The following is a 70,226-nucleotide window of genomic DNA, read 5'->3' on the forward strand; positions in this document are numbered from 1 at the left end:
ACAAGACTCTGGCCTTACATAATGCATAAGGATGTGACTTCAGCCCATTAGTGGTAATAAATAAGTAAACAGCAGATATGCATGGGATGATGCTGGTTGAAAGGAAAAGTGGTTCTTTGTATATTTCCCCCTGGGACAATATCACCATTTAGCGTAGCCTCTCTAAGTCAATGGGAAGTACAAGGGTCTGCGGTAGACTGACCTTAGCACATTTGTTCCAGAGAAAAATTGTAATGTTACATTTCTGTCCTACAGGATGTAACTGCTACTTGATGCATCTTCTTAATATTTAGATATTGTATTACTTACAGTGTTTTTGGTGCAGATTTCCTGAAATGTAATATAATAAATGTTGTCCTTTTGTATATGAGATGGCCAATTGTCAGATTTACCTGAACTAGATGAGAGCATGTACAGTATAATTCAGTGATCCATTATATGTGCTGTAAACACCTGCTCCAGTCAGCATATATGCTTTCCACTAGGCAGTTAGGGGGTTAAGTCTGACTCTGCATGCACTGAGCAGGCCTCCCTCCCTGCCTCCCTCCTCTCTCCTCTGTCCCTCACCATCCATTTTTACTGTGTGTGTGTGTTTTTGGAGGGGGGCTGAGCCATCTGCAGGCTCTCAGTGGCCGCATTTGCGCACACAACTTAGTTTAAAAACAAAACAGCAGATCTTAGTTTCGGATTCACTCTGTGTGCATACGCTCCCCATTGTATGAATTCTTTCTGCACCGGTCTTCTCTGTGCGAAAGCTACGGGATATGGGAAGGGACGGAGGCGTTTCTTATTCCGCCCAAAGCTTCCCCAAGTTGGGACCACACTGACGCGCTATGGCATGAAGGTAAGAGAGAAAGTAAGGGGGGGAAATGAAGCGGGTCGTTGCGATTGAATGTTTTCTTGTCGCTTTGTTTGCTTGTGGGTTTCAACTTTTAAACTCGGAAACATGGCTGAGTCACGGTCACATATTTCACCTACCCGATCGTCCCGTTTGACGCAATAATGGCCCCGGCCGTCCTAGTTTGGGACGGAGAGGACGTAGCAGAGAAAGAAGTTGAATCGACATACTTTGCTTTCATCCAGTGGTTTATTTATTTTACTTATTACGTAAGCCATATAACATACCTGGCCAATCATATCGGTTAGCTTGCTTTCTAAGAAAGTGTGAAGGGGGTGATCTGATACTCATTATGTTTGAACAAGACAGTTTTACAGATTAACTGGATTAACTTCTAAATGAGATACTTAAAAAATTCAGAGAGATCATGTCAAGGTCATAAATCTATGAGTGTGTGAACCTCTATGACTGACTGTGATAGAAAGGGTAGCTATTAATGTGATCAGCATCAATACCAAGGTGCCAGATCAAACACAAAATTGATTTATCTTCATTATGAGTATGACAGTAATGGAAACATCCAGACTGGAGAAGTAATCTGTTCAGAGGGAGACTTCAACTGCAACACTTTCCCTGCTATTAGTTCCTGTGAAGTTACAGTGATAGGCCCATTTAGCATGCTTTCAGTGTATTCCTCATATGGCCTCCAGGTGAGTAATTTCAGGAATCAGGAAGCTGGCCATAATGTGGCTAAACAGCAAACTGAGCCTGCACTGGTCACCACTTGAGATTCAACGAACATCTTGACTCCCACTTACTCTATGTACAGTCTTCCTACAGCATACAAAGCTCTGTCATAGTATGTCAGGCTTAGTGCAGTCTTCTAATACACTCGTGCATGTCAGGAATTCACAGTTACAGTATACCCAGTGTATCACCACAGGGATGACACAGCATAGAGATTCTAAAAGCAAGGCTGATCCTCTGTGTTTATGCATCTTTGGTCTTAGTCAAGCTGAGGAGACAGTTGTCAGTTCGACTAACTTCTTCCACAACTGCCTGTAAAAACATTCCAATGTCCAGGGAAAAGCATCAGATGCTTCACAGTAAAACATCTTTTTTTTATATTGGGAAAGGAATTTTCTAAAACAGGAAACTATTTTTGATTCTGTTGGATTAGTATACGTGTATTTGTGTAAAAGTTTAGGTGTTATTTTACAGTTTAGTTTTGTGGGTCTTGAAATGCTTTGAAGCCCTCCCTCTGCTGTGCTGCTGTAATCAGGTCAGAAAAACAAGGGAAGTGGAGCCCCTCCCTTTTGTGATAAGACCCAAAGGTAAAATAGACGTATACTTCAGCTGAACAGGTACCTGCAGTCGTGTTTGGTTTTAAACAAATATTTGCTTTCTATGGAAGCATGAAAATACTTAAAGTAAGTACTGAAATTAAAGGAAATTGCTTCCATGCTGGTCACTGCTTACTGAGAAACAACGTCCTGTATGTAGTTCTTTCAGGGAAAACTGAGCTTAGGTGTTTTGTTTCACATCGCTTGGAGGTGCTGAGCTTTTCCTCTTGTCTTCCAAACACAATTAATGAGAGAAAATATATGTAGCAATTGGTAAAGGCATACAAAACGTGTAACAGTTGTGTGGCTGTGGTGTATTTGTTAAATGCTTATTCCATAAATTGTTTACATAAGAATACCATTCACATAGTAATATAATCTTCATATGTTTCCAGCAGGAACACATTTTGGAGCGTCACTGAAGCTGCCAAGAGGCCGCTGCTTTATTGCATTTTTCCGCTGAACTGAAAGAGCCACCTTGCCTAAGGCAACACAGTGGGCTGGCCTGCTGTTAGACTCTGTCTTTTGCCACCTGTGAAACACTACACTGCCATCATGCAGACCTCGTCGCTCCGCCGGCAGATGAAAAACATGGTCAACAACTATACGGAGGCTGAGATCAAGGTCCGAGAGGCCACCTCCAATGACCACTGGGGACCGCCCAGCTCCCTCATGTCTGAAATTGCAGACCTGACCTTCAATGTTGTGGCTTTCGCCGAAGTTATGGGTATGATCTGGAAGAGGCTCAACGATCATGGTAAAAACTGGCGGCATGTTTACAAGGCACTCACCCTACTGGACTACCTGATCAAAACTGGCTCTGAACGTGTGGCCAAGGAGTGCAGAGAGAATATATACACCATTCAGACTCTGAGGGACTTCCAGTACATAGACAGAGATGGACGTGACCAGGGTGTTAATGTCCGAGAGAAGGCGAAACAATTGGTGGCTCTGTTGAAGGATGAGGAAAAGCTGAAGAAAGAGAGGAGCCAGGCACTGAAGACCAAGACACGCATGGCAGGGGTCACTAGTAGCTTAGGCTCCGGATCAATGCCTCCTCCATATCCAGGGCGCCACACTACCAGTTCAGCAGGAGTCTATGGGGATGACTTCAGCAGGTGCACAGGCTCACCATCCTCCTTCCACTGTAAGTAGCAGGGACAACTGACATATACATATAAAATGTCAAGCAACATGCTTCATAAAACACAATCTAACATTGCTGTTAGATTGTGTTACTTTAGCTGCTACAAGTACATGCAACATGTGACTTCCCATTTGTCGAAACAGCACAGGCGATGGACAGTTTATACATTTATTTGGTTACAAGTTTATCATTTGAAATGAAAATTTATGCATGATGAATAACAGATTTTCTCGTAGTTGCCTCATTAGTTTTTTTCATTTGACAACAGAAAACCAGAGATTGCCACTAAAGTATTTCCACTCTCTGTCCCCTTTTGGAAATTTCCCAATACATCAATCAATTCTGACTTGTTACTTCTTACAACCATATGATTTATATTAATACATGCAGGCCATGCAAACTTTCAAGCCTTAATCAGTTTTGGTAAATTGCTTGTTCCTTGTGTTATGACTGAAAGTCTTTCAGTTTTCTATTTTCAGATGGTTGGACATCTGCATTCCTTTCATTCTCCTTTACAGCCAAGTCAGCTAAACTGGATTTACAAAGGAGAGGAGGCCCTGTTTATGCAGGACTAACTCTAGTATGAAACCACTACTGGTTTCCAAGTTTACTGTATGTTGTTCTACTGCACTAATCTTGACATCACTGATTTATCAGCTACAGCAAATGGCTCCAACTGTAAAACACATTGTGGAAAAATGCAGCTGTTAATCATTTGTAAATGTGGTACGGCTGGTGTCTACCATACATTTTGGCATTTGTGTGGTCTGTGGTGTCTGTTAAGGGTGTTAGTCAGTAGCAGAGCTGTGGTTTCATGAAGGAACCGGTTACTCTTTTATACTTTGATGTCTGTCGCTTGTTTAATGAAGGAAACACAGACTGCCCCGCAGATGGCATCCGACTGTTTTATTACCACTACTCAGTCAAAAGATCCTTGTGTCGAGTATATTTTTCATGCGATAGATATTACGTGTATGCTTTTTTGGGCTAGAATGAGCGCCAGTGGAAACATATGGCATATTACTAGCTCTGAGCTTTGGGCCTGTGGTTTAGTGATGCCAAGTAGTATGGTTTATGAGACAAATACCCACTAAATGCTGGATAATCATAAAAATACAACATTCCAGAAATCATATGGAATCTGTCTAGACAGAATAATAGGAATGTCTTTAAAATTCTCTTGACATACAGTTCTTTAAAAGTGAGCTCTGGTCTATGTACAGGTAAAAAGGGAGGAGGTCACTTGGCGATACCACAACACTGGAGCATGTGGATAGTTGGACAAAATGCTAATGAATGGTGTGGGTGGAGATCAAGTTTGGCAGCTACTAACTGCCAGCTAGTACTCCAGCACAGACACAGGATATTCAGTGGCAGCACAGTGGAAGTGATTGGTTTTTGACACCTGACCTGTTACCTTCCTTTAGTTCTCTGACCCACAGCCTAGCGCCCAGACTGCTATACTGCCAGCCCACAACCCCAACCCCTCCCCCAAATCTGGACCTGCAACCCACCCAGAGCATTTGGGGTAATAAGGTGGGCCCCACTCCAATCCGTCCATTTCTCTCCCCCACCACCAGCCTTACTCTCCACACAGCTGCACCATTGTTCTCAGTGCAGGCAGAGTTAGGAAGACTGTGGCAAGCCCTGCCAGCAAAGGCCCTAAACAACAGGCAATGGAAAATTAACATGCAAAAACAGTGCCAGCTCTTTCCTGACCTCAAAAACCAGCCTTGAGTGTTTCTTTCTTTCTTTTCCATCTTCTTCTCCCCCTCCATCTGTCAATGTTTCTCCCTCCATCCCGTTGCTCCTCATTCATCTCTTAAACCCGCTCCCCTCTGCTCTTTATGTGTCCCTGCAGCCTCCTCTTCCTCTCCTCAACTTGCTCCAGACCTAGAACAAGCACGACCAACAACCAGTGGAGAAGAGGAGCTGCAGCTGCAGCTGGCCCTGGCTATGAGCCGAGAAGAAAGTGAAAAGGTACCTCTAACTCAGACAGCACACACACACTTCCACTGAGCACGAACCTCTCATCCTTACAAACACATGCGCCTGACAGAAAGAGGCTTCTTAGTTGCATTGCTGCTGACATACTGTGTTATTCTGTAGTAAATGGAACACATGCTTTAAACGCTGTCTGTTATGCTAGTGAAGTGCTGCTACTGTCTCTGTGTCTTCTGGGTCACCATTTCCCAGAACTGTTAACAGAAAGCGATACCGTCAACGCTGTCTTTGATATAATCAATAATGGCACTTTGACCAATCAGTGTGAGTCTTACTGACGCGTGAGGAATCTGTGAGCCAAAGAGTGAGAAGCCACACAGGATGTGTGCATTGATCTGGCTCTCAAGCATCCACAGCATGCTCCAGTCTCCACGGCAAGGGCAGATGCAGACTTTTCCTCGGCTAGTATTCTAATACCCCCTAGCAGCTGATGATGAAAAAAATAAGATTTTGATCTCGATGTTACTCTTCTCTTAAGAGCAACCTGTATTTTTTTGTAGTATTTTAATGATTTCTTCATGAATCACTTCGGCTAAATCAAGCATGCTCATACCTTACACTTTGATTATTCTTCCTAATCCTTCCTGCTTGACCCTAGCCACATTCCTCAGTGGATATTGATGAGCAGACCCAGCTCCAGATCGCTATGAATCTCAGCAAGGAGGAGGCCCAGAAGGTACAAGTATGCTGGGACCAGGAATGAGTCTTCCTTTGCATCCTTTAACCCGTGGCACATCTCCTGGTTCTCTCTACACTAAAACCAGTCTCACCGCCCAGTCTTTTTCCTTCTGAGAAAACAACTGCATGTACTACTCACTACGCTCCTCCCTAGATTTGATCTCTGGCCTCCATCACTTACTTTTGAACGACAAAAGGACATGGAACTTTCTCCAGGAATTAACAAATAATTGGTTCATGCTTTTGTTTTACTAACCTTTAGATATTTCCTTGTGGTCGAGTTCTACGGGATACATATCTCAAACACTTGACCTGGCACTGACATTCTGGTGCGGTGTCAGGGACGGGACAAGGACTGGCCCCTTTAATCTGATTGGGGGCCCTTTAGAATTGCATGCAATGTACTGTGAGGTTGATCATGCATTATTTTCACTTTTATTGACCACAAACTGATTTCCAATCCCACTCTGGTTAACACTCTCGCAGCCAGTCGAACGAGCACCTGCTGCCACTGTGGATATGGATGAGGATACTCAGCTACAATTAGCCCTGAGCCTAAGCAAGGAGGAACACCAGCAGGTACACTGCAAAACACCATAAACATCTTTATATGGTCACTGTTAAATTGAAAGTAAATAACCATAAACAGACAAAGTTGATTTTTCATAGTATTTTACCATAAACAGACATTATTTTCACCTTATGTGAAATGTACAAAAAGGCACACTGTAATGTGTGTAACATTTACACCATATATTGTAAAGTTCTGGCAACTACAGCTGCCAGTATTTTACTGTAAAATAACTCTATAGAGTTACCTGGGAGAGACAAGAGACGTGGCTTTTAGTTTTTAATTCTAATAACACAAGTTTTGAAAGCCTAATTGACAGTGAGAATTCTTTGCCTTATTCATTTATTTATTTAGCTTTAACTAATTTCCACTCCTTAAGGTTACTTTGCTTTGCCAATATTTAAAGTTGTGTAATTACATGTTACTTTAATGCATTATTTTTGCAGCCTTTGTATCCCTCCCCTCCTTTGTCTCCTCCATCCTTTGTTTTTGTTCCCTCTGTCTGTGCTACTCTTTTATGCTTCTGTGGCACAAAAGAACTGCTCTGTCAAAGTGATGCTCTGCTCTCCCCTCTCTTTGACCGGAGAAAATTCTGGTACAACCAACTGGCACAATCCAGAAGTTTCTCACATGCTGTTGAGGAAAAATACAATCTACCTATTGTTCCTGTGTGCTGTCGCTGAGTCATTAATGTAGTATGATGTGCCAGTATGTGAATTTTGCCCAAAGCCGTCCATCTGCCTGTATCTGTTGACAGGAGCAACTCAGTCGCCAAGGAGATGAGTCGCTGCTCCAAAAAGCGCTAGAGGAGAGCAAACGTGAAATGGAGCCTAAAGGCGGGGTATGAAATATTGGGGTATGAAATATCTCACTGGGGGTGATGAAATATAATAATAGACGTGGGATGATATGTTTATTGACCAAGGGTCAAAATCAAAATCAGTTACAACTGTATCAGCTGCGAAAAGTTGGACCTCTTTGTTTTTTTCAGCTCAGAAGTTAATTAAATCAAGTTTTGAAACAGTATACTATGCTAATTCAGCTTTCTCTTTGTCTTGTTTATGTGATCAGACGGCCTTCATGGACCTGGTAGATGTTTTTGCCGTGCCCTCAGATCCGCTTCCCAGTGATCAGCGCTGGAATAATGCACCACACCAGGCAGGTGCTGGTGCTGGTGCTGGTGCTGGTGCTGGTGCTGGTGCTGTGGGTACAGACCCCTGGGACTCCCTGGGTGAGCTTTGAGTTGTCTTACCATGACTAAAGCAGCACTGTTTAAGTACTGAGTAGTAAAAGATTTGTAGTATATTATGTTAGATTATTAGGTTTGAAATTAAGCTCAAAATGGCTGCTCGTAAAATCACTTTCCTAAATAAATAAATAAATCATATAGTGAACTATTTCAATAAAAACTCTACAGTTATTTTTGTATACTTTTCACATACTAACACATACATCTGTCTTAAATTTACATCTGATTAAAGAAAGCAGTACCAATATCTCAAGAGCAGATTCTCCCTGGATGGTACCTCCACCTTCCAGCAGTCCTCCCCCACCATGGGAGCCCCCAGTCAACCCATGGGATGCACCGACAAATGCCTCCAACGTCAACCCTGCAGGCCGAGTATGGGCTTTCCCTTCAAACACAGGTCAGCATGCACACAAAGCCACGTAACCTTTTGAAATAACTTTTACAGTTTTACAGTAAAATTATTATACTGCATTTTGGAATGTTTACAGCTTCCGCAGGAGCAGGTCCATTCTCAGCCTCATCAGAAAGACCTATACTCAAGGACACTTCTTCACGGACTGGAAGTCCCTCGGGTACGCAACACATTATTTTACCATATTTAATCTGCCTTTGTGCATCCTCCGTGTTTACATTGTTGTCTTCCTCTTTTTTCTGCTGGTAGATGGGGATCTCTTTGACGAGGCCATGGATGGCGGTCAGGTAAATCTCAATGGCCGGGGGGAGGGCAGTCCTGAGCTCTTTGACTTGTCCCGTCTTGGAGAAAGTCTTGCTGCCCCTAGCCCTCGTACATGCCGGACACCTGAGGCCTTTCTGGGGCCCACTGCAGCTTCCTTGGTTAACTTTGACAGTTTGATCCCAGCTAACCCTCCACCCAAGACCAGGAACCCATTTTTATCAGGTATTTGTTGTAGTATAACTGTCATTCTCCTTTCCTACTGAAGGTGCAGAAAAGTATGCGCTTTGGTAGCAGCAACTCGATGTTAAAATCATCAAATGCAAATGATATACATTATGGTCAGTCACTGTATTCTAATTGGGCAGTACTGTATGGCATGTCTCATAGGTTTCAGGAATAGTTTCTGCTAGCAACTCTATTGCCCAGTATTCAAATGGTAAATCTAACTTAAAAATGTGTTAAAGTAAACCTAATACTCTTCTCTACTTTTTTTTTTTCTGTCTAGGGCTGAGTGCTCCTTCGCCCAACAATCCATTCCAAACTGAGCAGTCGAAACTCAGTCTGAATCAAATGGGCTCCGGCTCCACTTCTGCAGCTCCTCATGCTTCGTCTCTTCCATACAGCGCCTCCTTGCCCCTCCCCATGAGCCATCAGGGTGCCAGCCTCCCTTCGTCATTTACTCACCCCACCCAGCCTGGGCTGGACCTCCCAGGGAAACTCCCTGAACCCTTGCTGCCCTTCTCTTCAGGCAGTACTGAGGGATCACAGGATACACAGATCAGTCAGAACCCTTTCTTATGAGGATCAACTAAATTGGAGAGAATATCTTACAAAAAGGAGAATGCCATTAGGTTATGCTCTTGAAAAAAATCACTAACTACAGGCCAAAGTGCTGCCCCAAGGACTTAAGTGAAAAGCCTCTTCTTAGTTTTTATATTGTTGAATAGTACAGTAACACCTAGATTGGTTCAAGCTGGTCCTGCTCCCCTTCCAACACCAAAACCTGCTCTTCTTCGAGTAAATGCAATAACAGAGTATAAAAGAGATAACATTTTATCTATAAGTATAAGCATCATGTAAAAGTACTTAAAAGGCCATAACCTATCCCCAAACTGGCTACATATACACACATACAGACAGCACAGTTTGATAATGTTGTCAATGAACTTATCTGTACGTATCAGGAGAATGTGTGATTTGGCAGAAATACTGTTTCTTTTGGTTCTTGAAAAGACAGTTTTGCCAGAAATGTTACTGCATCAGCAGTGTTGACCAAGTGGAGCTTGTTTTCGATATTTTTCAGCTTCCCTGAGAAATATCAGTGTATACATTTATTATAGTGAAGGTAATTGCTGAATGAAATTATAGTATGGGAGGACTGCTTCAGAATTCATGATAAGTAAGTTGACTTTAGAAAATGTATAAATTTGAGTTTTATTCATTGTTTGAGAACCACTGACTCTCATCAAATATAGGGGATCGATTATAACAGTTTCATTCTTCAGCTGGGTTTATCATTTTGCATTTTGTCATTTCCCATGGTATAAATACAATCCTCACAATGTAGGCACACACCCAGTACCAGTTGAAGTATTTATTATGCATTGTACGCCCCCTGCTGGTAATAAATCAGTGTAATCACAGTGACTGACAAGCCTAGCTCTTCTTTATTTCTCACATTTTCAAAGCTGTTAAAATGTGTGTAGACAAGAGTATCAAGAGGTTTCCTTCAGCAGTATGAAACCATGTCCTCTGATCACACACAGTCATTCACTCTGCATCTGTTAATAATTTAATTATTAAAAGTGACCTATATAACTCACAAAAGTTAAAATGGTCCTCCTTAAAATCCATCCTTCCATATCACTTATATACATATTTTTCACCATTCACCCTTATGAGCATTAACATAACTTGTACACTTTTATACATAACAACACATCAATGTTGTAGAACTCTAAAAATAGAGTAAAATCTATCCTTTTAAACTGAGAATACTGATGTCGCCAGCCAAAAGGCTGGAAAATATGATTCTGAGTATTGTGTATATTAGAAAACAAATGTATGTCATTTTACTGTGGCAGACTCCAGCCAGCTCAAAACCTCTCGAAGACCCTGTCCAGAGAGGGCACTGAGCTCCAGTGTTGTAACTGGCTGAGTGGCAGATGCAACAATGTCCTCCATCCTGAATAGAGATTTTATCTCAACAAGGCTCATAATGCAAGGTATGTCCCTGGAAAAGGTTGGAATGAAGAACAGAAATCAGAAAACACACCATGGTAAAAATTAGGATACATCTCGTGCTGAATGTCTATAATAAAAGTGTCACCTCTTGTTGAAGAGAATAAGCACCGAAGCATTGCGCAGAGGCTCAGCAGAGAGGACTGACAGCAGCTGGACACACGAGCAGGATATCTGTGCAATGTTGGCAGAATCCACCATGAACTATGAAAAAAAAACAACGAAGAAAAAGAGATTTAGCCAAATAACTCTAATATTCAATATATTTATCTGCCAAATAATGAAAATGAATGCAATATATATACTAATGCCATACAATGACAGAGGAGCAGTCTTGGAAGTAACTGGGCCATATAGGGCCCATGCAGCCTCCCAGCTCTCTCACCGTCACCATTTTCTTTTTCAGTGTCAGGTCAATCAGATTTGTTCCCACCTGGCAAAGAGATTTGAAGTGTTATAAGTGCAACATCAAAACTGAGCCTGTAAATTTTACATGAAAAGCCCCTTCCATGACTACTTACTGTGGGCAGAGTTGAAAGTGGTGTCCCCAGTTCACCTAAACCATACACACTGAGCTGTAAATAAAATCTGTTAGGGAAGATATCCACAGGGCCCAGTGCTGGGGCATTTAACTTGATAGGCAAGAACATACATTTAGTGTTTTTCTACAGGAGTGTAATTAAAAGCACAAATATATATTTATATACTTAATATACACTCACTGACCACCTTATTAGGTACACCTTAGTAGTACCCAGTTGGACCCAACTATCCACATTGACATGATAACATCAAGCTGTCACATATAATTTTAACTTTGTTATATAGCACATTATCATGCTGGAAGTAGTCATCAGAAAATGGGAATGTAAGGATCATAAAGGGATGTGCATGATCAGCAACAATATTCTGGTAGGGTGTGACATGTAAATAGATAGCTGGGATTTAACCATTTTCACGTTGTTTATGCCAAAGTCTGACCCTACATCCAAATGTCAAAGCATAAATCAAACCTCATCAGAGCAGACCCTTTCCTAATCTTAACTGACAGGAGTGGCACACAGTGTGGTCTTCTCCAAGGTTTACGACGTGTTATGCGTTCAGAGATGCTCTTCTGCATACTTTAGTTATAACAAGTGGTTATCTGAGTTACTGTTGCCTTTCTATCAGCTCGAACCAGCCAGACCATTTCCTTTGACACCAGGAAGGCATTTCCGTCCAGAGAATTGCCTGGATTTTCCCTTTTTCAGGTCATTCTCTGTAAACCCTAGAGATGGTTGTGCGTGAAAATCACAGCAGATAAGCAGCGTCTGAACATTCTGATGCTCGGTTTTCACTCCCACCTATCGCCTTGGCCATGTCTATATGTCTAAATGTACTGATTTGCTACCATGCCATTGGCTGTTCAGATATTTGTGTTACTAGTGAGTGTATTTACAAATCTCTAATTGCGTTTGTACCTAATTCTAAGAACTCAGGTTCTTAGCGACTTAACAGCTTCTACCACTAACTTAGCTTGTTGGGCTAAATGAACTAGCTAGCCAAGCCATTCCGTACTGTTTAGTTGTTTTCTATGTAGTTCAAAACATTCAGCAAAGGATATTTTGTAGGCGTTTGAGCAACAATGTCTTTCCGACCCCAGTCGCTCCAAGAAGTAAACACACTTCTTTGCAGCTCATTTCTTTTTTCCAGCAGAAGCATAGCGAAGCCAGTGATAGCATGTAGCCGATGTAGCCGATGTAGTCTCACTTGGCACCATGACGACGGTCACGTGGTCGTGGTGGTCGTATTGATAGGGCAAAGTAGACATCAATCATGCTCGATTCTTTGTTTGATTGGTTACTGTTCAACCTTTACCCTTGGCGGAAGGAAAACACTCTCACCATCCCTGACATACCAGAAACGCCCCTCGAATTTCTGGAAGTCCATTTGCAAAGCGTTGCTGGTATTAAGTCCTCGTAGTCCTACTATAATAGGCAAACGAGAATCGCCTTTGAGAAATAAGTATGGAAGCCAAGTTAAAGAAAGAGCTGGGGACAACCATGCTGAAGTCAACTGGTCACTCAGGAGGGGGATGTATCAGCGAGGGCCAGAGTTATGATACTGACTCAGGGAGAGTATTTGTGAAGATAAATCATAAGAGCGAGGTATTTATTATTATTGTTATTATTATTATTATTATTATAAATTGTTTTACATTATTTGTTGTTTTTTATTCTTTGTCTTTGCAGTGACATTCAGTTAGTTCCTTTCCATTTGTGCTCATTTCAGACATCAGTGGATAGGATTTGTTACAGTAGCTAGCTATAGCCTCTGAGTTATATTTACATGAATTTTGTGCTGATATTGTGAAATAGGGAATAGTGCATTTATTTCTTTTTTAATATTTACTATAAACACAGACACTTGTGTAGACAGGCGCAATTTTGTGTTCTTTTTCCTACAGGCCAAATTGATGTTTGATGGGGAGATGGCCAGTTTGGAAGCCATTACAAAGACAGAAACTGTTAAAGTCCCAAAGCCTGTGAAGGTGATTGAGCTCGACAAAGGAGGATGTGTATTTGTGATGGAACATCTGGACATGAAAGGACTTAGCAAGTAAGAGCTCTCTAACGCAGTTAATCTGTATCAATAGTAGTATATACTATAGCAGAGTCATGGCTTATATTTATTCTGTTTTTGATTAAATCTATCTTCAAATCCATTGAGCAGGTATTCAAAGCTGCTTGGAGAACAACTAGCAGATCTGCATCTTTACAACAAGAGACAGTTGGAAAAGTTAAATAAAGAGCAGCAGACAGTGGGTAATTCAGTTTAACTTTGCTTTAGTGCATGGATATGCAGGGAAATGCACCTAAAATGTTAATGTTGCCATTACCTCACTAAATAGCAGTTGTCTCCTGAATCTTCAGTGAGTGACTTGCTGATTAATTATTCATATTTGACTATATGCAGGAAAAGGAGCTGGACAGTCAGATGTGCTTGTCATCGAACACTTTGGCTTTGGGGTGACAACATGCTGTGGATATCTACCACTGGTAAAAGATGTACAGATATGTAAAACTGTATGGCAGTCTCTAAGCTGTAGTTCAGTATGTGGTCTCCAAATCCTCTGGTCTCTTTTTTTCCTTACCTCCACAGGAAAATGAGTGGCAGAAAGACTGGGTCACATTTTTTTCCCAGCAGAGGCTACAGCACCAGCTTAACATGGTGGAGAAATCATATGGCGACAGGGAGGCCAGAGAACTATGGGCTAAGCTACAGGTGCACTTATCCTTATCAGAAACAAATACTTCACATAATCTTTATGGTTGTATTAGTAATCTAACAGGGCATTGTGCATCTTGTGCATGGTATTTACAGCTGAAGATCCCTCAGTTTTTCACAGATGTGGAGATTGTCCCTGCTCTCCTCCATGGAGACTTATGGGGAGGCAATGTGGCAGAGTGTGCAGAGGGCCCTGTCATATTTGACCCTGCTTCTTTCTACGGCCATTCTGAGTTTGAGCTGGGTATCGCCGGAATGTTTGGTGGCTTCAACAGCTCTTTTTATTCTGGGTACCATGAAAAGATCCCCAAAGCACCAGGATTTGAAAAGAGGAACCAGCTTTACCAACTCTTTCACTATTTGAATCACTGGAATCACTTTGGTGGGGGCTACAGAGGCTCTTCAATAAGGGTTATGAAGGACCTACTGAAGTAACTGAACTCACAACCACTTGTAGAAAGCTTTATAGTCTTAAACCTAAGCCAGGTATTATGTATATATTAATAATCTGACCAAAAGTGCGTCACAGCTGATTGTGTAGAAAATACAGAATCAACATAGTGAAAACAATTATTCTCTGCTTCCAGTCTTGTAGGTTTGAACATGTATGTTTGTGTGTGCGCACAAGCTTGCCAGTTACATTAACAAATACATCTGAGTTTTTAGAATGCTGCAAGGTAATATCTGATTGTTTTTCATGGCGTGACCAGTCTGAATGATGCTGCTGTGCAAAGGACGCCAGATTTTCACAAGGAATGCAATACTTACCTACATTATAATAACCTGGCTACTTGATGTTATGCGGCTTGGCAAACTGCGTATGCTTACAACATGCTGAGATATAGAAATAAATCCTTGTTGTCCCCTTCTTAACCAGCAATAAATTCTGACATGATCTAAAGTGTTTGTCTCGACGAGCTGTATTTCCTATTTATGTAGTATCTCAGACAGTCTCAACGAGCGTGTCAACATTGACAAGTCCATCAGAATTTGGTTATCACATTTTACAGCTTGAACATCGTATTTATATACTGTATAATTTGCTTATATTTCTCTTTCTTACTATTTGGTAATGAAACAAATATAATGCTTCACATTACATTATTATTATTGCTACTTACAGTATACAGTTATGGATTATATAGTGTAATACTATATATTTTTTTATATTATATTTTACATTTTTTATATTTTTCAGTTTGTGTTCTCACCCGTCACATTAGTCCTATACAGTGCTTGGTAAATTCCAGTATACACGTGCAGAGTATAAAACAGTAACTATCAATAAAAAATGCTTTTATAGAAAAAAATAGAAATTATCCTGGCATGTCACGTGACCGGCGACGCATATGATCCATCTCGGTTACCGTACTGAGGCGGGGCTCGAGTGCTGCAGCTATCTGCGCTGTATTTATGAACCTCGGAGCATCCTTATAACTATAAGGAATATCACCACGGGTTTGTTTAACGGAATTAATATCATATTGGCTGTGATTTTTCACGTCAACACTCGTTAGACCAAATACGTTTTGTAGCTAGTCTATATGCTGTATAAATTCCGTCTTTTCCACGGCTAAGTTACATCGTCATCAGTTATTTTGCCAAGCTTAAATGCTAATAGTAGCTAGCTTTTGATCCCAAGCTTGAAGAAAACGAAACGCAAACGTGAGCATCTACAACAGGGACACTCCCTGTGGTTAAAAGTCTAGCAGAATGGCTTTACCGGGCACAGAGAATGGGAGTTCAGGAGGTGAAGGCGAAGAGGCGGACGTCATCGTGAACACTTGTGTGTTGAGCGGTTTCAGTGAGAGCGGCGAGACGAGAGCTCTCATCTCCAGCCTGCCCCAGGTCCACGGGGACATGGTGTCAAGCGAGGCTGCGACACAGAAGTTCTTAGGTGAGGCAGTCATCTGCGGAGTACACGAAACTGTAAATAAAGGGTTTTAAATCACTATCTGTCCTCTTCCCCCACAGTGATAATGAACAGATATCAAGAGCAACCTCATCTGCTGGACCCACATCTAGGTACTCTATGTATATAACTCTCAATGAAGATGCCGTTGGTTAGCTACTGTACAGTATGTTACCACTTGTAAGCTGCACACATGGTAAATCAGTCATATTCACTTAATTCTTTTCTGTTAGAATGGATGTTGACCACGATTTTAGAATTCATACGGAGTGAACAGTCTTCACCTTCACTGGTACATTTGTGCTTCAAGTTTCTCTACATCCTGTGCAAGGTCAGTCAGGAACATTCTCATTTGCTTGTGCCTCATACACATTTGTCATCCAGCTAATTCAGTAACACTGTTACTGACCATGTATTTGTTTTTTGCTCTGGCTAGGTCAGAGGCTATAAAATCTTCATGCAGCTTTTCCCTCATGAGGTGGCTGATGTCCAGCCAGTTTTGGACCTCATATCCAGACAGGATGCCAAAGACTCTGAGGTGAGGTTAAGACACAGTAATTTTCAAGGATGAAAATAATGATACAGGCTTTTGCAGCAGTTGTTGGTGAAACATTTAACTGTAGGTCTACCATCTTCCCATTTCAGACTTGGGAAACCCGCTACATGTTGTTGTTGTGGCTGTCCATGACGTGCCTCATACCCTTTGACCTTTCTCGTCTGGATGGTCACCTTGAGTCAGATGGCGGAAAAGCTACAGAACCCATCATGGACCGTATTCTATCTATTGCAAAGGTAAGTTTGCTTACCTGGGAGGGGAGATGCCATGATCAAGAAGGCGGTTCACCCAGGGCGAGGTTGACCCTTTCGAATTCCCCAAATGTGGGAATCTTGACTGCATAGTGGGATGCAGCTTGGGACTGGTGAGTCCCAGCTTCACCTCCCCCTATGTCCATGGCCTCGAGCAAGCACCTAACCCCCAACTTGGTCCCTGAGCGCTACTCTGCTCTGAGTATTCACACTACTCTGTGAACGAATGGATGGGTCAAACGTAACATAAAATAATTTCCCAATTTTTTATTTATTAAGTAGATAAAGCATGATATAATTCCGTAATGCTGTTTGACTCAGAGAATATGCTCTGTGTGTCTAGATCTCTAAAAATGTTTGTGGAGATTCAAAACAGCAATTGAATCAATTGTCTGAAACTTTGAAGGTTGTAATTCTGTGATGGTCATGACATAGAAGAATCTATAGTAAACTATAACAAAGCACTCTGCTTTATAAAATTAAAGACAAATCATCAGTATGTCTCCTTCTCCAAACTGAGGTGACCAAAGATATACCTTCCAAAGAGAAACCATTAGTTCAATATCAAAGTATCTGAATTTTTCTGACTATCTAATTACTCCAAATTATATGTGATGATATTTCTTTACAGTTTTATCTCGGTGTGAGTGACAGTCCCAGGGATGCTGCATCTGTACTGGTATCAAAGTAAGTGCATAAACACCACATACAAAGTCAGTTAAATATCAAATTACACACAATGTATGTGCACGATGGAACAAAAGGAATGTCAGAATGTTTCTAAAATGACACAAAACATCAACAGACACGCACAACTCCTGAAAGTAGACAAAGAACCCAATCAAACAAATGAAATATGAATATTATATTTTATTCAAGAAAATTAATTATGTGTATACACTCCCCTCCAAAAGTATTGGAACAGTGAGGCAAATTCCTTTATTTTTGCTGTAGACCGAAAACATTTGGGTTTGACATCAAAAGAAAAATATGAGACGTGCGACCAACATTTCAGCTTTTATTTTCAGGTATTTACATCTGGAGATAGCACCTTTTGTTTGAACCCACCCATTTTTCATGTGAGCAAAAGCATTGAAACAGTTTTTTGTTGCCCAGGATTGTCCTATGACATTGTTTACTCAAACACTAAATAAATCTACGCTCACTTTCCGATTCGGGTTTTGCCTGTGCAGACTGCATTTATAGTTGGAGGTGTAACCAACATGAAAACCAGAGAGCTGTCTATGGGTGAAAAAAAACAAGCAATTGTGAAACTGAGAGAAGAGGGAACATCATTCAGAGCCATTGCCCAAACATTGGCCATAGCCAGTACAACCATTTGGAATGTCCTGAAGAAGAAATAAACCACCGGTGTACAAAGTGACAGCTGTCGAACAGGGAGACCAAGGAAAACAACAGCACTTGACGACAGAAAAATTGTGAGAGCTGTAAAGAAATACCCTAAAACCAGCTGTTAGTGACATCAGCAGCAAACTCCAGAGGTCAGGAGTGAATGTATCACAATCTACTATTCGTAGAAGACTTCACAAACAAAAGTACAGAGGCTACACCAGAATATGCAAACCATTCATTAGCAAGAAGAATAGAAAGGCCAGGCTGGAATTTGCCAAAAAGTACAGAGACAAGCCTCAAACATTCTGGGACAAAGTTTTATGGACCGATGAGAGCAAGATTAACTTTTACCAAAGTGATGGAAAGGCTTAAGTTTGGAGAACGAAAGGATCTGCTCATGATCCCAAACATACAAGCTCATCTGTGAAACACGGTGGTGGTAATGCCTTGGGCTTGCATGGCTTCTTCTGGGACAGGCTCATTAATCTTTATTGATAATGTGATGCATTTGGGGAAGTCTACAGAAACATTTTATCTGCCAATGTATCTCCAGACTTAAACCCTATAGAGCATGCGTTTTACCTGCTAAAGAGGAGACTAAAGGCACTAACCCCCCAAAACAAACAACAACTGAAAGAGGCTACATTGCAAGCATGGAAAAGCATCACAACAGAAGAATGCAAAAGTTTGGTGATGTCCGTGGGTCACAGGCTTGATGTAGTTATTGCTTGCAAAGGATCTGCAACTAAGTACTCAGTCTTATTCAGTTTATTTTATGTCTATCTGTTCCAATACTTTTTGCTTTTCGCTTAAAAATTTGGTGTTCCGTTACAAATAATGATATCTCCCAAGTTGTGTATCAGATCCAGATGGAAATACCTGGAAATAAAAGCTGAAATGTTGATCTCATGTCTTCTTTTGATGTCAAACCCAAATGTTTTCAGTCTACAGCAAAAATAAAGGAATTTGCCTCACTGTTCCAATACTTTTGGAAAGGACTGTACATCTGTGAGCCGCAAAAGTTTGTGAACCCTTGCTTTTAGTATCTGGTGGGACCCCCTTGTGCAGCAATAACGACAAGTAAACATTTTCAACTGCTCATCAGTTGTGTACAGCTGCTTGGAGAAATTTTAGCCCATTTCTCAGAACAGAACTACTTCAGTTCTGAGATGTTGGTCAGTTTACTCACATGAACTACATTACTATTGGATTAAGGTGATTCCGATGGACACCAACACAAACTGGAATCATGGTGTTCATGCGTTTCTTTTAATGACAGCAGTCAATATAACAATTTTTTGAACTTTTGAACATTTCTTCTCGGTATGTTCTGCAATTCTTTTTGTCTGTTTTCTAAGGGGCTGATGTGAAATATTATCGGCAGGGCAGGGCAGGGCAGGGTAGGGTAGGGCAGGGCAGGGCAGGGCAGGGCAGGGTAGGGTATGTGCACGTACGCATGTTGTCTTTGCCCATTTGGGCGGAACTCCGCCGTGCAGAAAAGAGGTCAGAGGGGAATTGTAATTGTATTTTTTTTTTCTTTTCTTTTCAAAACGGGGCACTGAACTACACCTGAGTCTCACTAATTTGGGCTTGAAATTAACTTGTAATCCTAGAGGTGGACTTGCCTTTGCACATCACAAAATGTGTAATACTGACAAATTTTTCTGAATAAACAAATACATAAGTATAATGTACCTTTATGTGTTTAATTTTTTTGATTAGATTCTTTTTGTCTACTTTCAGGATTTGTGGGAAAGTCCAATGATAATACATTACACAAATACTCATACAAAAAACACAAGACAATATAATGTTTTATTGTCAGAGTTTAGCCAATAGAGGGCAAGATTGCTCTGGGGATGTCTTTGCTGGTGTCAGCATTTGTTTATCCACACGACACATTTCTTGTCCTACTCTTCGTGACTATACAGGTTTATGACACGCCCTGATGTGAAGCAGAAGCGCCTCGGAGAGTTTTTGGACTGGAATCTCGCCACTATATCCCAGACCAATGCCCATTCAATGAGAGACATTATGGTGTTGGATGGTGCTCTGCAGTCCCTGGTAAACACAAACAACTCTGGTGTCGCGTTCACACCTGTCTGTGTGTGTGTGTGGGTGCGCGCATGTGTGGGTGTGTGTGTGTGTGTGTGTTTTTGAAGACACACAAAGTGTAATCTTTGTGCAGTGTTGTATTAGTACCTGCAGAGGGTAGTTTACAAGATCTGACATGATTGGTATGTTTCATACAATACCTGGTGTGGTTTCAGCAGGTGTGTAATGCACCTGCTGCATGTTTGGGATCTGTCGCTTCAAGTGACTTATGCCACTTTAATCCACTGCTTTAAGCTAAACCGTTTTTCGCAAATGAGAACAGCGCCCAGGGTACTACTTTGAATGAAATCCACTTTTCCAACCTAATGCTTCTCACATTATACCTAATTGCAAATGTTTCTTAATGGGGAGGGTATTTTCAAACCCCTTTGTGTAATCTAATGCAGCCCTAGAGCGAGTACATTACGTTTGTATCATTGGCACATAAAGTTGAATAACGTGTTTATAAAGCGTCCCTTTTAGAAGTGAACCTGAAGTTTAGTTGTTGCTTTTGGCAATAAAACTAACTGTGTGTACATTCACCAAGGCTTCAGGTCCCTTAATTACATGGTTTTATGTTTAAATTGAGAGTAAAGTGTTCCATAGAAATTAGATTGAAAAGTAATGTATTTATCCTTTCAAAATGTCCAATTCCATTCAAAATGCTACTGCTTTCACTTGCTTTCTGCATTATCTTAGTTTGATTTGGTATTTTTATGCATGTCTTTCAGGCGAAGCTTTTCAAACATGGAAAACGAGATGACCTCCTACCGTATGGTAGGCTCACTTTTTTATGTTATGGTCATCTGCAGTACTGAATCAACTGAATCAATACGGAATCAAAATATCTCTTAAAAAGAGCAAATCCACAGAGATAGCGAATCCTTAGCAAGGAGCATGTAATTGTCACAGAACAATCTGTGTTCGCAAATTTATGTTTAAATGTACTTTGTCAGAGGGGAGAAACTTGGATTTAGACATTGGGTGAAATGTCTGTTTTCATATAGTAACAAAATATATTGATTCTGTTGATGTGATATTTATGTGTTTTTGCTGGGAATGGTTGTTTCTCAGCTCCTACAGTTCTGCAGTGTCTGGAGAAGAAAAATCTGTCAGAAAGCAGTGAGGCCATGCTGAGGAAGCTGGGTATAAAACTAATCCAGAGGCTTGGCCTCATCTTCCTAAAGCCACGTTTGGCTGCTTGGAGGTCAGACATTGTACCAGACAAAATACAAAATACTTAGGTCTCCATAAATATGTTGTGAAACAATTATCAATGTGTTTTAAGAGCTTTATGTTCATGTTTTTTTAGGTACCAGAGAGGGTGCCGCTCCCTAGCTGCAAATCTTTCAAATGCTCCATCTATTACAGCCAATGTTGTTGGGACTCCTGAACTAGAGATACAAGAGCAAGAAGATGACTATGACATCCCTGAGGAAGTGGAGACGGTTATTGGTCAGTTTCTCCTACACTCAAAACATTTGTTATTACAATATGTGAGTTAGAAAAAAAAAAGTCTAATCCTCATGTTATTTTACAGAGCATCTGCTGGTGGGACTGAAAGATAAGGAAACAATTGTGCGCTGGTCTGCCGCAAAGGGGTAATAGTCTGTTAATGTGACACTTGGCAAACTACTCAAAGCTAGTCTTCTGAAAGAGATTCTGTGTTACAATAATCTATGTTGTCTAACCCTTCAGTATTGGGAGGGTAACTGGGAGGCTTCCAAAGGGGCTGGCAGATGAAGTGGTTGGATCAGTGCTGGACTGCTTCAGGTAGGTTAATGCTTGGGGCACACTGGCTGTCTCACTCACATAAGTCACACTATGCCATATATCATTTTTTTATGTTGTTTTTTTTTTTTCCAGGCAGCCCCTTAGTCCACTAACATGTCCTTTGTGTTACATATGTTTTTTTATTTTATTTTAGTTTCCAGGAGACAGACAATGCTTGGCATGGAGGCTGTTTGGCACTGGCAGAACTAGGAAGGAGAGGACTGTTGCTACCTTCCAGATTGACAGATGGTATGTGAATTGACATTTGCATTAAAATAGTCATTAAAAGATACATGGGCCATTGTTTGAATGGACATTTTGTTATTTCTTTATTCAACATTGTTATATTTACAGTACCCTACTATAGTCTCCATTACCCACTTTATACATTACAAAACATGTCCAGTTTTTTTTTTTTTCTTAAAAACAAGACATAAAATCACCTACCTGTGACAGTCGGTATTTGCATTTTACATGTTACAGATAACCTTGTGGCAGTGCTGTTTGACATGTCACTTTTTCTCCTGCTAGAGTAATACATCTTTAAGAGCTTAATCATTGCAGTCAAAAGTATTTCATGTTGATACTTGAAGTGGCGAATACTAAAGGAAATCAGTCTATATCATCAAATATTACAGCAGTCAAAGTCTAGTTATCAGCAGCAACGAGGCCTCCTCCTGAGAGCCCTCCCAGGTGCTTTTACTCTTTTGTTTGGTCTGTGGCATTTACTTCCATCCTGGCCACTCTTTGCTCTCTTTATACCTGTTACCTTAACCCTGGAAGTTTGCTTGGTATTCTTAGGAGAGCTAGAGTCTGTGGAATCTTTTGAGGGCTCGTCTACAGCACTGAAGTCACATGAAGACGCTGCAGAGCTTGCAATAGATAGCTGACAAAGTGCCAGAGCTGCAGTCTGCCGCTGGTCACAAGGTTCTTCATCCAGTTCTTTGTCAGGATCTTCTGTAGTGCTCCTGATAGAGCTGTGTATGGGATTGATGTGAGAAGCTCGAAGGCTGAGGTTCAGAGGCAACTCATTCTCCTTTAATTTCTCAGTGTCTGAGCACCTCAGTCTGTGCTCAGATTGACTTTTTTCGTTGTCCTTGTCCTTTGTGGAGAGGTTGAGGGGTGCCAGATTATCTGTGTCATCCACGTTATCTTGTTCCGATTTAGTCTTGGGATATAGCTCAAAATCAGACATGGACAAATGTTTACTGCTCTCAGTTGATCTGAAAGAGACGGGGCAAAACAGAAAGTTAAAAACATACCATACCACTGCTGTCTTGCTAAATTCTTGGGGATTAATCTTACCCTCCATCAACGGGCTGAGTTCCTAACTGTAGCAAGATTTCTGCAGACTCCTCGTATCTTGAGTCATTTTTGACCGCTTCCTCGGTTGTAGTTGTGTGTCCTGTTTGGGGAGTGGTCTGTGGCACAGCCACATTGCTGTATTGGGAGGCCTCTGTGGCTCTCTGCATAAAGTGTGCTTGACTGGGTCTGTCAGGAGACCCCAAAGCTGAGCAGCCCTCTTTAGGGCTCAATCTTGTTGCCTTGTCTTCATTTTGCCCACTGTGGCTGTCCTCTTGCATGGAAGCATTTGGGTGGTTGTGACTGAGACGTGGATGCATGTATAAATCATAATCCTTAGGGCCAGGGTTTGGGCTATACAAATCCAAAGGATTATATCTGGGTCCTGCAATTGGCATGGCAAACTCATGGGGTCTATAGAGCGTGTAATGCAAACCAGGCCCTGGGTGAAGAGAATGGCAATATCTGTATGAGTAAGGAGGGAATGGTGAAGTGTGAGATGGACCAATTGGTTGTTGTACAATAGACCTCTGGGGATCCAGAAACTCTGGCTGGAAAGACGGAGAGTTTGGCTCATTTACATGGTGATTGCCAGGGACGTAGTATGGCTGATACAAGGTTCGGTCAGTCAACAGATAAGGAGAGTATTCAGGGACCATGAGAGGGGGAAATGGTTTTAAGGGCATGGATGATGAAATCGTACCCCTAGACCATGGGAAACCTGGGTGGTTGAAAGTGGGAACAGGAGCTTGTGAATCCTCTGTCTGCTGCACGGATGACTTGAAGGCTTCTGCTCCATCACGGTTGGGTGTGACAGGGGAGAAAGCAGACGGGCGGGGCAGGTCCTTGGTCTCATTGCTGTCTCTGTTCTCTCTCTCTGTAACTGTGTTTGATTTTGTCACGCTGTGACTGTCTTTATCAAGTGGACCGTCACACCCAACATCTACTTCATCTGTGTCATCTCTGCTCTCAGCTGTGTTCTCCTCTTCTTTCTGTTTCTCAGGACTATCATTCTGAACTGGTGGAAGGAAGTCTGTACAATCCTTAGATTTGACAGGGACCCCTTTTGCTAATGCTTTCATCTGTCGGGGCGTTTGCCCACTTTTCTGTGACATCAGGGAGATGGAATTTTTACACAAGTTGTATTTCATGTGGTTGAAGAGATGGGATTTTTCATTGCAGGTGAAAGGACACTGGAAACACTGGTACTTGAAGGGCTTGCCTGGTGGTCGGGGAATGTAATGGGGCCTTTTTGGCTTGCGTTCCTGAGCAGTTTCCATCTTGATTGTAAGCACTCTTTCTGAAAAAAAAGAATTTAGCACATTGCATTTCAGGAAATGGTTTTGTTTCTTAAAGTGCCTCTACTGAAGTTGGTAATGTAATGCTAAAGGATATGAGACCAGTTGGTGATGTGTTGCAGGTTTGTCACGGATTCTCACTGAGCTGACGTCAAGTAATGAGTCTAATAGAGTTGTTGGACTGGTTCAGGTGGAGAGTGGTTGTCACTGGAAAGTTTTCTCCGAGTGTTTCTTTAGCTGCTCGGCCAGAAAAATCTCTAGCTGCACAAAACACTGCACCCTGAGGCTAATGTATTTCTGTGACTGCTACTTCACACTGGGTTGGATACCAAACTGAGAAATAGTTTACTATCAAACCTTGTCTACAGAATACAAAAATGTATCCACATTATTGCATAGGTACAGTCATGTTAGTTTGGATTTGGTTGCATGCCACCAACCTACAAACATGCCTGCTTGATCTACCTGTTTACCTGTCAGGCCGTTTTGATATTGCTTCACTCTTCTGTCCTATAAAGGTAGAGAGTCATTAAGGCACTCGGCAGGCAGATAACCCACTTACTAGCACAGGCCTGGAGGGCAGGCAGAGACTTGCCTTTCTCTCTCAACCTTACTAAACTCTGTGCTGTCGGCGTGGGAACCACCAGCCACCTGCTTCCCATGACTACACCTGCAGGATGTATTCATCATTCGGTGATCTAACCTACTCTGGTACTCTGGTAATCATTATTCATATAATACAATGCTGGTAGAGCCAAGTAGTTATCGCTGAAACAATCCATTTTAGTGAAACTGTGAAGCGGGTGGCATCTGAAATATTTGGTTCACTTTTTGAAATGAAACATCACCTAAAGCTGTGAGTTCAGTGTTGCTGGGCGTGCATGGAGGAACCTGCTTGTCATGCGCTGTCGCAAGAAGTTGTCACTCAAGTTTCTGTAGAACAGCAGTAGCATGTGAAGCCACTCCTTTCTTAAGACCTGAAATTCATTCGATAATCCTCTTTTTAATATGTTTTCAGTGTGCATATAATCCTGTTAAAACCTTCTTTTTTTTTTTGTTCATTCGTGTACATTTTATCCTACTTGTTTGGGTGATGAGTTTTTCTTTCTTGTAATTTAGAAACCCCTCTGTATAACATAGAGGCCTTAGAGGTTATAGGTTGTCTATGTGAGTATTTTAAATTTGTTCAGAAAAATCTCTGTAGAGACCAGATAAAGACCTGTGGATCCACGGCAGTCTGAGTACAGGCTCATTAAGATGTATAGGTAACAGGTGCACATTTCTGCTGAGATCTAAATACAACCTACAAACTAGTTAACAGCAACATTTCAAATCACTGACTCACTGACAGTTTATACAAGAACACAGAAAAACTATGAAGTCAATTAATAAATATATAACTTAATGCTGCTTTCTTGTTAAAGAAGACGGAAAAAGAAAAACAATTACCTGCACTAGATGAAGAAAGGACACCTTCTCTTGAGTTTCTGGCCTGCAGAGAACTGCTTCAAGATTCCGCCAGCGACAGTATCTGGTCCGAACGCCGGCCTCAATACAATATGTGCTGAGAGTTCAGAGTGCGTTTGTGAATGTGTGTGATGCTGAATGTGTTTGATATTTGTTGCGTGGTGAGTTTCTCTCTATGAGGTGTTGTCTCACTAGTGGGTGGGGCTTCAGCCCAAACAGCAGGGCCCTCAGGCAACACTGATGTACCTGATATTAGTCAAGCCTCAAGCAATGATTTACATGAGGGGTTGGGGCTTTTATTCTATCTTCCTGTTTATGGCATCATTTTTCATTTTTGAGTAAATAGCCATAAGGGCCTCATTCTAAATCTATTGTACATAAAGTGAATGTCTGTAACAAGCTAGCATAGGCATCATGATATTTGCATACTGGGAAGTAAAATTGGTGCTGCAACTCTCAGATTTATAAATTTAGAATTTATTGTCAACAAAAGTCTATTCTTAATAAATGAACTAATTTTTTGCCCATTTTACAAATTACAGTCATTATTTACCTGATGTTACATGAAAAGAACCATTTCATGAATGGCAGTTTATCAGAACACTGATATCACTGGTGTTCCCACAGTGGAAATGGTTGTGGACAGGCACAAGCTTGCATTCAGGTTGTCTTGAAATTGTTTTGAAATTGATAATCAGCCATTGGCTGCACACTCAAAGGCACTCAAGTTTTTCTAGTTGATAATAATTTCGAAATATTTTCCACAAAACATTCAACAGTATGTTTTTGCTGATTCATTGATGTGCTGCAAAAAGGTTGGTAAGAATGGATTTAAACATAATTTTAATCCAATATGAATGTGGGTATGTAGGCGCACTATATGTAGCATACACTGTTCATAAGAAACAATGCTAAATTATTTATTTTTTATGCCAGTCCCTTATGTTAACAAGCAGTACAGTTAGCACACACACATTATCATTAATTCAATTACAATTTGGGTTATTAGGTGTGAAGCTAAAGTAGTGAACTCTCCTTATGACAAAGATGGGAGGGTGTATATTTAACATGCATTCTTCACATAGCTGTCATTTCTTGATCTTAGTAGGGTTATGTTCTTGGAGTAAGCTTCCTCATCTCTCCCTGCAGTTGTGCCACTCATTATCAAGTCCCTGACCTACGAGGAAAAGAGAGGAGCGTGCAGTGTCGGTTCCAATGTGCGTGACGCTGCCTGCTATGTGTGCTGGTCTTTTGCCAGGGCTTATGAGCCCAAGGAGCTGGAGCCCTTTGTCACACCAATTGCTAGGTAACCCCCCCTTTTCATTCTTACCTATACAAACCCTCTCATGCATAGAGTTCTGCTACACTACGTAAGGACCACATCTCTATTTTATGATACTAATACATTGCTGTTCTCCAAAGGAAAATTGTCTTTCCCTTTTTCCTGGTTGGAAAATGTAGTCTAGGTCAGCTTCAAAATACCAGCTGTATTTTACTTAAATGTAAGTAATTTACCATTTACAATATATAATAAGAATAAAGCTACAGCCTGTCATTTTACATATCCAACATTTTACAGTATGTCAACTTTGGTATGCCTGCTATCCAGTAAAATAACCCATTATAAATCTACAACTAATGCCTTTTAATAAAAAATGTAACATCTCTGTATAATGGTGTCTAATGAATTCACTTAAATGAAAACTCACTGTTAACTCTGGACCTACATCAAAAATGAGGAGGTACAATCGAGACACTTTATACACAATTGCAAGATTCTTTTGGTTGCAGCTCACTTTTAGTGACGTTTTTATAGCGATTTGCGTGGAAGCTGAACAGTTTGCCTTTAAGCTGTTATTTACTGCCCCAAACCAGTTTTTCTGTGCCACTTGCATGTCCCCACATAACCAGCACACATCTTTGTTTGCTGCGGGGTTGGGCAATTTGTTTGTATTTTCATATTGTCGTAATTTCATTACCAGAGATCACAGATAGATTATCTTATCATCTCTGGGTTGAACAGGAAAATTAGTTTTCTTGTATGTATGTGGAAAGTTTGCAAAGCATTATTTCATTTTCAGTCAGCTGTCACTAATTATTTATAGAATTTACTTTCTGTCAGAAGTGGGTTTTGCACACGAATGTAGAGCAGGAATGAAGAAAATTATTTAGAGGCACGGACTTAATAAAATTCATTAATTAATAAACAAGTACACAAGATGGGCTGTGAGATAAGAAGTAAAATATTGTAGGTAAAATATATAGTCCTTTTGACAGGACATGACATGACATGTGAAACACTGCTGGCTGTATCCATCGGCCGTTTTAAACTAATATTATTTTAGTTAGGCTTTAGTAGGACATGCAAGCGTATCTACAAGAACAGCCGCAAGAGGCGAGATTTGGCGAGTGAAAGAGTTGTTTATGGAACTAGTATTGTTTTGGTTATGTGTAAGGTATTCAGATTGTGATAATACCTTTATTACAGTGACGTTAGATGATCTTAAAAACATGCATTTCTCTTTCTCTCTGTCTGTCTGTACATGCTTACAGTTGTATTGCTCCAGCCTTTATGTTAAACTGGCAACGTTTAGTTTAGACTTGCTATGGAAGTGTTATGGGCCAACTTAGAAAGATTGCTGTTAAGACTTTTACATAAAAGTGACCAAGTTACTTATTCAGGCATGAGACTGACATTTTGTATTGTAATTAGATTATCATAGAAAGGTGCATGTCAAGGGACTTTGACTTACGTGACACACATTATATGTTTTTTGTCATTGTAAGTCAATAAACGGTTTTAATTGGACCTGTTTTCAGATTGTTTCAAAGCTGAAATAGACAAAGCCTATATGTGAGAATGCAAAAGGTTCAGGATCAGAGGCTGAGCCTAGCCTAAAAGTTAACAACTGATTAATCAGCAGTCTCTGCAGAGAAATGCAACATCATCCAGCGATACATGTTGAGTCTTTGTCAACAGTAACGGTTTGCCTCATCCTTGATCTCTTTTCTTTTGACTTGCATGTATGGGCCTGTGGCCTCTGACTGTGCAGACCAGCTCTGCAGTGTCAGTTTGAACCCCTGCAAATTATCATCAGTAGTCGCGACAACACCCTCCCTTTCCCTAGCCTACAGGATTGCCAGGTTTCGCCTGCTGCTGTAGGTTTCGGTCGCCGTTTGCCAGCAATACTAAGACAAGCTGGTTCCTGCTCAATTCATCACAGCATGATGACATTTTACTGAAAACTCACATTTATTAAAATGTGACTAAGTGACTTGCGGGCAGACACACGCAGGTGTATTTCTTCTAAATTACATAAATAAGTTGTGTAATGATTTGTAGCATTAGTAGACATAATTTAGAATATTACTCCATTGTCCAGAGTTAAATCAGAAATTGTTTTTGTTTTCCAGCCTTCCAGTCAAGGGTAGTAAATAAAGCAAAGATAGGGCAATTGGTAATTCTCCATGCCTGCAGCTTGCTGTTTTAAGGCAAGGTATGAGAGCAAACAAAGCATTGTGCATGCCCCCCCCCTTAAACAACTTACATTCTTACAAACAGCCTTTGTGAGACTTTCAAAAGGGAATGTAGAATAGAGGGATGTTGAGGTCAAAACGCCAGTACACACAGCTTGCACTATTTCAGGGTAATCATGGTTAGTGATATTGTGGTTGCATTTAGTGTCTGTGCCAGGAATCTGTGCATCACAACCAACGTGATTTTTCTGGTAACATTGTTGTCATCCTAATCCGACTCAGTTATTCTGGACATATTAAGATGTTCAGAAACCCACGGTGCACTTTCCAATAGTAAAGAAAAGTAACACAATAAACTAAATGCTGTGAAGACATTGTCTGTAGGTAGAACTGTTTTTGAAACTGCTAATTATCTCTATAAAGGGCACATGCCTGAAACCTGGAAGTTATTTACACAATGCAGTCTAGCAAATAAGCACTGAAATGCTTAACTGTCAAACAACAAAGGGACAAAGCACGGGGAGACACAATATCACAGAGCTATAGTTAACTTTGGACAATTCTATATACTAATCGGTGATCAGATAATTTATCTTCTCCAACCCACACTGTTTCTCTCCACAGTGCTTTGCTGATCACAGCTGTGTTTGATCGAAATGTGAACTGCCGCAGAGCTGCCTCTGTGAGTTCTCTGGTTAACATCATATTCTTGCTTAACTAAAGATATACACTTACATGACAGAAGTTAATTTTATGTCTCTTTTTGTCCCAGGCTGCCTTCCAGGAAAATGTCGGCAGACAGGTTTGTGACTGCATTGACTACTTGAACAGAATTGCTGTGATTTGAAGCTTATTTGCTGCCAAAGATTCAGGTCATGCTCAGACTTGTCTTCTTAGTGAAAGCTTTTGAGGCAAAGAAATAGCCTCCTAGTGCAGCTACAGGGCACTAGCAAACAACTGAATTGCCAGTAGACATTGAAACATATGTCTCTGAGGTGTTTACTTTAATTTTGTGTCAAGGCACATTTTTCCAGACTTTTCTAGAAAATTTTCAGACTCATTTGCAAATGTGTTCATAATATAGAGCATTTTCAAATAATGTGTTGCTTACTTGTGTCTCAACAGGGGACATTTCCTCATGGTATTGACATTTTAACAGCAGCAGACTACTATGCTGTTGGAAATCTCAACAACTGCTACCTGAACATTAGGTGAGAAACAATTTGTTTAAAATGACAATTGTTGTCTGTGAAGGTTCTCAGTCATCCAGGTCATGGTATATCCAAAAAAGGTTCAAAAAAGGCAACTGGACTTGTAGATTTTTAGAGAAGACGTTTCACCACTCATCCGAGTAGCTTCTTCGGATGAGTGGTGAAACGTCTTCTCTAAAAATCTACAAGTCCAGTTGCCTTTTTTGGATAATGACAATTGTTATGAACTCGTTCTTTAATCACAAACTACTCATGGTCTGCTGCAATTTGGCAAATGCTAGTAAGCACCACACCTATCTTAGCAACTTAAATAATTAAGTAGGGTGGCAACAGATAGTATAGTATGTTTTCTCACTGACCTTGCATAAATTTCAATCTTCGTCCCAGTTTTTGTGAATGCAGTGCCTACCTTATCATTGACAGCTGTGTATGTTGCTACTGGTAGAAAATGTCTTGGTGGATATTAAAGTGACAAACTGAAACACATTCAACTTAATGGCTGAACCCCTTTCTGGTTGATTAGTTAGAAAAATACTTTCAGGTCAGAGGAGTGCTGTGTTTTGACAGTGTTTCAGGGTGCCTCGTTATTAAAACACCCAGACATGTGTGCCATTTTAACAAACACAGCTACATATTACAAATGTGGTGTTGGTATTAAAACACAGTTATGGCCATTCAAACTCCTAAATACCTACGTCACACAATGAAGCCATGGTTAAAAATATGAAAGGAAGCAGAACTGTTCTCTGAAAAGCAAACTGGAATAGCTCCTCACAAGAATTGTCACTCTTGGCAGAAATGTGTCACTGCCAACAGAGCAAACATTTCAACAGTGAAAATCCATCAAGATGCTTGCCTAAGGGTATGGCTAAATTCTAAACTGCACAAAGAAAGTAAAAATGTAGGAAGGATTTAAGCCAGGCTGGGATAGACTTTTTCCACTGTAGTTACAGATCGTGTATTCATTGTCACTGTAGATGAAGACTTGTTTCTGTTTTTGTGTCTATATTTTGTGTCTATAGTGTCTATGTAGCTGCTTTCCCAGAGTACACAAAATCCCTGATAGACCATTTAATAGCCATGAAGATCAACCACTGGGACGGGTATGTACTTGTAGTTTCCAGCTGTCAAAATATATACTCAAGTGTTAGTTTTTTAGTCTTAAATGATGTTTTTCTGTATGTTTTGCAGTGTTATCCGAGAGCTTGCCACTAAAGCTCTCCACAACCTGACGCCTCAAGCGCCTGATTATATGGCTACAACAGGTAAACAATGTCACCTTACCTGTTTCACAGCCAATGTTGAGCTTTCAGTCAAAGTGCATCATGAGAAATGCTGTTGTGAAACTGACTGAAACCTGTAATTAACGGTTATTATGAGTACATAATACAGTAGTCTTGCTTCTTTGTCGCTTTCAGCTTTACCCCTCCTGTTGCCAATGACCGTGGGTATTGACCTCCATGGTCGCCATGGAGCCATCCTGGCATGTGGAGAGATCACACATGCTCTGTACAAAGTGGCCCTTCAAACCAACAGGTAAAGTATACATTCCAAGTAAGAAGAGCTAGGCCTAGTTTAGACTTGTGATGCATTTATTGTATTCTACTTGAACAGAGGTAATATACTGTGAAGATGATTTGTAATCCTTTTGTGTAAAAGTTTTACATGCCACCTTGAAGCAGACACCGTTTATGTGCCTCAAAAACTAAGGCAAATCTTTAAATTTACAAATACCATTCATAAGTGAAATGCACAGCCATAGGTCATTATGTTAATTTGTTTTTCGTCTTGATGATTTGTCTCATAGGACTGTAGTGGACATGATTTCTCCAGAATGTGTGGATGCATTAAAGAACATTCACCACAGGGTACGTGTACTGTAAAGTAATAATAAAAACTAAATTTACATTGGTCAGAATGTCTTGCTGATTTGCATTTTCTCACACGTTTTCAGCTGCACGAAAGGAAACAATACAGGTAGGCAGAAAAATCTGTTTAACTTTGTGTTTGCAGCGTTTTATATTATTCATGTAAAACGCTTATTTATTTATTTTTTTTCAGGGGTTTCGGTGGGCAGCTAATGAGACCAGCAGGTGTGTCTAAAAGCAGAAATAAAATAGAATGAATGGTTTTAATAAATTGTGATCATAAACACAATGTTTTTCCACAGTACAGAATAACTAATAGATATGTTTTTTTTCCCCTACAGTTTGCAGTCTTATAGAAAAGCTGTCCCTGTCCAAAATGCCCTTCAAAAATGACCCTGTGATTGGTAAGCTAATTTCAAGCTTTTCAGCAGTTGCTAGTTTTACATTTAGCATCAGGGATAAAAGTATCCAATGTGTTTCAGCTGGCTGGCAGTGGGTTATCGACGACACCATACAGACGTTTCATCTCATTTCTAGTGGAGCAAAGGATGGCGTTATTGTAAGCCTAATACTTTTTTTTTTAAACAAAACAAAACATGGGAAGTTAAGTATTATGCATCCAAAAAAATAGTAGTTAAGCAGAATGTTTGCTTTTTGTACTTTTCAAAGCTGTTAAGCAAAATGTTTGCTTTTTGTACTTTTCAAAGCTGTTAAGCAAAATGTTTGCTTTTTGTACTTTTCAAAGCTGTGGAACTGAAACCACTAATTACCTTTATTTATAAAGACTATTTGTGATTTACCACTCACTGAGTTTTGTCCTCCTGTGTTTGCAGGTCGCAGTGGTGTCAGCCTTGGCTGCCTTGTGTAGGGAGTACTACCAGGATAATACAGGCCAGGCTGACTCACAAATGCAAGGTATGTTAAATATGGTTTCCCAGTTTCAAAAGTTCTATATGTCCTATATACATATTTGAAAAATATCTGAACATCTGCACAGTGTGGTTTACATCTATTGTCTGTGACCATTTCTGTGCACATGTTAAGAGGTCCTGGTTTCCCAGTACATTGAGGGACTGAAGAGTCAACAGATATTCACTCGTTGCGGATCTGCTCTTGCCCTCGGCTGTCTGCCAAGATTTATGATCCACAGCAAACTGAAGCAGGTGTGGTTAAAGTGTGTGTACATCGCAGGCTATTTTATATCTTCACTGCCTCAATATTTGGGTATGAAATTCTGTATGCGTTTGTTTTCATAGATCTTTGAAGGTCTCCGGCAAATGTGCACTCTCAGTCAGAAAGAAGGGACTTTTACTGAGGCGAGGAGAGATGCAGTCAGATCAATTGCTCAGTGAGTACTTAAATACTTTGCTATGGACTTCTCGGCCTCCACAGGATCTCCATTTTTATATATACTCTTTTTCTCTGTCTAAGGTTGCAGGCTTATCGTGTGAAGGCCTCCCTGTCTCTATGTTAATTTCAACACATAGCTGTGTAGGCAATAATGCTAAAATAAACTGCTGACTGACTACACCCGCAGGACCTGAATGGCATGTCCATCCATTTCTCTGATAGCATTTTGCATATTTCCTCAGAAATCAACTTTTATCTTATTGCCCCAGTTCATGTGTCTTCCTCATTGTTTCTTCAAGAAATATGTTCTCTGTTATTTGTTGACCTTGTATTTTCATCCTCCGTCAGAGTGTGTGTGAACGCGGGGGTTGGTGCTCACGGCTCCCCAGACGCTGTTCTGTGCTCGGAGAATGTAGCTGAGGTGTATGGCACTCTGCTCAGTTGTATGAATGACTATACAACAGACAGCAGAGGGGACGTAGGGGCCTGGTGAGTGCAACACCATCAACTCACGTACACAAACACAAAGACAACAAGCACACGTGATTTGAATTTTCTTAAGGGGTAAGGAATGCTCTCTTGCCTTTGGCCTCTGGTGTTTCCATCCCTCTGCATAGGGACATGACACACACACACACACACACACACACACCTGTCTCAATAGTAGCCCAAGGCCATGCTTACCTTGCTTACGGCTCTCCAGGAATGTCACCTGGCTTGTCACTTGTCCCCGCAACATGGGATGGGCAGCCTCTGCTTTCTGTCATGTTTTCCTCTTCCTCTTGCTTTTGTGCAACACTTTTCTGAAGCCCACACCTACACAGGAACAATATTCTTTTTCAATTCTATATCATGGCGATGCTTAACATACATTTTGCATAAAATTATTGTCAAGAAGCCAATAATCAAGACTTCCAACAATTACCAGTGCACCTGTTTTAGGGTGTGACATTTGAATGAATGCTATGATCAGCATTTCACATAAACAAAATGGGCCCTGCAGCTATGAAGCTAATTTGATTAGAAAACTGACAAATTCGGTGGCATTGAAAGTCGTCAAATGTGTCCTTGTGTCACCTTATGTATGAATGTGTGCACCATTTGTCAATTGTAACTAAAATTCACTAATAATTCAGAGTTAGAAAAGTTTATGTCAATTATATTGTTACGGAGATTGTGACATTGATCAATGGGTATGAGTTTGACTTGAACCTTGTCATTGCAAGCTTACAGTCTTTTTGACTTGACTTTTGACTTTGGCTCAGGGTGAGAGAGGCAGCAATGACTAGTCTGATGGACCTGACTATGCTGGTGGCCAGCAGTGCTCCGGAGATCCTTTCACCAGACCTGTGAGTAGGAATCAGAAAACTAATTTGCCATGTCATGCAGCTGACATTACTTTGACTAGACTGAGTGAACACTAGTTACATGACAGCAGAGTTGTCTGCCTTTGAGCTTTAAAGAGTCTCCGATGGATTAATTATTTCATTTTTGTCTCCCAAACCCTAACTGATAACAACATCGCTTCTTTAATGATCAGGGAATCAGTACTTGCATCATAACTTAGTGACCCCCCGAATTCAGGTTATGTTAAATAGGATGATGCATCCTCTTGACATCCCACTTCTCTGTGTGCAGGGTGAAGTGTATGATGTGCTGCCTAGCCCAGCAGTCAGCTGAGAAAATTGATCGCTACAGAGCCCACGCTGGCAACATCTTCCTGCGTCTCCTTCACAGCACAGAACCTGCAGTTCCTCATATACCTCACAGAGAGGAGCTGTTGAGCATTTTACCTGTGTGAGTCGCTCCTGCCTTTAAGCAGTAGCATTATGAGCTGCAGTAACCTGTAATGTACTGTATATTCAGCTCTGAATCCATTTTCCCTGTCTTTCAGTGAGACCACAACCACTCTGAACTGGAATGCTCCATCCCAAGCTTTCCCGTATATCGCTCAGCTGCTGCGATTGCCTGAGTATCAGTACCACGTCCTGCTGGGGATCACCGTTTCTGTGGGAGGGATCACCGAGTCCACAGTAGGTGGAGAAATAGAGTATTGTAAAACAGAGAGAGAGACACTTTAAGATACAAGATGTCTAGGGATATTATAGAGAACTTCAATATTGATTTAGTGACTATAATTGTATTTACATCAACAGTCTACACATGTCAAGTAGGAACGTCCCAATGGCACTTTTTGACATAACAACCACACGTGGACAACTACTCACATTTGCACATAGACATATATACACTGATCAAACATAACATTATGACAGGAGAAGTAAATAACATTGACCATCTTGTGACAATACAGTATTCTGCTGGGAAACTTTTGGACCTGACATTCATGTGGATGTTACTTAGACATGTAGCACCCAACTAGACCAGACCAGGCACCCCCACCCGACAGCAGTGACACACCTTGATGGCAGCCTGACTGCACAAACGCACAAAAACAGTTTAGGAACAACTCAAAAAACATGAATAACAGCACAAGGTGTTCACCTGGCCTCCAAATTCACGAGATCCCAAACCGATCAAGTATCTGTGGGATGATCCACAGAGGCCCCTCCCCTCCCCTTAACTCATAGCACCCAAAGGCCCCCGCTTACAACATTCTGTTGCCTGACACAACAGGACACCTTCAGAAGGTCCATGTCAATTCTCCTGATTAGTTGGAACTGATTTGGAGGCACAAGGAAGATCTACACAATATTAGGCAGGTGGTCATAATGTTATGTCTAATCGGTGTACATGCACACATACCTGTGGTCAAGTACAGTTGCAGTGTAGTAGAAAGACTGTGTCTTTTCCTGAAGTGTCACCAGTGGGGAGCTCATATTCTGTCTATTTGGTGAATACGAATTAATGAGCACAAGAATGACCCCATTACTGATATTGGCTACATAAACTAAAGTTCACATAGTTCTCCAGTGTTGTTTCAGGTTTAATTGGCATTACGAAAATCAGAACTACTAAAAAGTACATGCAATAGACATTAAATGGTGTGTTTTTGTTAAACTCAACAAGCTGGGATGTGTATTTAGTCCTTTTAATTTTAAATGTTCCTCATTCAGAATCAAGCACTGAATGTTATTTTTTTTTTTTTTAAACATATTTGGGTGTGGTAAATCTTGCTACCAGTAATGAGTTGGCAAAGTCAGCTGTTATTGTTAAGAGGTGTTATTATTTGACCAGCAGGGGGAGCCATGTGTCTATGGCTATGTGATCCTCTCATCTCTTATTAGAACACCTGCCTTTCAGTGAATTCTTAAAATCACAGATCAGAGACTGTGTAACTCGTCTGCAACCTATTGCAGCATGCGTTTCTGTGGCACCTGAGCTCAAAGAACTGATTCAGACTTATCTTAGCACCGGCAAACAAGAACTTCCCATATCTATCATTTCTTTCCACTCTTGACTCGAGTCAAATTCTCCTGCCTCCCATTCAGAAGAGGTTGTGTTCACAAACATTTGAGCTGCTTAGGTTATTTTTAGGGTTTAGTGTTTGTTGATGTAATAAAGAAAATCTGTTTTAAAGCCTTTAATAACAGCATAGAGGCCTGTAAAGTTGAACTCTCCTGCCAGTGGAGCCTTTAAACATGTTCCTTTAGAGACTGTCTTGGGCTCATATTGCTTTCATCTCCTGCTCTGCTCTTCCAGTTTTTCTGTGCTGTAGGTGTATGCTCAGAGATGAGATGGCCTGATATGTTTGTACAGGGTTGTATGCTGGAAACTCAGCCAAGACTGCATCGATCCATGGGCCAAGATTACCATTCTCACACCACAGGCACATGCACACATGCCAGAGAGAGACTGAGCATCCAATAACTTTCCAGGAATTGTTTTAACACAGATGGACCCTATGGCCCCTCAAGAGCCAAAAAATATTGGAGTCGTAATAAGGAGAAAATGAACTGTTGAAACAAAACAAATAAATTAAATTTTAGTAAATGTAGAAGAGAAAATCAGACACAAAGTGTCCATGTCTGTCTGTCTCATGTTATCAGGGAAGATGACTTTCTTTGCTGCAGTTTGATGATATGCTCAGTTTTACTGTATTCCTTCTAAGGCTGTTCAGATTCACACAATATTGTTATCAGTCATGTTGTCTCTTTCGATCAGTTATTTGCATTCAGTTTTCCTTATCTTTTTTCTTTGTTGTCATAGATAGCAGCGGTGAGGGTGCATTTGTGTTTCCCACTGTTTTAACTTTCAGGCTTGAGTTCCACATTAACTGCTGCTCTCCTTTCTGCTTCCATTCAGGTGCATTTCTCTTCCCAATCACTTCTTGACCACTTGAAAAGGATTCAGAGCAACGGCGATGCTCTGGCACAGTTTGGAGACGTTATGCTGAGCGTCTTCAGAGAGAATCTTCGCAATGACAGGTAGATGCACATGTTGTGTCTCCTGTGTGTTGACCATGCTAGATGTAAAGCCCTTTCTGAAGTATATTAATAAAAGACGTGGCAGCTTTCTTTTTAAAATCAAGATTCTCTTTTAAGGATTACTTGTCTGTTATCGGTTTCATGTGTTCTGCTATCTTGTTGCCATAATTACTGATGTTTGCTTTTAGTGTTGGAAATGTTAGTTTTAGTTACTTTTTACTTAGTTACTTAGTTTACAAAGATTTCATTTTAGTTTATTTTAATTGGTATTATCAGCATGTACAGTATGCACATATCCTCACTTTTCTTTTCCTTTTTTAGGGTGTCTATTCCTTTTCTTAAGATGCTCAATCAGATGCTTGCTAATGGCTGTTTTGAAATCTTCACCACACAAGAGAAGTGAGTTTTGTAAAAGCTTTGTTTAAATAAGTGGTTATCTGTCAGAGCTTCTCTTACTCTGTATATGTTTTCAAAGTCATCAGTTCTGTGCGGACCTTTTGGATCTTTGCAAAGAGTTCAAGAAGTCTAAAGACATTTCCAAGTTGCGTGCCTGCATAGCTGTGTAAGTCTCCACCTCACTGATAAATGCATACATCATACACAGCACTGACGCAAAATGCACTATCTATGTTGACTGTGCTGACTGGTGTTTCCCAGTTTCTGTGGGCTGATCCAGTTCCAAGGTGAGGTCAGGAAGAAAGTTTTGTCCCAGCTGCTCATGCTACTCTGCCATTCATACCCTGTGGTAAGTTCTCAAGACTGGAGTACACACCTATCTTTAGCGTACTTCTAAAAGCCACTGACAGTTAATGGTCCATGTAGCTATCCATATCCACATATAGGAAAAAAAAAATCTGGTTGGTTAGAACCCTTACATCCATATGGAAATATGGATGAAATATAAAAAAACCAATGCTGTTCTCATCTGTTTTCTTTTTCTAAATTACCAAAATGGGTGGACCCGTTAAACATCAACATGTTATCATGCTGATATTAGCAGTTTGTTCAAGTGAAGTTTCACAGAGTCATATGCCTGTAGACCCTTGGCCTCATTTGTCCTTTGAACAGTTCTTTGTGTAACAACAGCACCAACAGAAAGACATTAACCGTTGCTTTCTTGCAATTGTAGATAAGAAAAACCACGGCCAGTCAGATGTATGAGATGCTCCTGATCTACGATGATGTCATCAATCCCGAGGTGTTGGATGATGTCATGACTTCGCTAAGTGACACTAATTGGTCAGTGGTCACATTGGATGTGTTTATTAAATCATCTCTAAATGTTAATGTATTTTTTTACACTACGTAAATGTTGCCATGCTTGATGTCTGCTCCAGGGAGAGTGACCTTGCCATAGTACGGACACACAGGAATCAACTTTGTGATTGGTTGGGAATCGCCAGGCCACAGTTGGTTGCCAAGGTAACAATTTAACTGATATCAATTTGAGTTAAGTGCTTTATAGGATTCATAGGAGTGTCTTTTATTACCTACCTTACCTTACCTACCTTACTCTCTTTAATCGGCAGGGCCCTGTCCAGGTTTCCTGATCAATGGCAGGAGATTACAAAGGTGGATAACATTCAGTAAGAATTAAAAATGGGTCAGAGTGCTACTGTTCTGCATCACGTGGTTTGTCCATCTGTCAAAAAGTACATGGAAACAGTCAATAAATGTAAAAAAAAATAAAAAAAAAAATACTGTCATTCACTTGTTTTGTCATTGTTACTACAGAGATCATATACAGCATGCAACTCAAACCACAATTTCCAACATTAATCAAACTTTAACACACCTGTATGAAATGTTTATTATAATTTCCTGTGCGTAACAGTGTTGCAGTGTAATGTCAATTTCAAAGTGGTTTTAGTAAAGCTGTTTACTTGTAACCTGTACCTGGCACAACACAAATAAATGAAACTTAAACTAGAGTTTGTGTGGAAATGGTTGCTATTTAGCCGTTTTGGCAAACACAGTGGAATGTCACTGAGACTCCCTGTTTCCCCTTGGGTCCCATTCAGGCCTACTTTTTCTGCATCAGTGGAGGTGCCAGGGACTGGATGAGTCTCAAGCCTGATAGTGGAGCCTACTTGGTTGCTCATGGAACAGAGCCTGTTGTGTCACCATTGGTCCAGACTTTCTCATTAGAGGCTGATAGTGGCTGCATTGTCTCAGACGGCTTCATTGACAAAGATACAATTGTTGCATTTTAGAATGAGGTGGTTCTGATTTCTAGTCCTACAGTCAGAAACTAGCTAATCTAGTAATCACTATATTGCATTACATTTTTTGTCAGTGTGTAATGTGATTAATTTAACTAGATTCTTCCTTTCCCATGGAGACTGAAATGTATTTTGACCAGAAAAACATAGGATGAGATAAAAACATAGGGCAACATAAGATTAAAACATACAGTGTTTAACTTTCTGTATTTTAATAGGATGTTATGTGTGCACTGTCTAATAATTAGTTGTCTAATAATGCCAATCACATTTGTTTTTGTTTTTTCCTGTTCTTTTTCAATAAATAATCATAAAGCCAAACAACTGCACCATGACAGAAGTAGAAAAAAATTTTTTTCTGTGGAGGTTGGTAAAATTAAATCTCAACATATTTCAATTTAACAGAATTAGGAAATGTCATCTAAACTTTTAGCATTTGTCTTTACTCATACAACAGTCCTGGTGATTGTACTATCCTAAAGTTAGTGTTTCTGACGAGTGGCTGAGCCTCTTACGCGCTCACGAACAAGGCCACATTTTATACTTGCCCTCCATGGGTGTTGATGTTTTCTTGGTAGTTCAATATTGCTGGAACCCATAATTCGACTTTAATTAATTCCCAGCCAAATGGAAATTCCTGCAGCTGCTAATGAAAGAGATGGTGTGTTTCTCTCAAGGCGGATTGATGGTAAAGTGAGCAGCTTTGGTACAGTGCTCAGGACAGAGAGGAATGCTAATAATTCTAAAAGGCTTACAGTTCGCCGTCAGTATCCATGGCAATTCTTCACACACAATGGTGGCCTTTTTAGAGCAGTGCAGAGGGGAGGAGGTTGCTCTCATTGAATCAGTTTGGTGTGATATTAGGAAAAAAAGACCTTGCACTTCTCCACTGTTCTCGTTATTATGAGATTAAATGTCATCCATAGCAGTTTGTCCGAGTGAATAATTACGGTGAGGGCAACAATACATATAGAATGTCAACTATACGTAATAAAGACTTTTGATGCGCATAGTTGTAGGTCTTATCCAGTCTGCCGTCTGAATGTAAATATGCATGAATAATACACACAGTGACAGTTGTTTCTCACACTGTAAACTGTGAGCACATGATGTCCCTTCGATCACTGCATTGGAGCATTCAGTGAAATTGCAAATGATTCTAATTATAGTTTCTTGTTTCCTGCATCGTGCCACTGGGCCTGCAGGAGGACAGCGTTAGTGCTTGTTCAGTTTTTCTGAGATCCAGTGTTTGCTATCAACATGACAGAAGCATAAATAATCAAATTCACTTTTTTTACCCTTTCACAGTCGATGACTCAAATGGGCAGGAACACAGAGGCAAATGTTAGATTAATTGCCCTTAGAGTAATCTTTCGCTAATTCTTTATTATTTTTTCCTACTATCGACTGAATGCTTAGAGGTTATTGGAAGTTACAGACCACTAATGCAGGATAGCAAAATGTTCAATGTAAAGAAGTTTTCTGTGGAAGTCCTGCTATGTATTAACACTGTAGTGTGGTATGTGTACATACTTTCAAATTTTGATAGTACGTGAGAAAGTACTTACACGCAGTTAATAAAATCCTATAAATCCAATAATGTCACACAGCAGTTGTGCTCATTGATTCGGAGTATTTCTGCAGTAGCAAAATAACCATATAACCACAATTGTGTAGCCACTTATTATTAGTTGTTGGCAATGATTTGGGGAAAAGTGAACAGACGTTATAATAAGCCTGTTATTCATGGTACCTACTTATGGTTAAACTGAACTATTTATTGTATCTTTTGCCATATTGCTCGAGTGAGCCAGTCCTAAGATGGAGCTATTGTCAGAATAGAGGTTCTATTATTCCCGGGTGTTAGTCCTGCAGAGACTTCCAGTATATGGCCTTAACACCTGGTATAGGAGAAAAAACCCTGCTCCTGCTTGTTAGTCACCTTCATTAGTGTAGCTCTGGCCTTAATTGTCGGAAATTTATGTAGTGGAGGTACTGTGGAGCAGCTGTCACAACTAGATTGGCTCCTTTTAGCTCTCCAGATGGATGTTAAACAGATTTTTACTGTTTTCAGGTTGAACAAGAATAATTCCTAGTGAAAGTAGTGGTTTGAAAAGGGAAGGTAGAGACTGAACACTTATATTTCATGATCCTTTTGCTACATGTTCAGTTGAAACTGCTCCATTCATGTATGTAATGTTTTCTACACAATGAAATGTCTGTAAGCACATGGCGCTCAAACAAAGCTCGCGCTGAAAGTGAGATGAAAAAGAAAAGCACTATCCAGTTGGGCCAAAGGTCACGTGGGTCAGGGATCGTGAATTTTAAGAAAACTTTGGAAAACTGCAAAAAATAAAGTGTAGGTAGAAATCACTAAAGAAGATAATTGTATGACTGATAGAAATAGCAAAGATATGATAATTATATGATTGATAGAAATAGCAGAAATGCTATAATCATGAATATGACAGCTGATGCGGTCTCCCTCCAGGAAACCACAGTCTTTCGAAGTTTCCAAAAAGCCATAATCAGCAGCACACCAGGCATGTGCTCTCTGCCTAGGAAATTACCACGTTGTTGGGAATTATAGTCATTTGAACATGGAGGCAGCTGGATAAGTTTGGGAATGTGGGTTAATTGCTAAGCTTGTGTCCTTTTACCGACCGCAGGTTAATGGGCTGTGATTCTCTTCTTGTTTTTTTATTTTTTGTTTTTTTTGTCTTTTTTATAACAACACTCCTACATGCTTATAGATAATTTGATTAATTGAATGGAAAGGTCGCCAAAGTATAATCTGAGCAACTTTTATTTGTTTATTTCTTTTCTTTTCTAGCAATGGACACTTTGTGTATGTTTCAGTCACTTTATCAGATCAGCTAATTAGGGTTAAAAATGTTGGTTAAAATGTAACTTGTTAACTAGTTTCCTTGGCTTGTGTTTTCTTAGAGATCGTTAGAGATCATGCCACTTCCAGCTAGCCTTCCCCCTCTTATCACAGATGCCGTGAAGGATTTGACAGCCGTTATCAACTCCAGCCCCTCCAGATTCCACATTTATCTACAGTATGTGCATGTGCATGAAGGCTCACTGTGTGTTTTGTGTATATTTGCACTATACCTGTCTGGTCTATGAGTAGTACTGGCAGATGTGCTTCTGGTAGTGATGCATAAAGGAGCAGGACAAATGGTTATCTGCTAACTGGAGTGTTTAGGGGAAAAATAATATATGCAAGCCTGCTGGGTAATGTCTTCCTTTTCTGTGTTCGACGAAAGAAGTATCAGAGCAAGTATCAAGATTTGTTTTTTTCATGTCAGGTTTGTTATGTTTTGTGCTCCCATGCCTATTTTCTTTTGCAAACCCATCATTCACACCTTTCCATGTGTTGGGTCTGGGATAAGCAGTTGCAGTTTTAGTTGCATCTCCTCTTCCTGTCACCAATCTGGCCCTGGATGAACCTCAGAAATTCTCAAGCCTATGTTTATGAGCATGTCTCAGAAGCTGCTGCTGCTGCTGCTGCTGCTGCTGCTGCTGCTCTATGTAAATCTGTGCTTGGAGAGTGACTTCACGGAGACAGCTCAGACGTCAGGGGTCTGGCTCGCTTCTTGTTTGGAAGTTGGCCAGAATGAGCTCATCCCTGACAGTGAGTCCAGCTGCTCAGTCGTAGGAGTGCTGTTCTTCATTGACCCCTTCACCCAGCCCCGAATACATGTGGTGGCTAGTGTGAGGATGTGTGTTAGTCTGAGTGTGACACTGTTGCCAGAAGCTCCGCCAGGGACTGACCACTGGCAGCCTGCCGCCCCCTCGGCGCCTGCTACACAACGCGGCCTCAGGCCTCCGCTGTTCCCTACGGAGAGGCCCAGTTTGTTCTGGACACACGCCAGCACTGAGCGGTAGGGGGCACGGCCAGGTCAGCTCTCAGGGGTGGTCTTGTAATCCATGCGTGTGAATGTATGTGTGATGTGTTTGGAGCCTCGATGATTAGCTTGTGTTTTGTTTTTTGTGTGATTCTGTTATTGATTCTGTTATTTTTGCTTTAGAGTTAAGCCCTCGAGCTGTAAGATCTCTCTGTCCTTGTCGAGCCCCCAGCATGTCCTGGGAAAAGGGGGGAGGACAGCACACAAAAGATTATGGTTCTAGCTCATTCAGCTATTTCTGTGAAGATAGATGATGATGGGGTTCTGGTCCCGAAAGAAGGTTTTGTAAGTTAGGGGACACAGAAAGTTTCTAGCACACTGCGACTCGTGCTACATTATAGTTCTGAGTGGAAGGGTGCTGCTTTATTACTAATATCATCATGAGTTAAAGATGTGTGGAGCATATGAGATTTCAGCAGCCCAGAAAGATGGGGATAAGATAGCTCCACGAGCTGTGTGTTGGGCTCTGTCACTCAGACATCTCATGGGCAAGCGTAGTAAGTCTGGTCTCAATCTGTGGCAAAGCATATAAGCGTGGGGGCAGCCAAAGGTCAGAACCTGAGAAGGAGTCATATCTCTCTCTCCCCTCCTCTTCTGCCCCTAATCTCTTGCTCCATCTCCTCCTACACTTTACTCGCTTCTGCTTCAGCTTGCCATTTGGAATCCATTATCCAACCAAGTCAGAGTTTTCTGATAATTAAAAGGAGACATTCTCCACGTTCCCCTCTCTTGTGACTTGTGGCTGTTCTTTGAGATCAACCAGTGGGAGGGCAAAGCAAGCAGCCGGGAGATGTGTGTCAGAGAGGCTCCAGTGATGGGAGAAAATGGCCTGACATAGATAGGTGTTGAATATAATACAGTGGTGGGCGAGGTCCCAGCTGGACGAGAGGTGTTCTTCTGGGGTGCAAATTTGAGTAGATTAGGGCCGTAGTTTGCAAAAAAATCACATGAACTGAATCTGCTTTCAGAGTTTGGCAGGGGAACCTTGGCTACTCTGCATAAAGGTCAAAACACGTGATAGTAACTCATTTCTACAGTAAAAAAGCAATCAAACTGTCCCAGCAAAAGTCAGATTGAGTTCATCCCACGTCTCTGAAATTGTAGGTGACAATGTTTTTTTATCGCTGGGTCTTAGTTTAAATTGGGATTTGCGTTCCATTTCTGTTTTTACAGTTGATAAAATTTTTGCTTGTTATTATTTTTGGAAAATAAAACTTCTGACCGCGTACTTTTGTCCTGTTTCATGAATTCACATAACTGAATCAACTGACAACTGACGTCTGAGCCGAAAAGTTGTGCAAGAAAGGAACTCTTCTGATGAAACAAGACATGTGCAGAAGTACAGAAATAATTCTGATATTTATTAGTTAAAAAAATAGACAGTCACATCAGATAACATCAGTGGATGGAAACCGCATCACTTATTGGTTTCAGGTGACATGAGTCATTTTCCACTCATGCATCTTCCGTATCTATGTGCACATCTGCCAGACTGGGTGTGGTCAGAAATTACAGTTGTTTTGAGCGTGAAGTGTTACAGAGTTTCAACTAATTCTCCAGGCAAAGTAAATCTTACAAATTAGCTTCGCCAACTGGGTCAAAGGCAGTCACTTGTTTGCTTTTGGAGCATGTGATGAGACTGCAGCACTGAGTGTGTCTGACAGCGCAAGCAACGTTAGTGTCTCCAGGGTAGCATGAGTGGTCTTGAACTTGTGACATGCAGCCAGACCGACACTTCACAACCGCAGGGCCCACAGATCATCACAGGATTCCCAAATCAGATGACATGGTGTTAGTGAAAGTCTTTTTGTATTTATTTATTTTCAGTTGTATTCGCCTGTCATGTGACGCAAGGGGAAACCACTGTATTTCTGTGGGGCTGTCATTTTTCAATATGTGCTTTGTACCATTCACAGCTGCATCCTGTGTTCATTCTATAGGTAAGATGTAATAGTTTGATCCATGCAGTTCCATGGCTTTCTAGCTGAGTATTTTGGAATCAGTGAAATATTTTTAGTAAGAACAGGTCTTTAAGAATTATTACACATCTTGGACCTGAGGGCAGATTCAAGCCACTTCAAAAACAAATTACCTTTGTGGTTAGGTGCATCTGCTGCACTCTACTATTAGAGGTAGCATCAAAACTCGGATCTGACTCCACAGCTGACCTCTGTATATATCTTGTGTTTCCATCTGTTTTCAACACCTCCTTTCAGTTCATTCCTATTTGCGTATGAAACAAGAGTTTTAACATCTGAAATGTGGCAGCAGCCACTGTTTTGTCTTGTTTGGTTAACCTCAGTGAGACAGAACAGCCTTGTGTTGAAAAGCTGCTTGTCTCTCTGTTTGTTGACAGATTCTGCTATCAAAAATGCCACAGCACCAGTGCTTTTCTTTTCTTACCATCACCTTGTCTTTCTGTAGCAGTCCAAATTACAGGGATGGAAGCTTTGACTTCCAGGCGGTTGGAGTATACTGTACATACTTAGCGCAACCTCTACTTCCTTTGAAATGTTTCAGCTGCTCATGCCTCATTTCCTACCAGCAAACACAATGACCAAAGCAGCCGCTCTGTGCCAGACACGTGTGGGTTATTAACATGATAAATACCCCACAAGTTATGGCGCTGGCAGTCACATCTGTGTTTAGAGCCCTTAAACACATGTTTTGTGTAAGCCAGCACTTAGATATAAATGTGCAACAAACTAAAACATGATTCCCAAAGCCAATACTTCTTCTGTTGTTGGTTCCAGTCTTATCTGGATATGTTGTGTGAGTTTGCAAGTGCATATGTGTTTTTGTTTACATCCTAGTGTAAGGGAAAAACACACTTGCAATGCAAGAGGCAAAGAGAATTTTAGTAAAGGAGAGGGGCCTCAGTCAATGATGCCCTGTCCCTCTCCCCCATATGGTTGGCCTGCTGGTATAGTCACAGGCTGACATCAGCCTATTAAGAAGCTCCTGCCCTGTTCCAATCAGAGGAATTCAGACATGCACCCAGGCCAGCCGCCTTCCTCTCCATTTCTCTATTTTAAGAGCCAGACCGAGGGGGGTGGAATTACACTCCAAATATACTTAATCATTTCCATCAGTGATGTAGGATACAGAGCAGCAGGGGCTGAACTCTAATGCTGCTCCAGGGCTGTTTCCATGAGGTACATTCACAATCCACATTAATGTTCTCAAACCATTTGGGGCAGGTCACTGTACAAACTACTGTTTGTGTAAAAGCCTTTGACACTGTCAAAAATGTGCGTCACTCCGATGCAATATGCAATATCTAATTCTAGTGCAAGGGCAGAGAGAGAGATTTGGGATGAGCAGACAGAGGAAGAAAGGACAGGGGATGCGGTTGCAGCGGTTGCAATGTCTGTCATCCTAAATGAGTGACTCAATGATGGTAAGTGGCTTTTGACATACAGTCTAGAGTGAAGGAAGTGTGCACTTTGCTCAACACTGATTAACTGTTTAGCAGCCTGTTCCACTTTGTTCTAAACATGTGCCTTGTGTCCAAGTATCAGCATTATCACTGATGTTTTTTTCTTGACCCTCAGTGACGTTATCATGTTTTTCTGAGGTTCCTGAGAGAGACAAGAAGATAAAATTACAGGATGTGGCATTCCCACTATGAAATAATCATGCCTCTTGCTGCTTGTCCTCTCATCTAAGTGGTTAAGGGGGAGCAGAAAAAGGAAAAAGCGTGTGTGCAGGAGCACGGGCGGGCTTGCACGCTCTTGGGAAGATCACAAAGACTTTGGCGGGAGGGTGGCTGTGATGTGGCGGCACTCTGATACACATGGGCACCATTCTGTCCTTGGGTGGCGACAGTGGAGCACTGCTCACCGGAAATCCCCAACCATTCTGCTACATGACACAGAAAGTGTTGTCTGTGTGTCTTCTCTCCAACCCAAGAGCTACTATGCAATGCCCTGGCAGGAATCTGATTTAAAGCAGCAGACACCTAGAATTAGCGCCACATAGTCTCAGATACTTTGTGTCAGTGCATGCAAGACTGGCAAAACCAAGTCTTGTATAGTTCCACACTGTAAATTAAACTTTTGTATTCCAACACTAAGTCATGGTTGTCATACAGGTGCACTCAGCCAATCACAGTGTTGTTGTCTTATTTCTATCTATTAGCATAATCCCTATCACCACTGCACACTGCCACACTGTGTTAGTTGTGGTGAAAAGACAAGTCTCTGCATGTGGGTGGAACACATAGATGTGTTAACAGTGTTTGTCATGATGACAAGACACCCATGAAGATACATACGCAAACATTAGGTACACCATGTGGCTTTTCCTTCTGTATTTGATCTCAAGAAACTCCACGCGAAACAACACAGACACTGGGATTTAAAGTGAGTAAGTGTGAAACTCACTGCAGGATATAGGTGATGTGAGGTGTGACAAGAATGGAAGGAGGGAATTTTTTATTTTTTTTTTGCTAATTCAGCCTCTATTAAATGAGATTAAGTGCAAGCCTTGTTTTAGCAAGTCTGGGATAACACTTAAAGTCATATCTTGTGTGCTGTTTGTGTGAGTGAACGACGGCGTCACACTACTAAACTACAGCACAACCCCACTGACTCACAGCTGCGAAAACCCCAAACCTTTAAACCTTTAAAGTGTTCCACCAACCCTGTCAGACAGAGCACACAACACTGTGTGGAACATGCACTAAACTATAGATTATTTTCCCTAAAGCATACTACTGTGTATTCAATGTTTGTTTTTTTAATTAAGTTATGGATGAGTGGCAAGACATCTTGTCCACTAACTGCATCTTATCTTGACCAAACTCCCGAATATAACTGTAGAAAAAAGTAACAGTGTGCACATCCAACTTAAAATAAAAGATATGAACACCATAGAAACATGATGAAATGATGAGGGTTGGAGCTGCTCTCATATGCCAGGTGGGGGCACATCAGATATGAAATAAAATCAAATACAAATTTGAACTTTTGAGCACTGTGTCATGAGCTGTGTAGCTGAAAAACACTTTGAGGGCTATCTGTACATTAGTCATTTGGTAGGAACCGCAGAGTCACCCATTCCAGTTGAATGGGTGATTCATTAATAAGAAGATGTGAGTAGGTTGTGTAACTCCTGTAAAGCAGTAGCTGTATTATGGCTACTCAGCTTTGCTGTTTACAGCCTGTGATGGCCTTTGACTTCCCCCCTCCTTTGCTGACCCCCTCGCCAAATCCTGTATTTATTAAACAACCCCACCACCTGTCTTTGCTAGAGGAATGTGTGTGCTGTCAGGGCCCAAAACCACTACTCCTGCTGCCAGTTCTTTCCTCGATGTTGGAGGAGAAAGGAGAGGGAAAAGCAGCTACAGGTTAACCGCTGGACTGCTGTGGTTTTAGGCCTGCCTTACTGGACCGTGCAGCTTGCTGGTTCTCTCATTAGCCTCCCTCTTTTTCCTTCCAAAATCTCTCTTTCCCCCTCTTGTACGTAGCGAAGTGCCAGTGGGTTTTTGGAATACTGAAATAGCCTGTGTCTTGTTTTATTTGTCAGGCACTCAGTGAGAATTCCCCCTCCAACCCACAGCTGGCTCAGGAATGTCCTTTGACTCCCCTCTCAAGTCTCCACTCATCACCTCCCTATCCCCCTCTCGTTCTTTATTTTTTCTCCTCTTCCGCACTGTCTCTTCTTTCTCTTTCTCTCCCCACATTGCTCCATGTTTTATCTCTTTCTCTCTACCATGTCCCCGCATCAGTGCTTTCAGGGATGGCTGTTAGGAAGGGGCTAACATGGGGAGCAGAGTTGATCGGTGCCAAAGCTCACAAACGGCTCCCTGCAAACACAAAGAGTTGCTGTGGAGATAGAATCCCATACTACGCCTAAATTGGATTTGCTGACTTTGTCTCCCCTGCTCACTTTTATTATTTCTCTCTCACCCTGTGCCTCTTGCTCTTCTTGATGTCAATTTTTCCACTCTGCTCTCTTGGGAATCTTATGTATTTACCTCATTCTGCATGTTAATGTCTAAATACCTGCTGTGTATTAAAACAAACAAACAAAAAAACCTACCTCTTGTCAGCTGGAATTTAGGTGTTGTAATGAAATAATGTATGAAACAGAATAAATATTCACTCGCAGACAAGAGTAATTCTGTAAAAATACCATGCTATGGAAAGAAAAACTATGTGAGATGTTGTTGACATGAATGTTTTCAGGTACACTGATCAACCACAACATTAAAACCACTGACAGGTGAAGTGAATATCATTGACCATGTTGTGACAATACAATCTTCTGATGGGAAACATTAGGACCTGGCATTCATGTGAATGTTACTTACACATGTACCACCCACCTAGACTAGGACACCCCTACCCCATAGCAATGACACTCCTTGATGGCAGCAGCCATCCCTTGCAGAATGCAGACACAGGCACACACACAAAAACGGTTTAGGAGCAACTAAAAAAAACATGAAGAACAGCACAAGGTGTTGACCTGGCCTCCAAATTCACTAGATCCCAAACTGATCAAGTATCTGTGGGATGATCCACAAAGGCCACACCCCTTAAGCCACAGGTCCCAAAGGCCCCCACTAACAACATTCTGTTGCTTGTCACCACAGGACACCCTCAGAAGGCCAGTGTCCATTCTCTGATGAGTCACAACTGGTTTGGAGGAACAAGGGAGAACTACACAATATTCAGTTCAATTAAATTTTATTTATATTGCGTCAATAACGATACAAATCGTCTCAAGATGCTTTACAAAACCCGGCCTGAAACCCCCAGAGCAAGCCTGAAGGCGACGGTGGCAAGGAAAAACTCCCTTTTAACAGGAAGAAACCTTGAGCAGAACCCAGCTCATATGGAGGGACCCATCTGCCTAAGGCCAGCCGGGTATAGACAGAAGGTGGTCATAATGGTGGTCATAATGGTCATAATGTTATGCTTGATTGGTGTATGTACCTTCAGATTAGTGGATGTGAATGGATGTACGTGAATGGATGCATGTGCGTATTACAGGTTTTATATGTATGCATCAGTTCATTTCCATTAATGGGGATCACACATTAGGAAAACACTTGAGGTTTTTGTCTCTTTATATTTTTTATTCAGTGCTTTTTTTTCCAATTTTTGTAGACTTTCCATTATAGCTACCACTTAAAATCCAATAAATTGGATCCAATGGTCATTTTATGACGTAATTAATTATATAATCATTCATTCATCTTCTGTAACCGCTTGTTCCTGTTAAGGGTCGCGGGGTCTGCTGGAGCCTATCCCAGCTGTCATCGGGAGAGAGGCAGGGTACACAATGGACAGGTCGCCAGTCCATCACAGGGCTAATTATATAATCATTCATTTGAATTTAATACGAATCATTTATAATCTCTGGTCACCTGATAAATGCAAGATGCATACCCAGTATTCATGCTACCTTCAGTACTGTTTTGGATCTCCCCTACCTCCTTAAGGAAGGATCCGTTTTTTTTTTTAGTTTTTTTTTTGTTTGTTAGTTTTTCTTTTGCAGCCAAATGCACCAGTGCAAAATCTCCCGCTGCAAATCACCGACTCCTTTTTGAGTGTACAATGCTTTTTTTCCTTAAACTTTTATGACAGAACAGCTGCGTGCTGCAGCCAAATACAACACTACGATTGGTTTCAACCAAGGCTGTAAAGCTGGAGTCCTGAAATCAAAAACAGAAATCTGAAAAGAAACTATTGCGTTACTGCAGCCTGGTGATAAGTCTCTGCCTTGTCTTGATACTTCTCTGTCAGTCTTGGAACTGAGTGAGTTAGGTGTGTAGCTGCTATAAGGACAATTAAGTATAAAAATGATTGGTGAAATGCACATCTGAACGCACAAAAACATTTGATTTGTAGTGATGTAAATATTTTCCAAAAGCACCTGCCCTGAGCAGAATTTGTCCTCAATCCCACATGCACTCGAAAGCATCTGGAGATAGCAGCATGGTTTACTCTGAATCCTCCACAGAGAACTATTGTGTGTGTGTTCAGCTAAATTCTTTACCTAATGCATAAGTATTGGTCACAAGGCTTATACTCAGCTGGTCATATCTGATCTTCTCCTCTGGAGATACACAGCTACTGGGTATGTTTTGTTGGTAGTAAGTTCCAGATCAATTTTTCATGTTAAAAGAAAATTAATCAACATATCACAGCGTCTGGATGAAGTTAGATTCCCTTCCACAAAACAGTACACTGCCATAAAAAGTTTTATCATGTGACAGTATCTTCCTGAGGGCACAGCTACACCACTTTCTAGCTCTCTCTAATCTTCCCTCTGGCCTCCTCTAAAGCCTGAGTCATTTTTTATGCCGAGACATTCCACTGAATGATTAACATGAACTTTTTCCACTGCTTAATACAATTATGAATGGACTCCTCCAGTGAGTCAGGCTGAATCAAACTGCTTGATGGCTTTTGTGGACTCTGCTCTACTCCAATCTTCCACCAGCATGCCATCGATCCATTGTTCAGCTCTCTGTCTCCCAAACAAAACAGCAGCGTAGACCATCATGAATAATACAGCATCTAATACCTCATGAAATATGCATCAGTTGATGCGCTTTCAGATTGATATGCAAAGCTTTGTAGCACAACACCTTCCATGATTTATATGTGCTCTAAGGGAGAGGGGGAGAGAGAAAGCATGCAGCAGCACTGCGGTTGTGGAAGCACTTGTTGATGCTAAAGCTAAAGTGAACCAGATGGTACTGGAATGGGACATGCTGCGTTACTCTGCGCTGAGGTAATTCTTAGGTTCTGTTACTGAACCTGATGGTATATAATTTGCATGCTCACATTTGTGTAAAAAACGAGAAGTGTTCGGTGAACGTTTTAAGGGTTAAAGGTTTCCTTCCTCTCTGTTTTGAAGGATGCCAAATAATAATAGAAAAAAGTAAATTGAGTGTGAAAGAATCCACGGTTCCCTTATGCCCTACTGGCAAATTGAGGCGGAGATACAAAAAGCAGGACTGGGCTCCCTGAGGAGCCCCCGTTGGTCTCCTTAAGGAATACATGGTAAGAATGAATACAGTCCTCCCAGCCAGAGCCTTTTCTTCCCATATCCTTCATTTAACACAACACAGTACCACTGGTGGTATCAAATATGAATAAAATGTGACCTAATTGAAAAACGGTGGTAATTATGTATTAATGATAGACTATGGAATGAAAGCAGACATCCTTAAGAAACTATTCCTCAGCTATCTCGTCTTAGTTGCCACCTTTAACATGCCAGTCTCCAGAGGTGTATAAAGTACTTGAAAAAAATAACTAAGTAAAAGTACAAATACCATAACTGAAAATGACTTTGGTAAAAGTTAAAGTCACCCATAAGAAAATCACTTGAGTAAAAGTCTTAAAGTAGCTCACATTAAGTATCAAAAGTATCATAAGTACAAGTACAAGTAAAGTACAAAGTATTTTTATAGTACACATAAAAAGAAGCAAAACAACCGGTTCTCCCCTTGTTCTCTTTATTTCACTTTCAGGTGAATGAAATAGATGTGGTATAATAAAACAAAAACAAAAAAACACTTGACATAGTGAGTGAATCAAGTGTCTGCCTGAGAACAAAATAAAGCGTCTGTCTGCCTAAGAACACAAAAAAGTGCCACCTATCTCCTAGTCACGAGTGACTGTCGTCTTCTACCGAAGGAGATGCTGTCAGTGTGGTAACGTCTTCCGTGTCTTCCTCATCAGCGTTAACTGCGGAGGTAGCCATGTTGATGTCCGCCGCCCTGCGCATCCTGCCCTTACCTCTAAACCTCGTGAGAGTAGGCTACAGTGTACCATCCTCTCGGACACGCCCATTCCAGATAATCCTTCGATGATTAATTATATTTCTATTTTAATTTGTAACGAGTAACGAGGTGGCAAACGTCACAGTAACAGAGTAAAAGTATATATTTAAACTTTTAAATGTAGTAGAGTAAAAGTAAAAGTCCTGATAAAAAAAAACTCAAGTAAAGTACAGATCCTCAAAAAAACTACTTAAGTAGTGTAACGAAGTACATCTACTTTGTTACTATATACCTCTGCCAGTCTCCTTTTCCCCATCCTTTGCTCTACGCTTCAGACTCTTAATATTCAGTGACACCAGCGACTGAGTTGGGTGTTTTCCTGGAAAATACTTCACCAAGGTTTATCCTTGTGTTTAAATGAGCACAGACACAAACAGGACCTGATGTGTCTCGTTGCAAGGGTTTCAATATCCTTGGAAGCGAGAAAACGGATAAACCAGACCTTGAGTCTGCGTCAACACATCAAGGAGGGTTTGAGCTGTTCCAACTTGTCATGATGTCACTGACGTGCACACACACACACAACAAAAACTGGAATGTCAAGATAACAAACATTATGTCTTAGTTGCTACTCCAGGTTTCTTCCGCTTTGTGTGCAAATACTGTTTGAGGTGAGCCCTGCGTACCTAATGTTTCCAAGTGTGTGTGCAAAGACTGAGGAATACAAGTACAGGTCACTGGGGTGGGCACAACTCCTCTGACCACAAACTGACAAAATAAGCCTTGAAATTCTAATCTGTTTGCCCGGTCAGCTGTGTAATCTTGAATGAATTTGCATTCATAGACAAAAATTCAAGGAGAGACCAACATTTATTGAGGAACTCGAACATGATAGGTAATTGTTTGGTTTTTCGAGTCCCAAGAGCAAGAAGTACAAAACAGGAAATATCGTTTTACATTTTATACTAAAAAAATTAAGATTTTTACTATAATGCATTTCATTATTTGAATAATGATTTTCAGTAACTTTAATAAGGGAAGACGGAAATATATACATATAAAATCACTTTATCTGCCTATCCTAAAAAGAACTCCACCTTTTCTAGCTGCTCTAACTCCATTCATTTGACAGTTTAAAATCTTTCCATTCCAACTTTTAAAATCTCAAATAAAACTTGACTCAAGTCAAGTCTGGTTCGAATTATTGATATCTCTAACAATTTAACTTTCCATCTATTTCTGATTCCTTTAGTAAAGGCCTTGTTAGTTGGCTCACTCTAAGCTCCACTGCTGAGAACCACAATTGCGCAGTGTAAGAAGAGAAATTTGACAACCCACATACACCAAAAGCTCAATCATTTTGTGAGGTAAAAGAAACAAGTAGGTCGCCTCAGCACCAAACTTCTGTTTTGATGAGATTTATAACCATGTCTGATATCAGAAAATTGGCTGAATCTTCATGCCTTCTGTTATTCAGTAGCAGCGCCATCTCTCATTAGATATTTCACGTGTCAGGTTTAGCAAAGACAACGTGCAGGTCCATTCTTAGGTACACAGAAGTTGCAAAGCGGGCCCCTGCTGTCCCAGCCCGTTGTTGGGGGGCTGCAGACGTGCTTGAACACGTCAGCCTCGGATCACATTGCTTTTGTTGGGCCAGTCCCAGCTCCACGCTGCTCCTCATGACATCAAAGGGCCATGTCAGTGTGTGTTAGCACAGATGAGAAGCGGTGCGAGCACATCTCAGCAGAGTGTGATCGGTAGGGGCCTTGGTGCACCCTCAGGGACACAGTGTGTTGTGTTAGCAAGCAGGGTAGTCACGCAGCACTGACAAAACAGCCATACACAGGAGCTGAAACTTGTTGAAGAGGCACCTATCAAATGCTTGAAGGACAAGATACACTGATCAGGCATAACATTATGACCACCTTCCTAATATTGTGTAGGTCTCCCTTGTGTCTCCAAAACAGTCGTGACTCATCAAGGAAAGGACATGGGCCTTGTATTGTCACAAGATGGTCAATGTTATTTACTCCTCCTGTCAGTGTCAGTTTAGTGTTGTGGCTGATCAGTGTACAAATAAAACAAACAGGTGAGAATTAGGATGGAGAAAGTTTGGATGGACAGCTTTTAGGCAGAAAAACATATATACTAATAAGATAGATACATGACTCACTAAACATAAAAAAAGGCAGGCTGCTCTGATGTGAACCAGAGCCTGTGCTACCTCCTGTGAGTACTATTGGACTGAATGTATCTACAACATTCATCTATTTGATAAGAGCTACAATAGGACAGAAGTGAAACAGGTCAGGAGAGGATGGCGGGGGTCAGGAGTCACCACACAGGAGGCAAAACATCCTCTCTGATACTCCCAAAAATCACATCCCCTAGTGTCGCTGTAGCCAGACCTGAACATCCTCTCCTCGGTCTAAACAGAGCAACTCTCTTCCCTACAGGCCTAGTCTGTAGCTAACATGGCATGAAAAAGTTCAGCTGTAAAAATGTTTGGATGTTATGTCTAACAAGGATGCCTGTTATCTTTTAGAGTAGCTACACACACACGAAAAACTAAAAGGAAAAGGAGGGAGAAGAGTCTTGCATGATATTTTTATGTGCAGCTGTTGTTGTGTAAAAGCCACTTAACCACTTGATGAGTTTCATGTTTGAAGTTCAACGAGAAAAAAGAGAGATTTGTGTGTTAATTGAAGAGAATACTATAAACTCACTTAAAAATACATTGTTTTTGGCCAAGCTGAAAACATAGCCATTTGTCTTATTTTCTTAAAATAACATTTTATGATGTTTTCATCATATGGTGAGGCAATAAACACTATAACCCAGTTTAGCTGTTATTCTTTCCAGTTTTAAAGAAGAACTTGACATGCCTGTGTGGCAGGTACTGCCTGGCAGGCTGAGGCTGCCGCGAACGTGTGCTCAGTGCTTATCGTGACAGTGTCTTGTGTGCAGAGAGAGAGGTGTGTTGTCAACAGGTGTGACTCTTGACCCTCACTCTGCCTGTGTCTGTCAACACATCTAGGCCTGATGTCTCAGCTCGGGCATGGAGAGACATGCTGCACCACGACAGAGTTTGTCTGCTCACCTGCTCACATCGATACAGTATCCAGTCTGTTGAACAACTGTGTGCACTTTTAACTGCTCTTGGCTATCCTGCTCAGCAAGTATTGTGAATTTTGTTTTTGTTTGGCAAGTTAAAAGCCCCTGAAAACTGAAAGACTGAACTTAAAATGCGTTCTCTCGGTTAGATATTCCACTTTCTTCACAGCGAAGTACATATGGCACAGTTGCTGGATGTAATGAACCTACCCTCTGTGATGAATGATGAGGAGATTAACCATAAACTACTTGTTGATGTTCAGCAGGAATTTGGTCACTGGAGATGATGTCAAAGCCCAAACATCTGTTGGCAATTCACCAGCGAGTTTCCTTAATTTATTTTCTGGACAGCAGGGTTAATCTTTACACAATGATAAGATTCTTGGCAAACCTCTTAGAAGACATACGCACACAGGCGTGCGGACACACTTTCATTCGGGCTGATGATTCCAGATGTTTCCTAAACGGATGAAAGACTGGGAAGCTCCTCTTAGACCTGCATTAGACTCAACTAAGTGCTGGAAGCTGACCAGCTGGAACCACCCAGGCCTTCATATTGTTTCCTCCTCAAAGACCACTCCCAGCCGAGGTCTATAGTTATGATTTATATCCTCAGGAAGTGTCAGGCTCGTGGTGAGGAGGAAAGGGCTGAAATTCCAATCACTATATATAAAGCTACATGATTGGTCAAAGTTAACAGAGAGTACACAAAAACAAACAAAAAACAAAAACAAAGCAAAAGTGAAACTAATCTCAGCCACTACAGTACTCTTTTCATATGTTTATTTGTGCATTGTTAGCATAGCCTGCTTTCTGGCAAAATCATACAAGGAGAAAAATTATGTTTCATTGGGGGTTTCAGATTGGCACTAAGGAGTTATTAAACTTCTCCAACAGACTGGTCTTTCATCACAGGTCACTAATCCACCTCGTGGAAATATTAAGATGTCATTAAATATGTCACTCCAGCTCAGAAGAGCTTATGGTCTGGACCTGCAGCGGACTTAACCATATGCACATAAAAATACAAACAGCTGCTCAGTTCGGCTGTGCAAGCCACCCACTTTTGTTTCTCAGTTGTTTCTGATTATGCAGCATCACTGAAAGCCGCAAACATCTCAGAATGTTACTGGGAGTCAGAAGTGGGCGTACTTTTCACCTGAATGGAAAGATTGTAACAATTATGGTGTTAGCTAAGCTCATACAATGGGCCCATTGTGCAATGTATAACTTCCCGGGCTGCTGGTGGATCTGAGGCTTGGCAAGATGAGAGTGTGACAGGTCTGAGGTGAAGAAATAGCCCACCGCTGAATTGCTGGCTTTGTTTGCAGACACAGATATTGTAAAAGTTGTGTAAATGTACACCGATCAGCCACAACATTAAAACCACTGACAGGTGAAGTGAATAACAGTGACCATCTTGTGACAATACAATGTTCTGCTGGGAACCTTTTGGACCTGGCATTCATGTGGATGTTACTTAGACATGTACCACCCAACTAGACCAGACCAGGCACCCCCACCCCATAGCAATGACACTCCTTGATGGCAGCAGCCATCCCCAGCAGGATGCACAGACATACACACAAAAACGGTTTAGGAACAACTCAAAAAACATGAAGAACAGCACAAGGTGTTGACCTGGCCTCCAAATTCACTAGATCCCAAACTGATCAAGTATCTGTGGGATGATCCACAGAGGCCCCTCCCCTCAACCCATAGGACCCAAAGCCCCCTACTAATAACATTCTGTTGCCAGACACCACAGGACACCCTCAGAAGGGTGTTCATTCTCTAATGAGTCACAACTGGTCATAATGTTATGACTTACATGTGTACGTCATCTGATTTGCACGCTGCTCAAAAATAATATCTTGGATGAGGCCTCATTCATGCTTGGGGCTGTGTCACCTGCTACACCTCTTTCAGCTGGTTGTGATTCACCTGCATAGACGCATGTCTCATCATGCGTCTATGCAGAGTGTGTTTCAACAGGTGCCTGCTAACATAATAACACGCACTCATTAACATGAGGGTATATTCAGCAAAGGGATACAAATGCAGTGATGTGTTTTAGTGTCTCATAGTATGTTTCTCTTTAGGGTACATATTAACTTGAATAAAAGTTCAAGAAGATTTCCTGTCTTCTGCTGTGAGCATTTCTGATATGTTTACCTATGTCTGCCTATTGGATCATGTGACTTTAGGAGTGTGTGTGGAGTGTGCCAGACTTGAGTATATGGGAGGCAGGATCAGAGCTCTAGGTGTGTACGTACGCTCGCCAGACACACAAACCGGACAAACGACTTGGTGATTCAGCCCTGCAGCGGTAAAGGTGCGTGCTTGCGTGTGTCAGACACTCACCTACTTAGCAGGGCTAAGACAGGCAGGCAGATGTAGGGAGATGTAGTGCAGACTACCACAAAGCACATTAATAAGATCCCAAAGTACAGCCTCCATGCTCAGCTCTCATGATCCCTCAGCTGATCCCGCAGCTGATCTGGCAGCAACGGCCTCCTTGTTCCACTCAGTCAGCACATCAACTCCTTTCAACTTCATCCAGGTTACTAAGGACAGGGGGATTCATTAATACTTTCTCCACAATCTGTGTCACCTGCTTACTCCCTAAAATAATATCTTGTTGTGGATGAGGCCTTTCAGCATGTAGTGTAATAATGTCAGCACCCTTGCAGGTGGTTTTATTCACAACGCCTTCCAGCAGAGGCTTTTTTTCAGGCTTTCAGTAAAAACATAAATGCAGTATATTTAGTTGTTCTGTACAGCTATGTAAGACCAGTATGTCTGCTGAGTGTGTGTTACATTTTCACTGTCTTGGTTTTGGTAAGTGGCATTCAAAAAGAGTTCCGTTTCAGTTTTGCTGGGTTGAGGTAGTGTTTAAGTCTAGCACAATTCAGGAAGAACAAATTAAATTAGGCACTGATACTCCATCTTCTCTATGTTTGGTGAGTTTAAAGCTGAAACCTAGGAGTATATACCAGGCATTTAGAGTTTGTGTAAATGCGCCATCATCTACTAATACAGATGAAGTAGACTAACCATAAGTGCCCCAGTCTCAGAATAATATGCATTATGCAAATTTGCATAATTTCACCTCCACTGTAAAATCGTTTTTTCATAATTAAGCTAGTGGAGTGGACTGTGTCACCTTGGCAGCAGAACCCAAACCAGAGTTTCCGAAATCCAGCTTTTATTACATGCAGTATGAGATCTGTTCAGAAGACTGGCAGAGGATCTTAAAGACCCCTCTGCACTACAAATCCAAAGAAATCAGAGCAGTGGGTCAGAATTTCCATTAAGAGCCATCGTACATGATTTATACCTAAATTTAACTGTTTGTTTTGTCCTAAATAGTTTGTTATGACATTTCATGTGAAAAAGACAACAGGCCATCTGTTCTCTCTCTGCATTCGCTCTTCTCATTCACTCTCCCTGTGTAAACTCCTGAGTTTGTTAATGGGAACAGATTTGGACTGATATCCAAACTTTACTTTGGTAAAAGAACACATGTAACATCAGTAAAAAATGCCAAAAGTAAAAGCACTCATTATACATAATGGTCTCTTGATACAGAACATAATGGATCACTGACGATTGATGTAAAGTTTGCTGGTAAAGGTTAACTGTTTTCAACCAGTTAATACAGTGATCATAGCATGTTGTACATATAAAAAAAAAATCAAGTGTTTTTTCTTTCTTAAAATAATGTGACATTTAATAAGTGTAATAATTCCAAAATAAGATATTTTGTTAACTGGTTGGAATTTTCTCACCAGAGTTTTTCACTTGGTTAAACAAAATAAGACTCATTAGTGTACACAATGTTTGGAGTGGGCACAGTACTAAAAAATCTGATATATTAAGTAAGTAAAGATGTCAGATAAATGTGTTGCAATAAAAAGTACATTGTGTCTCTATAAAATCGGTTTGTACGTCATCAGAAAACAGAGATACTCAAGTAAAATTTCAAGGTGTAATTTAAGCTTTAATTTCGAACAACACTTGAGCACATGCACTTAGTTGAGTAAATACAGCTGGAGCTGGAGCTGTTTCATATACACAACTTCAAAAAGCAGATCAACAACTGTCTGTATGGTTAAGTTTCCTTTATTCACTTTTCACCCAAAACCACATGGGGAGAGCCATGTATGTCCTCCACAATCCCCTCCACTAAGAATAAAGAAACCAAAACCAAAAACATAACCTCACACATAACTGAAAATGCCCAGGGAATCCGACTGAACTTGCTAGATCGCTGCATCTCAGACAATGCTAAAATTCCATAAAGGATTTTTGCTTTTGTTGTTGCATGAATTTGAAATTAGACTCATAAAAAGATCAACTGAAAGATACTGATATATGAAATCAGTATCTTTCAGAAAATCTAATTTTGAAATGTTCTGCTGAACCGTTCAGTAGACTTAAAGCTTAAGTAATGCACAGGAATGATGCCAGAACAGACAGAAAGAGTTAGACAGAAAGAGCTGATCTCCTCGTATGAGCCAAAGAACTTAGGAATTAACAAAGGAAGGCGCTCCTGGTTTTTCCCTCCCACCCCCACAGTCTCTGGGCATATCATGGCTGTCATCTTGCATAAGCAAGCTTAATGGCTGAAGCTTTTTGTGTACAGCATCCTGGACTGATCTAGCAAATCAAAGAATGATTGTACCAGTCAGGGAAACTCTCATGTCACAGGGCCATGAAGAAAGAAGGAGGGACCAGGGCCAGAGGAAGCCATGAGAATCAGATCACCGAGGCTAATCTGGAGAGCGGAAGTTGTCTTGTCTGTGCTGGAGAAAAGATGTTTAAGAACTGTTTTCCTTAGAGTCAAATTTTAACTTGTAATAATGGTATGATAATAGTAGTTAACAACTTTATTACACTTGTAGAGTTATGGTTTTCAGGTTTGGCTGGTTTGCTGGCTAATCTTCAAACCTCAAAACCACCTTGATCCATATCTGATCTAGGAGAAATATGAGGGCAGAACATAGTTGAAGACAGATATATGTACTTTTATTTTGTTTCGGCTTTCATAGTGGTTTCCTATCTGCTGTGTGCCCTGTCAGAATGAGCTGTGACCCAAAATCTTCTTATGATTCATTCTTCTTATTCATCTTCATCTTTCTGGGATATGTAGATGCTGATAGCACAGTGATGGGAACAGCTTGGTGGCATCTATGGCTAATTCGGCATGGACTTGACAATGTCGCTGTGTTGAGGCCTTGGCTACATCTAATCTCCTCTATCGCCCCTCACGTGGCCTGCTAGCACAAGGAACACACTATGGCATTTTGTGGCTTTTTCCAACTTGAGTTCTCCTTTCTCTGTATTTTTGGTATGTTTTTGTCTCTGCTAACTGCACATACGCATAGGCTTCACATCACCATTAGGCCTGAAACAAAAGACAAGCTTTGTCTTCACTAGCTTGCAAAAACTGAAGTGAGATGCTCCAGTTGCTGCATACTTGAAATATGTCACTTTCCTCCCACATGTTTTCACACTGACTGAATGCATGGGCTTCACTACCAGCAGTACAATGACTGGCCAGGGCTAGTGATTGATGAGTGGCAGGGGCTGCTTGGCTGGGGTGCACACAGTGTCCATTACCATGTCAGCGAGGTAAGAGAAAAAGACTGACAAAGTCGTGTAAGGTGTTAGAAGAGACACAAACACCGCAGCTGTCTTCAGATATGGCTGACACTTCAAAATGACACGGTTTTTGTTTACCGAAAGGAATGTAATTAAGGTTTGGGTTCAGCTGCATTTCTGACAGCATGGAACAGAGCCAGAGAGGGATGATGACTGGCAGACGGCCTCTCGATGATATCAGCACCTTCCAATCTGTTTGTGCATACCACAAGATATCGGACATGCTTGTGTGAGAGCAGTTTACTGTTTATCTGCCCAAGATAGCAGGCTTAATAAAACAGGTTGAGACTAGTTCTTAAAAGGGCAGCAGTTTGTTCATCAAACTGGTTCTCTAAGCAGGAGGCTGTTGAAAATGAACTCCAGCCAAATGGATAAGTCAGTCCAGAGGACAAAATGCCACAGTGAACAATACATTTGTTCAGGACTGTTTGTAGTTTGTTGTACAGTGAACAATAGATTTGTTCACCACAATGGATTTGTTCACTCCATACAAAACTGGTTCTCTTAACAATTGTGTGTTTAATCATAGCCAAGCCTGGTCTCTTGTTTTACCACAGTGAAAGAATTAAGGAAAAAATGAGAGCTGGAGAATAAGGTTGTGCGCACACACATATATAAAGATCACATCCTGTCAGCAGCCTACTCTTGTTTACGACTGCTTTTTCACCTGGAGTCTAGCTCCAGGCATAAAAGTGAGTCACACTCAGCAAGACTTTGGGACAACAGGCCTGACAAAAAACAATACTGCCCCTCCCCACACATTCAGAAGCCTTCCTCCTCGTAACTTCTTACACTCTACTGGTTCTCTACTTCACAATCCTGGGCTGTATAACAAATGCTTAGCAAACACACATCATCCTCAGATTTAAGCTGCTCCTCTCCTACTCTCTGTTGAACACCAGCCTTCCTCTGCCAAATTTCAAACCTAAAACTAACAATAAGGAGCAGCGTATAATTGTGTAACTGTCTGTTTCTTCAGCCTCGTGCAATATGTCACTGATTTGTCAGCAGAACCCCCACCGCCAGTGGAAGGTGTGGAGTGAGAGCTAAACCTGCTTCCTTTAAGCTGTGATGAGAGAGAAAATAACAAACACTAGCAACCAGTGAGCAAGCAACTGCAATAACAAGGTGAGGGCAATGTACTCTTTTTGGAAATAGAGAGAGAAATCCCAATTTAACTACACCAGAGAATCACACAATGCCTTTACAGTCAGTGTACAGTCACATACAATGGTACTGTGACAAATAAAGATGCATTGTGCTAAAAAAAAAAAGAAAGAATAAATACTTAATTAAAAGCAGAGTTTTTTTAATAACTAAATAGAGAAGAGGGAAGTTCAAAAGAATAACCACTGCTTGCAGTTAATTCTGTACATGATTGGATGACACACAAATGCATACATCTAGAAGAGTTGTATGTAGTATGTATGAAGTAGTTGTCTGGCTGACAGTCGAAAACCCAAAATGTTCCTTTTCTAATGTTCTTGAGTAAAGTAAACCACTGAATACATTTGGTAACCTGGAACCAGCATGTATATGTTTAGAGTATACTGTAAACCTCAACAAATGAAGTATGGCAAGTAAAAATAAATACCATTAAGCATACTAAACCTGGCGCCTACTACCGACAATGCAACCTGCAAAGAGTTTGCTTGGAGATCTGGATATACCACATTGGTAGCATATAGCCTCAAGCTGCTAGCTACAGGGTGGAATGACCTGCGGTCTGAAGATCTGGCAACGTTACTTCCAACTATATACCATGAAGATGACAAACTTCAAGCCGCTACCCCTCCTGTTATAAGTTAAAGTTAAGTATTTTTCAGGTTTTAATCTTCTTCTGCTTGGTTTACTGAGTGTAATCAACAAATAAAATGAAAATGGTTAATTTCACATATGGGTTAATATTAGAAGGAATTGAGGACCTCTTACAAACACAGCCTTGATGTAATAGTGCATGTGTCAATGATGGATCCTCAGACAGCTTGCCTAGACACGTCGTGTGGTTCTGTTACCTCATCGAGAAGATCCCAGGCAACATGCAATACGACAAGGACGGCAGCGAAACTGGAGCACATTGTAACCAGCCAAACTTGTAATCAGACAAACAATATTAAAAAGTTGCTCAATATCTGGAAGACGGCTGGGGGAGTTTGTGCAATTTGTTTCAGCGAACTCTACAGTCAAATTACAATAAAAATTATAACAAAAACAATCAACACATGCATCTGAGTTTTGTGGGACCTTTTAATGGCATGCTGGCCCAAGCCAGGACATGTACCGTGCACGTGCATTTCGAGTCAGAAATGAAAATACAGTTTGGAGCCCTAAGAAATCAGAGAGGAGAAGCAGTTACAAACTGCTGTGGTTTTCCTTGTCAGACAGGTTTTGTTCCCATGCCACACGCCATCCATATACAAAAACATCTTCTTCAGAAGAAATCGTTGCCCACAATCCATTACTTTAGTGAGAAGTAGTTTATGGTTACAGATGCACCCAGTAGCTCCTTACACTGAAACACAGGTACATGTGACCTATGAGACTCAGGTGGGTTATACTAAAACTTTGGTTGTGGCGTGTGCATCATTAAGTTTTAGATCGATTGTGAAAATAATAACATAAATTAATTTTTATTTGAGGGAAGTCTGAAACCCCTGCACTGGTTGGATGTGGTTTTCCTGTTTCCCAGTCATCTGCAAACAAACTGTTGCAGAATAAATTTCAGTGATGACACAAGTGTGACTTATTATTCACAGACATCATCTATAGAATCGTCATTATAGAGAAGTATCTTTGGGACCTTATGTCCATGCCTGAGGTGCCTTGAGCAAGTATCAAACTCCCCAAACTGTTTCTAGGGCCCTGCAAGGTGGCAGCCCCCTGCTCAGAGTGTGAACTGTGTGAACGGATGGATGGCTTCAAATGCAGAATTTCCATGTGAGAGATCAATTAAGGAAATATGTATGTGTTTACTTGATCAGTACTAGTGACTTGGATTCATGTATTCTTCCTGTGGCAGATATTTTCAGATTACCCTCTTCAACCCTCCAATCTGTGCAATCTTTCATCAAAATAGCAACAAAAGTGATAACCTTTCTTTGCACAGATGCACCTATTTTTTGAAAAAAAACAAACAAAAAAAACATTGTCAATTATTAGTTTTCTTTTGCTTAAGTCTTTTTTTAACCAAACCTGATTTCACTCATTTAAGGCTACAATATACAGCAATCAACATGGTTAGGCTTCCTGAATTAAGAGACAGATTCTAGTCTAACCCTTTTTGAGGGACTTAGCCTGGGTGTTAATGTGAAAAAAACAAAAAACAAAACACATTTACAGATACAAGCACACACAAACATTTCCTTAAACTTGCTCTCTAGTTCAGAAAACTTTTATGATGCCTTCAAGTACTGTCAGAAATCTTGTTTGCAACTAATCACATCACGCGTAAACTAAAAATAAACTATGATGACTAAAATGAGGAGGCTGTACATCATTAAATCATATAAGTTTAAGTCGTTTAGCATCTATGAATGTACGTTAGCCTTATGACAGCCTCTATAAAGAATAAACAAGCACCTGTGTATTCATTGTTTGCAATTATAAAGTCTGTCACGAAGTAATGGGTTTCAGTGTGCTTTTAAACTAAACACTCTTCATCTTAATACAACATAATATTATGATTTGGTGGTAAAAAAATAAAATAAAAACCTTTATTGATTATTTTCTATGCTCCAAAAGAATTCCAGCGTTGCACAAGTATCACATAGTTCTGGAAAGCTCGTAGATCGGAGCCTCAGCTGAGCAATTGAACGCATCATCCTTGATAAACTGCTGTGGATAGGGTGTGACGTGGAGAGCAATCAGGGCTGCCGAGGCTCATTCGAAGCTGAACTCACTCCATATTTTACGGAGGGCTGTCAGCACCGAGCGCCGCGGCATCGTCTGTGAAGGCAGAAATTAATCCACACGAACCTTCCGAGAGTAAAAAGAAGAACCCGCGGGGAGCGCACGGAGCGGACCGGGGCACATGGAAACGCTACGCAGCTGGAAGGACGGCGGCGGACTCGATCGTAGTTTCACTCGAGAGGAGGCGAAGTGAGGCGAGATAAACATGCTCACCCCGATGCTGGCCTCTCTGCTGCCTCTTCTCTTTCTCTGTCGGATTTCTTTCTGCCAGTACTCGAGCGACCAGTGCAGCTGGAAGGGCAGGTGAGCTTCACGGACACGTTTATTAATTAAAGTGCTAAATAAAAATGCTGTGGAGCAGTGGAGTGTGGATGGATGCCACCTGAAAGGACCGAAACTCGGGACACAGCCGTGATGTGAACCAGGTGTTAAAGAAGCTCAATAACAGAACTGAACTTGCCACAAACATTGGTTTAAAAAACTGTGTTTATTTGATAAACGGTGTGGAAAAAATATAGTCGCCTTTTTTTTAAAGTTGTGCCACATTTATGAATGAGCGACAAAATAAATAAATCACTGAAATGTGATCGAAAACAACAATAACAATGCTGCTATAATAATGCTAATAATACTGTTATTAAGAATTTTGAAGTATTAAAATCCATACAGAATATTTATCTGAATAGTTGATTATTATATCCCATTCGAGAATGAAGTGATCTCACACACTCAAACTTTTCACAAAATTATTTATGTACAGATCTCACAGCATTAAATGCCACTCTGAATGAGATTTTTTTATTTTTTTTTAAATGTTTTTAACAGTTTCTTAAACCTCAAGCAGCATATATAGCGAAACGTCTCGCTTGCCATCAAACATCTGTTGAAATCTGTTTTGCACTTCAGAGCTGTGCCTCAAATGGTGTGGTTTTGTTTTTCATCCTCCAGTCAGGAGGGGCAGGCCATACTTTGAGCTTTCCACCAATAATCTGTTGTTCATTAGCGAGACTCTTGACTAATCTCCTCTAATTGCATGCAGAAGTGATGAAGTTATAGAGGACTTAATTAGAGGCGTGCTGAGGAGAGCCTGGTTATGGGGCTTGGGCTGCATATGCTCAGCATGTGCCGTGGGTTACTTTAGATCTATGGCAGATCTGAATTTCAGCATCTCATTTTCAGGAAGCTGGGCGTTTCTCCTCCAGAGTCCAACCACTAGCTTGGCATGCTCATGTTGGTAGACTGCTGATGGCTTCCTGCCTCTGGCTTTGCCACAGAATGACTGACGGACTGAAGTTTTCAAACCCTGACCAGGCATTAAGTTCTGGAGGGAGTCATCTGGTCATGCTGGCGCCAGAGTCCAAAGTGTTGCCCGGACAAGTCTCTTCCAGTCTCTTTGGTGGCTTGAAAGCAATGGGAGGTTCGGTGCGTGACCTGCATTTGCACTTGCATGCAGCAGGCCCAGCTACTGTTGCTGCGTGTTGTCTACCCAGAAGCCCCTGTGTCCCTCCATTCATCCATTTCTGCCTTCAAACTCTTCCCAAAGGCAGTCTGCCAGTGGTGTGTGTTTTGCCAAAGCTCTGGGTGGAACAATGCGGTATAAGGAGTGTGTGTTGGAGCTGAGGTCATTTTGGCTGCTTTGGCTCGTGACTGGTCATGCAGCCAGTCTTGCGCATGGCCTTAATGCTTTAGGAGGAATGTGGTCTGATGTCCTTACAGTCTGCCTGAGGATTCCACCTTTGTTAGTTGATACAAACTATAAAAGACCAGAAAATAAGCGTTGGATCCGTCATAAGTTCAGTAGGAGAAAAATTAAAGTAACAATAGGTTTAAGGAAAAAAATAAATACTCGACACAAAATCTCTCACATTGTTAAGGTTCTCTTGTTGTATACTTGCCTTTCACTTTCCTGTTGACATATCGGCCTCTCTTTTCTTCTAGCGGCCTGACCCATGAAGGCCACACCAGGGACGTGGAGCAGGTGTACCTACGTTGCTCTCAAGGCTCTCTGGAGTGGCTCTATCCCACAGGGGCCATCATCGTCAACCTCCGACCCAACACAGCCTCTCCCGCAGCCACTCGGCTCTCCGTCTGCATCAAACCCTCGACGGACTCCACTGGCACAAACATCTACCTGGACCGTAACGGCAAACTGCGCTTACTGCTGCGCGAACAGGACCAGGCTCAGGGCAAGGTGCACTGCTTCAGCATTCAAGAGGGGGCGCTGTTCATCGAGGCCGTCCCGCACATGGACATCAGCCGGCGGATCACAGCGTTCCAGTACGAGCTGGTCAGCGACAGGCTCAGGAGAGAGTCGCACTCACTTAGTGGTAAGATGCGTCTTTGTTATGGTGCTTTCATATTACCAGTTTAATAATACCTCTGCAGATTACTTCCTTGTAATGTATCCAAGTAGCCATGGTAGAGGGCTGCAGATTTGCTAGACTGATTCCCTCTAGATCCAAGTTTCTTTTGTGCTTTGTCCCTGTGGTGTGTGCTGTACACTGAATACAGCCATCTACTGGTGGAAACTTTTATTAAGTTGGACTCTAATTGTAGGAAACTTAACATTTGCTCCAACACACTGCGAATATTAAAACCAATGTCTGTTTTTCTAGTAGCATTGTCTGTACGTTTTGGTTTTGGAAAGATATATTTCTTGTCAAGCTCTTACTGTGCCTGTTAAAACATCAAATTCTGAACTTGAGTTTTTATGATAAAATGTTAAAATCACCTCTAAGCTCATTTCCCAACTGTTCAGATGTTACAATAACATACTGTAACCTTTCATAGTTTTTTTTTTTTTTTTTTTTTTGATGGCTTGTGTGTGTGGAGGGGCACAGCCAAACAGAGGGCCTCCAATGAAAAACAGCCATCTATTTTCACGCTGCGTACCTGCCAAACCTGCACATTTTCAAGCTGCGCAACTGTGCAAGCAACTCTGTCTTTTTTTTTTTTTTTCCCACCTAAAGCAAAATATGAGCATTATCAAGCCCACATCTGTTTTTAGGGCTCTCTGGGTTCACATATCCACATCCTGCGTCATTATCTGGCGCAGGCGAGAGCGGGAGAGGGTTAAATGTTGAAGAGGGAGCGTTAAGTTGTTTTGACCACATTAGTGTGCCTGGCTGAGCTCTGTAGTATATCTGGTGGTGTAATGTGGCCTGAGATAGCACTGGGATGATTCACAGAGACAGTGGTCTCGTGTCATCTTCTGCCTGGATGGGCGGATTGATTGCTCCTTTGCCTCTTCTCATCTTCTTTTCTCTCTTTCTTCCCTCTTTCCTCTCCCGTCCTCTTCTCTCTGACCCGCTGTGCTGGGATTGAGTTGCTCACATCAA

The 70,226-nt window shown here is 41.1% G+C and overlaps 6 protein-coding genes across 10 annotated transcripts in view; 4 read left to right on the plus strand and 2 right to left on the minus strand.

The window, feature by feature from the left end:
- Positions 1–435: 435 nt before the first annotated feature.
- On the plus strand, positions 436–9,307 carry epn3a (epsin 3a; the record flags this gene model as incomplete). Of its 3 annotated transcripts, none has more annotated exons than XM_084571196.1 (11): positions 436–844; positions 2,577–3,328; positions 5,190–5,308; positions 5,931–6,008; positions 6,497–6,589; positions 7,339–7,422; positions 7,653–7,812; positions 8,063–8,227; positions 8,319–8,402; positions 8,492–8,728; positions 9,012–9,307. In XM_084571196.1, exons 2-11 carry the CDS (start codon positions 2,737–2,739, stop codon positions 9,305–9,307), a joined length of 1,908 nt encoding a protein of 635 aa, XP_084427322.1. In that variant the 5' UTR covers positions 436–844; positions 2,577–2,736. The 3 variants fall into 3 exon arrangements, with proteins under 3 accessions (XP_084427322.1, XP_084427323.1, XP_084427324.1); XM_084571197.1 differs by having other exon boundaries at positions 2,580–3,328; XM_084571198.1 differs by lacking the exon at positions 5,931–6,008.
- Positions 9,308–10,563: 1,256 nt separating this feature from the next.
- Positions 10,564–12,496, minus strand: arl16 (ADP-ribosylation factor-like 16). Of its 2 annotated transcripts, none has more exons than XM_084571202.1 (5): positions 12,350–12,496; positions 11,269–11,323; positions 11,133–11,180; positions 10,836–10,951; positions 10,564–10,739 (listed from the first exon to the last, which is right to left on the minus strand). In XM_084571202.1, the coding sequence occupies exons 1-5, from the start codon at positions 12,466–12,468 to the stop codon at positions 10,574–10,576; spliced, it is 504 nt and encodes a 167-aa protein (XP_084427328.1). In that variant the 5' UTR covers positions 12,469–12,496; the 3' UTR covers positions 10,564–10,573. The 2 variants fall into 2 exon arrangements, with proteins under 2 accessions (XP_084427328.1, XP_084427327.1); XM_084571201.1 differs by having other exon boundaries at positions 11,064–11,180.
- A 254-nt stretch (positions 12,497–12,750) lies between these two features.
- On the plus strand, positions 12,751–15,110 carry fn3krp (fructosamine 3 kinase related protein). The gene is made up of 6 exons (XM_084571199.1): positions 12,751–12,894; positions 13,194–13,345; positions 13,460–13,551; positions 13,703–13,785; positions 13,889–14,011; positions 14,111–15,110. The coding sequence occupies exons 1-6, from the start codon at positions 12,754–12,756 to the stop codon at positions 14,447–14,449; spliced, it is 930 nt and encodes a 309-aa protein (XP_084427325.1). The 5' UTR covers positions 12,751–12,753; the 3' UTR covers positions 14,450–15,110.
- Positions 15,111–15,366: 256 nt separating this feature from the next.
- Positions 15,367–42,584, plus strand: tbcd (tubulin folding cofactor D). Its single transcript, XM_084570415.1, has 39 exons — positions 15,367–15,911; positions 15,989–16,039; positions 16,160–16,257; positions 16,363–16,464; positions 16,572–16,718; positions 17,365–17,420; positions 20,018–20,150; positions 20,912–20,957; positions 21,255–21,387; positions 21,493–21,635; positions 21,721–21,781; positions 21,879–21,953; positions 22,108–22,202; positions 27,170–27,326; positions 30,122–30,179; positions 30,270–30,299; positions 30,623–30,708; positions 31,731–31,811; positions 31,900–31,973; positions 32,127–32,244; positions 32,516–32,576; positions 32,663–32,685; positions 32,770–32,801; positions 32,918–32,980; positions 33,059–33,135; positions 33,410–33,491; positions 33,621–33,739; positions 33,833–33,924; positions 34,275–34,415; positions 35,192–35,275; positions 35,565–35,723; positions 35,821–35,959; positions 38,193–38,314; positions 38,636–38,713; positions 38,790–38,876; positions 38,972–39,059; positions 39,444–39,553; positions 39,652–39,736; positions 39,844–42,584. Exons 1-39 carry the CDS (start codon positions 15,728–15,730, stop codon positions 39,862–39,864), a joined length of 3,591 nt encoding a protein of 1,196 aa, XP_084426541.1. The 5' UTR covers positions 15,367–15,727; the 3' UTR covers positions 39,865–42,584.
- On the minus strand, positions 22,215–26,542 carry znf750 (zinc finger protein 750). Of its 2 annotated transcripts, XM_084570416.1 has the most exons (3): positions 26,003–26,542; positions 23,259–24,555; positions 22,216–23,176 (listed from the first exon to the last, which is right to left on the minus strand). In XM_084570416.1, exons 2-3 carry the CDS (start codon positions 24,533–24,535, stop codon positions 22,609–22,611), a joined length of 1,845 nt encoding a protein of 614 aa, XP_084426542.1. In that variant the 5' UTR covers positions 24,536–24,555; positions 26,003–26,542; the 3' UTR covers positions 22,216–22,608. The 2 variants fall into 2 exon arrangements, with proteins under 2 accessions (XP_084426543.1, XP_084426542.1); XM_084570417.1 differs by lacking the exon at positions 26,003–26,542 and having other exon boundaries at positions 22,215–23,176; positions 23,259–25,961.
- A 24,136-nt stretch (positions 42,585–66,720) lies between the features above and the next one.
- Positions 66,721–70,226, plus strand: part of metrnla (meteorin like, glial cell differentiation regulator a) — a 6,953-nt gene continuing 3,447 nt past the window's right edge. The window contains exons 1-2 of the mRNA XM_084570241.1: positions 66,721–67,191; positions 68,827–69,215. Of these exons, the coding sequence (XP_084426367.1) occupies positions 67,094–67,191; positions 68,827–69,215 (487 nt within the window). The 5' untranslated portion in view covers positions 66,721–67,093. The remainder of the gene's footprint in view (positions 67,192–68,826; positions 69,216–70,226) is intronic.

This window comes from Chelon labrosus (genome assembly GCF_963514085.1).
Source record: "Chelon labrosus genome assembly, chromosome: 21".
Taxonomy (NCBI): Eukaryota; Metazoa; Chordata; class Actinopteri; order Mugiliformes; family Mugilidae; genus Chelon; species Chelon labrosus.

What these genes read in the sequence shown, in the direction of transcription:
- tbcd (XM_084570415.1), top strand. Translation starts at nt 15,728, where the DNA reads ATGGCTTTACCGGGCACAGAGAATGGGAGTTCAGGAGGTGAAGGCGAA. An exon ending in GAGGGATCACCGAGTCCACA is followed by an intron (nt 35,960 to 38,192) that starts GTAGGTGGAGAA and finishes GCTTCCATTCAG; the next exon opens with GTGCATTTCTCTTCCCAATC. An exon ending in ATCTTCACCACACAAGAGAA is followed by an intron (nt 38,714 to 38,789) that starts GTGAGTTTTGTA and finishes ATGTTTTCAAAG; the next exon opens with TCATCAGTTCTGTGCGGACC.
- znf750 (XM_084570417.1), bottom strand. Translation starts at nt 24,535, where the DNA reads ATGGAAACTGCTCAGGAACGCAAGCCAAAAAGGCCCCATTACATTCCC. An exon ending in ACTCAGCCCGTTGATGGAGG is followed by an intron (nt 23,177 to 23,258) that starts GTAAGATTAATC and finishes CGTCTCTTTCAG; the next exon opens with ATCAACTGAGAGCAGTAAAC.
- arl16 (XM_084571201.1), bottom strand. Translation starts at nt 12,468, where the DNA reads ATGCTATCACTGGCTTCGCTATGCTTCTGCTGGAAAAAAGAAATGAGC. An exon ending in CACTTTCAACTCTGCCCACA is followed by an intron (nt 11,181 to 11,268) that starts GTAAGTAGTCAT and finishes TCTCTTTGCCAG; the next exon opens with GTGGGAACAAATCTGATTGA. An exon ending in CTTATTCTCTTCAACAAGAG is followed by an intron (nt 10,740 to 10,835) that starts GTGACACTTTTA and finishes AACCTTTTCCAG; the next exon opens with GGACATACCTTGCATTATGA.
- fn3krp (XM_084571199.1), top strand. Translation starts at nt 12,754, where the DNA reads ATGGAAGCCAAGTTAAAGAAAGAGCTGGGGACAACCATGCTGAAGTCA. An exon ending in GACATGAAAGGACTTAGCAA is followed by an intron (nt 13,346 to 13,459) that starts GTAAGAGCTCTC and finishes TCCATTGAGCAG; the next exon opens with GTATTCAAAGCTGCTTGGAG. An exon ending in TAAAGAGCAGCAGACAGTGG is followed by an intron (nt 13,552 to 13,702) that starts GTAATTCAGTTT and finishes GACTATATGCAG; the next exon opens with GAAAAGGAGCTGGACAGTCA.